This window comes from Bufo bufo, chromosome 1 (assembly GCF_905171765.1).
Source record: "Bufo bufo chromosome 1, aBufBuf1.1, whole genome shotgun sequence".
Lineage (NCBI taxonomy): Eukaryota > Metazoa > Chordata > Amphibia > Anura > Bufonidae > Bufo > Bufo bufo.
In genome coordinates, this window is record NC_053389.1 from 227,471,016 (window position 1) to 227,543,104 (window position 72,089).

At 44.4% G+C, this 72,089-nt stretch overlaps 1 protein-coding gene across 1 annotated transcript; it reads left to right on the top strand.

The window, feature by feature from the left end:
* The first annotated feature begins 6,475 nt into the window (after positions 1-6,475).
* On the top strand, positions 6,476-55,784 carry TMTC1 (transmembrane O-mannosyltransferase targeting cadherins 1). The gene is made up of 20 exons (XM_040436091.1): positions 6,476-6,590; positions 10,600-11,349; positions 19,106-19,283; positions 19,497-19,570; positions 27,257-27,433; positions 27,861-27,942; positions 28,954-29,057; positions 30,969-31,158; positions 33,043-33,164; positions 34,806-34,973; positions 35,051-35,164; positions 35,750-35,893; positions 37,524-37,632; positions 40,290-40,392; positions 48,552-48,687; positions 49,933-50,077; positions 50,352-50,489; positions 50,916-51,038; positions 51,124-51,201; positions 53,255-55,784. Exons 2-20 carry the CDS (start codon positions 10,766-10,768, stop codon positions 53,528-53,530), a joined length of 3,045 nt encoding a protein of 1,014 aa, XP_040292025.1. The 5' UTR covers positions 6,476-6,590; positions 10,600-10,765; the 3' UTR covers positions 53,531-55,784.
* The last annotated feature ends 16,305 nt before the right edge of the window (positions 55,785-72,089 follow it).

Genomic DNA, 72,089 nt, shown 5'->3' on the forward strand with positions numbered 1-72,089 from the left:
TGAATATGTCTACCTTGTCCCCTCTCCCAGTCCTCGCCCTACTGCGCCATTGTATCCTCCATTGCCTAGAGCTAAATCTCTGGTTTAAGGCGAAACATGTTCCCGGGGCACGCATTGATATAGCAGACTCTCTGTCTCGCTTCCAGATGACCAAGTTTTGCAGTCTGGCTCCACGCATTGGAGCAGTCAGCAACTGCAGTGCCACCCTTCTTATGGAACATTGTTTCAGAGAATTGTTGAACCTGGTGAAGCAATCCATAGCTCCTACCACCTTCCGATCCTATTACCGTACCTGGCTCTGATGGCTCAATGTTGCAAACAAGGAACAGGGAATATGGGATCATCATAGCAGAGTCATCGCCACTCTAGGTCTATTGGAGGCCATGCGGTCTTAAGGAGCCTCTAGTGCGGCAGCCGCTAAGACTCTTTCCGCACTAGCCTACCTGTGTCAGTTAAAGGAATGGGAGGGAGTACATTGTCATTTACTGGTTACGAAAATTGTTCAGGGCTGGAAAAAAAATCCTCCATCACAAAAACGGACAAATGCAGACTAATTTCCCCTGCCATTTTGAATCAACTACTACTGGCTCTCCCAGGTGTGTGTGCTGATTCTTCTGAAACATTCCTTTTTCATTCTGTATTTACCCACTTTTGTTTTGCGTTTTAGAAAAAGATGATGTCCTCCTATTTTCTCATTTCATTCTTGTTTGGCTGCCGAAATCCAAAATGGATCAGCAGGGAAATGGCCGTATTGTCCCGTCATACGCTATTGAAGGCAGTTGCTGCCCTGTTCACAACCTCCGTCAATATCTAAGTATCAGACCCCCAGCAAAAGGCTCACTCTTCATTCACTTGTAAGCCTCTGCTCTTTCCTTATATCAATTCCGCCACATTCTGGCAGCTTGTTGTAGCCAAGCAGGACTGTCAAAATGCTTTTTCACTACACATTCTTTTCGGAAAGGAGCTGCCACAACGGTTTTCCTATACGGTTTGTTTGAAGTAGAGATAAAATTATAAAATAAAAAATAAAATAAATTAGGTGGTTGGAAATATAACCAATATAAATCCTATGTTTGTCCCAACCTTTCGTAATTTTTGGAACACTGCTGTTTCTGGTGTGGATTGTAGGACATTCTTTCATGTACTGGGCCAACAAGCGAGCAGCTGTAAGGCCTTACGGCCGCAACTTAGGATTCCCTCTGTCGCAAGTACAGCTGAGACGGATGGGCATCAGGGGACTCCGTTGGTCCCAGATTTACCCAGAAGTATCCCACATACAGAGTCTTTGTCCTTCCCCCGTCATTCTCATTGTACATCTTAGGGGGAATTGACCTGGGCTCTCAGAAGAATGTCCAATTTATACACACCATAAAAGAAGATTTATCCAGGTATTGTGCCCTAGTTTATGGCGTTTCACTGGTTTGCTCGGAAATAGTTTCCAGATCTACCTGGTCTGCGGCTAAAAACTGCCATGGAGAGGTGCTGTAAAAAACGGAATATGGGCAGTCTGAGCATTATTCCGCCGCATAGCTGGTTTTTCCATTAGACATAGGGAGATTGAGAGTGGTGGTAATTCCTTAACAAGACAGGATGGCGTGCATTTGAACCCTATAAGCCTACTATATATTGAATATGGATTTTTAGAATGGTATTGACTGGGCTTTGGCCTCGTGGGGCCGTCTCTCAGGTTAGGTTTAACCTTCAATACGTTGGCGGGGTTGTGAGGCCAGAACTTATGGAGTTTGGGGAGTTAATACTGAGAAGTGGTACCCCACGGGTTCATCTCTCGGTTGGAGACTCTTGGAAGTTGGGTTATAATATCGTGCCCGCAGTGGATCGCTGCAGCAGGCATATCGTTTTCAGAGTTATGTGTTATTATTCAATAAAGCTGTGGCCAGTCTAAATCCCACATGGAGTGTCTGCTTGTTCTTTTGGTTGCGCCACAGCTTTAGTAAAATCCCTAAAGTCTAATAAGTATTGTGTTTGCTATCGCCTGTATGTAATGCACCCAATTCGGAGGTCATGTTACTGGGAGCACTGGCCGGAAATAGAAAACAGCAGCGGATCGGCATCCAGAGACTCTCATATGTCAGTTCTCAGGCTTCTTCTTACCAAATGACAGCTGCGAGGATATGGAGACAGTCAGAATTAAGAATGGGACCTCCATGACACTGATCGTCGGGATCATTCCTCCATATACATATACAGGTAGCAATCACACGTTTCCAAAAGTGTGAGATCCAGGACCACAGATATAAGTGTGCGCCCCGTGGTCGTGCTGCGGCCCGCAATGCACGAACACAGTCCGTGGGGCAGCCACAGCGGATCACGGACCCATTCACTTTAATGGGTCCGCGATCCGGCCCTTCCGCAAAAAGATGGGACATGTTCTATCTTTTTGCGGAACGGAAGTACGGGACGAAACCCCACGGAAGCACTCTGTAGTGCTTCCGTAGGGTTCCATTCCGTGCTTCCGTTCCGCATCTCCGGATTTGCGGACCCATTCAAGTGAATTGGTCCGCATCCGTGATGCGGAATGCCCACAGAACGGCACCCGTGTATTGCGGATCCGCAAATGCGGTCCACAATACGGCAATGGGAAGCACACGTTCGTGTGCAGGGGGCCTAAGGGAGGGACAGACTACTGAACAGGCACACTTGAAGGTTACTGCCACTTTCAGGTACACAAAACTTGGCTGTTACACGCACGCTCGGTCGGATGTTACACTTCAACAGATGTAACCGCTGCAGAATATTAACAAAGTCTTGGATATAGTAATCTCTCAGGGCCAGGAGAAATGTGCACCACATCATATATCCTTCAAGAGGTGAGGTTGTGCCCAAGATGGTTGATGGCTTTTTACCAAACCTTCTTTGGTGCTATGGTTCCAAGGGAGACTACCCCCTAGGCATTGTTCAAGGGGGTCCACCAGCCATTTGTGTATCAATGCCCTAATGTCTCCATGGGTCAATGCGGCTGCTAGGCCACCACTTTTCACAGGACCTTTCATTAGGCCTCTTTCACACGGGCGTTGCGGGATGCGCAATTTTTCCGCGCGAGTGCAAAACATTGTAATGCGTTTTGCACTCGCGTGAGAAAAATCGTGCATGTTTGGTACCCAAACCCGAACTTCTTCACAGAAGTTCGGGCTTGGGATCGGTGTTCTGTAGATTGTATTATTTTCCCTTATAACATGGTTATAAGGGAAAATAATAGCATTCTGAATACACAATACATAGTAAAATAGGGCTGGAGGGGTTAAAAAAAATTAAATTTAATTATTTAACTCACCTTAATCCAATTGCTCGCGCAGCCCGGCATCTCTTCTGTCTTCATCTTAGCTGTGTGCAGGAAAAGGACCTGTGGTGACGTCACTCCGGTCATCACATGGTCCGTCACATGATCTTTTACCATGGTGATGGATCATGTGATGACCGGAGTGACGTCACCACAGGTCCTTTTCCTGCACACAGCAAAGAAGAAGACAGAAGAGAAGCCGGGCTGCGCAATCAAGTGGATTAAGGTGAGTTAAATTATTATTTATTTATTTTTAACCCCTCCAGTGCTATTGTACTATGCATTCTGTATTCAGAATGCTATTATTTTCCCTTATAACCATGTTATAAGGGAAAATAATAATGATCGGGTCCCCATCCCAATCGTCTCCTAGCAACCGTGCGTGAAAATCGCACCGCATCCGCACTTGCTTGCGGATGCTTGTGATTTTCACGCAACCCCATTCATTTCTATGGGGCCTGCGTTACGTGAAAAACGCACAAAGAGGAGCATGCTGCGATTTTCACGCAACGCACAAGTTCAACTCACGCATCGCATCCGCGCGGAATACTCGCCCGTGTGAAAGGGGCCTTACTCTTAAACACCCACATCCGCATACCATAATACTGTGTGTACAGCTAGAGAGTGGTCTCTGACCACCACGTGATCCACTCAGTTTGAGTGCGCAGACTATTAAAAGGGTTACTGCCACTGTTAGAGAACCACTTAAAGGGGTATTCCCATCTCAGACAATGGGGGCATATCCAGTGGCGTACATAGAGAAGTAAGGGCCCCTTAGCAAAAATCAAACCAGGCCCCCACACAGGACAGAAGGGTTTCTGCCTAAATTCTTTTCAATGATCCTTGGGCCATTTTTCCACTGCTTCATTTGCTAAAAGTTGTTCCATTAGAAGGTAGAGTCCTGACCAAGTTTTCATCCCCAGTAGAAGATGATCCCAACTGGCCCCGCTCTTGCCCTGGGCCCCATAGCAGCTGCATGGTCTGCCGCTATGTTAGTTACGCCCCTGGGCATATTGCTAGGATAGGATATGCCCCCATAGTCTGATAGGTGCAGGTCCCACTTCTGGGACCTGCACCTATCTCTAAAACAAAGTCTAAAATGAACCCGGCAAAGTGGTGGTTGGCAGTGCCGGGTCTGGTCACTACCAATCACTCCTATTGGTCCACCGAAAATAGCCGACACTTTTCAGTGGTCCCATAGAAATAAATGGAGGGCAGCCACGCATGCGCGGTGCGCCCTCCTTCACTTTGCCAGCTGGGTTTACGAGATAGGTGGGACCCATACCTATCAGACAATGGCCGCATAGCCTAGCGATATGCCACCATTGTCTGAGATAAGAAAACCCCTTTAACTTCAAACTGTACCTACTGCACACCAGGAACTGGACCAATATCACTTTAAGTTGCTTCTGGTCTCTCTACTAGGTGCCTTCTGTATTGTCTCCCCCACTGGCATGGCCATCTTTGTCATTTCACCAACTCCAGGACACCCTCATTCTCTCAGTATGCCACTGGTAACCAGCTCTTAGTGAAAAATTGTGGACAAAGGGCTCAAGGTGGGTTACAAAAATGAGTGTTATCTTCCTCCACCGCTCCTGTCCCAAAGCTTACCAGGCTTCTGCTGGCAGTGCAAAAGTCATCACACCTGGCTCTGTCAATCAAAGTGCAGAGGGAACAGCAGCTGCAGAGCTTCTAGGGGTAATGGCAATGCCCCCTTGCTCGTAGAGCCTCATTGGCATCAGCAATATGAACATTGGACCCACCCAACAGGTCAGCCAGTTTCACAGGTACAAACCTGCTGGCAGATGTCCTTTAAACCCATTGTATTTCCCGGCAGTGGGTGAGGGGGCACATTGGTTGATGAGGTTTATGAGGAGGGCCAATGCAAGGGGCATTATTGCTGACAGGATACCGGCTGGCACTTGAAGTTGTTGAGGAGGGAAGCATGCTGGGATTTGTAGTTGCTGACAGTGAGGGGACACATGCTGAAACTTGTAGTTGTTGGGATATGGTGAGAGGGCCTGCTGGGAGCTGTAGTTGCTAGTAGTGGGCGAGGAACACGTTGAGGACCATGTAGGGGCTGGCAGTAGCTGAAGGCTTGGAGTTGTAGTTGCTGGCAACAGTGTGAACACTACATGCTGGGAGTTGTAGTTGCTTGCAGTGGGAGAGAGCTACATGCTAGAGATGTAATAGCTGGCAGTGGCTGAGAGGGGGACATGCTGGGAGTTGTAGTTGCTTGCAGTGGGAGAGAGCTACATGCTAGAGATGTAACAGCTGGCAGTGGCTGAGGGGGACATGCTGGGAGTTGTAGTTGCTTGCAGTGGGAGAGAGCTACATGCTAGAGATGTAACAGCTGGCAGTGGCTGAGGGGGACATGCTGGGAGTTGTAGTTGCTTGCAGTGGGAGAGAGCTACATGCTAGAGATGTAACAGCTGGCAGTGGCTGAGGGGGACATGCTGGGAGTTGTAGTTGCTTGCAGTGGGAGAGCGCTACATGCTAGAGATGTAACAGCTGGCAGTGGCTGAGGGGTACACGCTGGGAGTTGTAGTTGCTTGCAGTGGGAGAGAGCTACATGCTAGAGATGTAACAGCTGGCAGTGGCTGAGAGGGGGACATGGTGGGAGTTGTAGTTGCTTGCAGTGGGAGAGAGCTACATGCTAGAGATGTAACAGCTGGCAGTGGCTGAGAGGGAGACATGCTGGGAGTTGTAGTTGCTTGCAGTGGGAGAGAGCTACATGCTAGAGATGTAACAGCTGGCAGTGGCTGAGGGGGACATGCTGGGAGTTGTAGTTGCTTGCAGTGGGAGAGCGCTACATGCTAGAGATTTAACAGCTGGCAGTGGCTGAGGGGGACATGCTGGGAGTTGTAGTTGCTTGCAGTGGGAGAGAGCTACATGCTAGAGATGTAACAGCTGGCAGTGGCTGAGGGGGACATGATGGGAGTTGTAGTTGCTTGCAGTGGGAGGGAGCTACATGCTAGAGATGTAACAGCTGGCAGTGGCTGAGGGGGACATGATGGGAGTTGTAGTTGCTTGCAGTGGGAGAGAGCTACATGCTAGAGATGTAACAGCTGGCAGTGGCTGAGGGGTACACGCTGGGAGTTGCAGTTGTCGCACAGATGCTGAGCCCAGGCCCTGTACACGGGCTGTCTCTCCGGCAGCACTGAGGATGCGCGGGGAGGAGGCGGCTGATGTGTGTGTGCAGCTGTGAGTGTGTGGGGAGGAGAGGAGAGCGAAGACGCAACAGCCGAGCAAAGAGACGGCCGCCAGCACCTAGACAGCCCTGAGACTGCAGGTACCACAGAGACAGCCTCGGATGCAGGGCAGCGGTGCTAAGACGTGACTGTCAAGGGAGAGACTGCGCCTATAAACAGAGCTGCGCCTACAGACGGGGACTGCGCCTGTATCATACTGCTAGATACGGACTGCACCTATATCATACTGCTGATATGTAAGATACTGCGCCTGTATCATACTGCTAGATACAGACTGCACCTATATCATGCTAGATACAGACTGCACCTATATCATACTGCTGATATGTAGGATACTGCGCCTGTATCATACTGCTAGATACAGACTGCACCTATACATACTGCTAGATACAGACTGCACCTATATCATACTGCTGATATGTAAGATACTGCGCCTGTATCATACTGCTAGATACAGACTGCACCTATATCATACTGCTGATATGTAAGATACTGCGCCTGTATCATACTGATAGACTGTGCCTATATACACTGATATATAGATACTACACCGATATCTTACTGCTAGATACAGACTGTGCCTATATACACTGATATATAGATACTACACCTATATCTTACTGCTAGATACAGACTGTGCCTATATACACTGATATGTAGATACTGCACATATATATTACTGCTAGATACAGTCCAGCTATATACACTGATATAAATACTGCACCTATATACACTGATAGAGACTACATCTACAGTATATACACTGATATATACAGACTGCACCTATATCATACTGATATATACATACATACTGCACCTATATCATACTGCTGATATGTAAGATACTGCGCCTGTATCATACTGATAGACTGCGCCTATATACACTGATATATACAGACTGCACCTATATCATACTGATATATACATACTGCACCTATATCATACTGCTGATATGTAAGATACTGCGCCTGTATCATACTGATAGACTGTGCCTATATACACTGATATATAGATACTACACCTATATCTTACTGCTAGATACAGACTGTGCCTATATACACTGATATATATATACTGCACCTATATTTTACTGCTACATACAGACTGTGCCTATATACACTGATATATAGATACTGCACCTATATCTTACTGCTAGATACAGACTGCACCTATATACACTGATATATAGATACTACACCTATATCTTACTGCTAGATACAGACTGTGCCTATATACACTGATATATATATACTGCACCTATATTTTACTGCTACATACAGACTGTGCCTATATACACTGATATATAGATACTGCACCTATATCTTACTGCTAGATACAGACTGCACCTATATACACTGATATATAGATACTGCACCTATATCTTACAGCTAGATACAGACTGCACCTATATCTTACTGCTAGATACATACTGCGGCTATATACACTGATATATAGATACTACACCTATATCATACTGATAGATACAGACCGGCTATATACACTGATATATAGATACTGCACCGATATATATTACTGCTAGATACAGACTGTGCCTATATACACTGATATATAGATACTACACCTATATCATACTGATAGTTACAGACCGGCTATATACACTGATATATAGAAACTGCACCTAATTATATCTTATTGCTGTATACAGACTGCGGCTATATACACTGATATATAGAGACTGCACCTATATCATACTGCTAGATACAGACCGCACCTATATAAACTGATATATAGATACTGCACCTATATCATACTGCTAGATACAGACTGTGCCAATATACACTGATATATAGATACTGCACCTATATCTTACTGCTAGATACAGACTGCACCTATATACAATGATATGTAGATACTGCACCTATATCTTACTGCTAGATACAGACTGTGCCTATATACACTGATATGTAGATACTGCACCTATATATTACTGCTAGATACAGACTGTGCCTATATACACTGATATATAGATACTACACCTATATCATACTGATAGTTACAGACCGGCTATATACACTGATATATAGATACTGCACCTATATCTTATTGCTGTATACAGACTGCGGCTATATACACTGATATATAGAGACTGCACCTATATCATACTGCTAGATACAGACCGCACCCATATACACTGATATATAGATACTGCACCTATATCTTATTGCTGTATACAGACTGCACCTATATACACTGATATATAGATACTACACCTATATCTTACTGCTAAATACAGACTGCACCTATATACAGTGATATATAGATACTACACCTATATCATACTGATAGATACAGACTGCACCTATATACACTGATATATAGATACTACACCTATATCATACTGATAGATACAGACGGCACCTATATACAGTGATATATAGATACTACACCTATATCATACTGATAGATACAGACTGCACCTATATACACTGATATATAGATACTTCACCTATATCATACTGATAGATACAGACTGCGGCTATATACACTGATATATAGATACTACACCTATATCTTACTGCTAGATACAGACTGTGCCTATATACACTGATACATAGATACTACACCTATATCTTACTGCTAGATACAGACTGCACCTATATACACTGATATATAGATACTACACCTATATCATACTGATAGATACAGACTGCGGCTATATACACTGATATATAGATACTACACCTATATCTTACTGCTAGATACAGACTGTGCCTATATACACTGATACATAGATACTACACCTATATCTTACTGCTAGATACAGACTGCACCTATATACACTGATATATAGATACTACACCTATATCATACTGCTAGATACAGACTGTGCCTATATACACTGATATATAGATACTACACCTATATCTTACTGCTAGATACAGACTGATATATATAGAGACTGTGCCTATATACACTGATGTATAGAGACAGTGCCTCTATCAATAGTGATGTATTCTGCCTATATCCAAGACTGCACTTATATACAGAGACTACTCATATACAAGAGACTGTGTGAACTGCAAGGATTGCATATCCAGAGACAGCTTGGTGCAGCACAACAAGGATAATGCAGCATATACAGAGATATTACCTGAAGGGGGTGACACAGAGGTAACTGTCAGGGGACAGAAGCAGCAGAGAGACTGCTGACCTCAGAGAAGACAGACCGAAATGTCAGGAGCTGAAGAGATAGGTAAGAAGAATACACTATATAAACTGACTGCTGAAGAGACAGCTGCTTTGTATATACAGAGTACTGAAGACAGAGACATCAAAGAAAAGCATTGTATATATATATATGCTCTGTGAAGAGACAGCTGAATTATGAATCTTAAAGGACTAATTTAAAGAAACAGTTCTAGTGGATTTAGACCGGGACACTAGAGTGACTGCACAGGATTAAAGCAATCAGTTAATACCACTGTTTGCAATATAGACTTTTGGGCGGTTTGACTAAAGTAACTTGGGGAGGCGGGCAACATTGCCCCAGACTGTGCCCTACTTACATCAAGACATGTATTCCCAATAAGATCGCAGGGAGTATGAAATGAGTGGGTCTGTGACAACCTCTCAGAGAGTGGTGATCACCATGAATAAGGTTAAGGGTACAGACACATGGTGCCGCTGGAGTAGCCAATGACGACACAATTTAGCGGTAAAACTGTGTAGCCGTTGGCTGCCGCTGATGGGTGTGGCTTAGCATCTGCACCATGTGGCTGTACCCTAATAAGCAGTATAATAACTGTAGGCAGAAGTTGTAGATACATTCTATAAAGATTACTGGTAAAATGACCTATTAAAGGGGAAATCCACCTATACTCTGTTCCATGAGCTGAAAGCCCTGTATTTCCAGAAGTTGGTCTTGAATGATAGGAGTCTCCAAGTAGATCTGAAGAGGGTCATACAGTTTTTCAGCAGCTGCAAACCATGTAGATCATATAATCAATGGGATGGGAAACTTCTTGGCTCACAGGAATTCGCCGGTGTTATTTCTTATCAGAAGATAACTTACTGTAAAGTGGATTTCCCTTTTTAAGAGATTATTTTAAAAGATTTTCTTTCTTTCAGTAATCTGGAATGCTGGTCACAGGTAACTTCCGAATTGATGGGCACCAGACGTACTTGGTGATTACGAGGATGAAATGGTTGGGTTTTTATCTCGGATAAGAAGAAGCCATGACAGATGAAAGAAATTAACACCTCAAGATGTGAGAAGTCACATATACTGTAGAGTATGAGAAGCGCTGGCCACGTCACCATCGAAAATGTCTCCTATGATCAAGGGCAAGACGTTGGCAAGCAATTACTTGACAACATGCCCAGTGGTGGAAGATCGAACAGTCAAAGACAAGTGTTGAGCAATGGCACCAACCCAAAAATTCATAAGAACCTCCAAACATTACCCACGGACCTAGGCAATGGAAGTGGGCTCAACTTTACCAACACCTCCCATGGAAATAATTCAGCTGGTGGAATGACACCAAAAACCACCACCAATGGATTACCCAAGACCCAATGTATGGGTCGAACTCAAAATGGCAATTTCAAGGGGGCGTCCAGGAGGCCTAGAGACCTTCCTATGGTGGACAGTCTTGGCATCTGGGTTTTCACTGTTCCAGCTGTTGTTGCAGGTCTATGCTTTGCCCGGTCTTTGTTGGGGGAGTTTGTCCATGATGATGTATGGGCAATACTCAATAACCCTGACAGCAGGGGAGAGACGAACCTGAGCACCATCTTTAAGAATGACTTTTGGGGCAAGGCCATGGATGACAACACAAGCCATAAGTCCTACCGACCTTTGTGTGTACTAAGCTTCAGGTAATTCTGTCCAGTGGGGTGGATAGTAGTGTATATGTGAGGACATTGATTATGGTTGATGATTTGGATCCATTGGAGGTCTCCATGACAACACTCAACCTGACATAAAATCAGGAGGGGACATAGTGTTAAAAGCATCTTTCAGTAGTGCAGCCTCAGGCTTGTATCGGTTTTTAGAGAAACAGACATTGGAGTGATCTAACTTTAGGGTCACAAACTTTTCAAAAAACTTTTGATATGTCATAGAGATAGGGATCTGTATGCTGAGACCCCCACCAATCCCTAGAACGAAGGGGAGTTAAGAACGTAAAGCGCGCTTAGGGCAGAATCGAGATGGGCCCAAAGACGTCTAGAGAGCCCATCTTAGATAGTTCTAGCGATTGTGGGGATGTCAGCGCCCAGACACACACTATGACATCTCAAAGGTGTTTGAAAAGCTAGTAACCCTTTGGCATACAGAAGTCTATAAGATTTTCTGCCTCTTATGCCACTTTTCAAAAAAGTATATGGGGCTAGCAGATGATGTGGGGCCTCCTCTGCCTGGCAAATTTATCAGAATTTTATGCCAGAAAATTGGTGTGAATTATAGCTTAAATTTGTGGTAACCCATACTCGCCTCACCGAACCTCCATCACCGCCGTTCTGGTGCTCACCAGGTTCTTGCTGGTCTTTGCTTCCCGGTTCTAACTTGACGCAAAGGAAATAACAGGAGCTGTTTGTTCGACTTAGAATCTGAGACCAGAGGGGTCCTGGTAAGCATTGAAACAGCAATGGTATGTGATCGGTGAAGTGACTAAAAATATTGTACTACTGGACCACCCCTTTAAGCATATCAACAGCACAAATCTCTGTCCTAATAGTTTGTTACAGTGTATTGGTGCAAGTAGAATGTACCAGCCGGAAATCAAGGCTGTGTAACTCACAGAGCATTATTTAGGACCAGCAAGACTGGGTCAAGTTGGCTTTTTATCCTATATCCATTTACCTACAGCAAGCTGAAATCTGATCTTGAAAATGGTGAAGTATCAAGATGGAAACATATAGGATGATTACACTTTATTTACATAAGACTGAAGATGACTGATTAAATCTTGCTCATGCTGGGGGTGTGGGGGTTGCCCTTTAAATTATTTCTCAGTACAAAATCTTAAAATAAAAAAATCAACGGTGTGAAAGCCTGCGGCAGTGGCAGAGTCCTGCAGGTGGAGGAGGGGAGTCCAGGCCAGAAGCAGGGGCTCCTCCGAGTAGAATAGGGGAAGAGATTGTTTATAGAGAAGGCAAAACATCTGCAACCATTTAAAGGGGCGGGACACCTCAGTTATCGACTTGTGAAAACGTGAAGTTTGTTCGTAGAAGTGTCCTAGCCTCTCACTCAGGAACGCCAATGTCCTCCATGCTTGAATCTCTGAAATATCTTTCTGTTTAAAGCCTCATTCACACGTCAGTGTTTCCAGGACGTGTTCTCCCCATTCATTTTAATGTGTGTATGCAGTGTGTGTTTTTTTTAGCACGGATGCATGCTCTATTTTGTCCGTGTTCACGGATCCATCACACATATTAGGCCTCTTTCACACGGGCGTTGCGGGAAAAGGTGCGGGTGCGTTGCGGGAACATGCGCAATTTTTCCGTGCGAGTGCAAAGCATTGTAATGCGTTTTGCACGCGTGTGAGAAAAATTGGCATGTTTGGTACCCGAACTTCTTCACAGAAGTTTGGGCTTGGGATCGGTGTTCTGTAGATTGTATTATTTTCCCTTATAACATGGTTATAAGGGAAAATAATAGCATTCTGAATACAGAATGCATAGTACAATAGTGCTGGAGGGGTTAAATATATATTTTTTTAACTCACCTTAATCCACTTGCTCGCTCAGCCCGGCATCTCTTCTGTCTTCTTCTTTGCTGTGTACAGGAAAAGGACCTGTGGTGACGTCACTCCGGTCATCACATGGTCCATCACATGATCTTTTACCATGGTAATGGACCATGTGATGACCGGAGTGACGTCACCACAGGTCCTTTTCCTGTATACAGCAAAGAAGAAGACAGAAGAGAAGCCGGGCTGTGTGAGCAAGTGGATTAAGGTGAGTTAAAAAAATATTATTATTTTTTTAACCCCTCCAGCACTATTGTACTATGCATTCTGTATTCAGAATGCTATTATTTTCCCTTATAACCATGTTATAAGGGAAAATAATAAAGATCGGGTCTCCATCCCGATCGTCACCTAGCAACCGTGCGTGAAAATCGCACCGTATCCGCACTTGCTTGCGGATGCTTGCGATTTTCACGCAGCCCCATTCACTTCTATGGGGCCTGCTAGCTTGCAGTTAGCATAGGAAATGTGTAAAAGGGTGTTACCGGCCCTTTAAATTGTACTGTGCTATTTTTCTCCCTCCTTGTCATGATATAAATACAGCACCAGACCCAAGCTCATAACATAGCTGTAATACCACAAAAAACCTTATAACATAAATACAGCACCAGAATCAAACTTAGAAATACAGCACCAGTAACAAAGCTCATAGCACAAATACAGCCCCAGAACGGAGCCTATAACATAAACATAGCACCAGTAACAAAGCTCATAGCACAAATACAGCCCCAGAACCGAGCTCATAACATAAACATAGCACCAGTAACAAAGCTCATAGCACAAATACAGCCCCAGAACCGAGCCTATAACATAAACATAGCACAAGTAACAAAGCTCATAGCACAAATACAGCCCCAGAACCGAGCCTATAACATAAACATAGCACCAGTAACAAAGCTCATAGCACAAATACAGCCCCAGAACCGAGCCTATAACATAAACATAGCACCAGTAACAAAGCTCATAGCACAAATACAGCCCCAGAACCGAGCCTATAACATAAACATAGCACCAGTAACAAAGCTCATAGCACAAATACAGCCCCAGAACCGAGCCTATAACATAAACATAGCACCACTAACAAAGCTCATAACACAAATACAGCCCCAGAACCGAGCCTATAACATAAACATAGCACCGGTAACAAAGCTCATAGCACAAATACAGCCCCAGAACCGAGCTCATAACATAAACATAGCACAAGTAACAAAGCTCATAGCACAAATACAGCCCCAGAACCGAGCTCATAACATAAACATAGCACAAGTAACAAAGCTCATAGCACAAATACAGCCCCAGAACCGAGCCTATAACATAAACATAGCACAAGTAACAAAGCTCATAGCACAAATACAGCCCCAGAACCGAGCCTATAACATAAACATAGCACAAGTAACAAAGCTCATAGCACAAATACAGCCCCAGAACCGAGCTCATAACATAAACATAGCACAAGTAACAAAGCTCATAGCACAAATACAGCCCCAGAACCGAGCCTATAACATAAACATAGCACAAGTAACAAAGCTCATAGCACAAATACAGCCCCAGAACCGAGCCTATAACATAAACATAGCACAAGTAACAAAGCTCATAGCACAAATACAGCCCCAGAACCGAGCCTATAACATAAACACAGCACAAGTAACAAAGCTCATAGCACAAATACAGCCCCAGAACCGAGCCTATAACATAAACACAGCACAAGTAACAAAGCTCATAGCACAAATACAGCCCCAGAACCGAGCCTATAACATAAACATAGCACAAGTAACAAAGCTCATAGCACAAATACAGCCCCAGAACCGAGCCTATAACATAAACATAGCACAAGTAACAAAGCTCATAGCACAAATACAGCCCCAGAACCGAGCCTATAACATAAACACAGCACAAGTAACAAAGCTCATAGCACAAATACAGCCCCAGAACCGAGCTCATAACATAAACATAGCACAAGTAACAAAGCTCATAGCACAAATACAGCCCCAGAACCGAGCCTATAACATAAACATAGCACCAGTAACAAAGCTCATAGCACAAATACAGCCCCAGAACCGAGCTCATAACATAAACATAGCACAAGTAACAAAGCTCATAGCACAAATACAGCCCCAGAACCGAGCTCATAACATAAACATAGCACAAGTAACAAAGCTCATAGCACAAATACAGCCCCAGAACCGAGCTCATAACATAAACATAGCACCAGTAACAAAGCTCATAACACAAATACAGCCCCAGAACCGAGCCTATAACATAAACATAGCACCAGTAACAAAGCTCATAACACAAATACAGCCCCAGAACCGAGCTCATAACATAAACACCAAGCTCATAATATAAAAACAGCACCAAAACCAGATCATGACATAAATACAGCCCCAGAACCAAGCTTATAACATAAATATGGAAGCTCAGCCAAATGTGCAACATAAAACCAGCTCATACCATAAATACAGCACCAGAAAAAGTTCAGTACATATAGCTATATAATTTTTTAAACATGTAAAAATATGCTGAGAGTTGTTGTTTCATTATCAGGAATACTACTACCCATCATCACTCTGCAAACCATATGAGTGACAGTCAAAGGCAGAATAAACATTGGCTTTCAGTGACTGATAGGTGGCGTCTTCACTGACGTATTTTCCTTTCCATCTGGTCCAGACCCTCATGATAACTTCTGGACACTATTCATCTCTGTCCATATGTCTTCAGATTTTTGCTTTTACTGTGTATGACGACGATATTTCCTTGAAAATAATGGCCTATGCTTTGCCCCCTAAATAAAACTATTTCCTGAACAATGCTCTCTGAAGAAAACTATGCCCCACTCTGTGCCCCCTCAATAAAATATTCCCAATACTGTGCCCTTGAATAAAAATATGCCCCGTGCTATTCTTCTGAATAAATGTGTGCCCCACTGTGTGTCCCTGTATAAAAAATCCCCTGAACTGTGTCCCTGCATAATATATGGTCTCCACTTGGTGTCCCTGATTAAATATGTCCCCCTCACTCTGCCCTCTTATTAAATTTGATCATTTGTCTGTGTCCCTAATTAGGGTACTTTCACACTAGAGTTAGAAGAATCCGGCAGGCAGATCTGGAAATCTGTATGCAAACAGATATCATTGGTTTCCGGATGCGGATCCGTCTGACAAATGCATTGCAATATCAGATCCGTCTCTCCGGTGTCATCCGGAAAAATGGATCCGGTATTTAAAGGTATGCGCAGACCGGGAAACCGGATCCGTTTTTCCGGAACACTTGGTACTGGATCCGGCATTAATACATTTCAATGGAAATTAATTCCGGATCCGGCAAGTGTTCAGGAATTTTGGCCGGAGAAAATACCGCAGCATGCCAAATACCGTAAAAGAGAACTGAACTGAAGACATCCTGATGCATCCTGCATGGATTGCTTTCTATTCAGAATGCATTAGGACAAAACTGAAGCGTTTCTTTCCGGTATTGAGCCCCTATGACGGAACTTAATACCGGAAAACTTTAACTCTAGTGTGAAAGTAGTCTTAAATATGGCCCCACACTGAGCCCCCTGCAGTAAAATCTGTCCACACCCCCAGGCAAATAATTTTAGCTTTCCGATGCTCCTCATGCTGACACTCGGCTTCAGGCTTTGAAGGAATGATCGAGCCCCCCTGGCCAGGCTCGTTCTGCAGGCAGCACGACGGTACAGTCGGAGACAATCCAGTGCTCGCTGGCCCAGAACATCTTATGGAGGATGGCTCTAGCCCACCACTGCCAGTCTTATAAATGGCACATGGTAAGTGAAAGACCCCATTGCAGATTTTTCATTGGGGGCACCGGAGCTTCAAGTTACCCCTCTGGGCTGCACTGTGGTCTATGACTGGGGCTAATACACAAGGTGATAATAGCAGAGGAGGGGAGTAGTGATCTTATGAGTATATTATGGCATCGCATAAATAGCAATTCCCTAACACAGGGGCCTGCATTCTCTTGGGAAACTATCATTTCCAATATACAACAGCAGTATCAGCAGCGTGCATGCTGGAACTTGTAGTTTCACGCCAGGCTGCAGGCCATTAGGTTGCAGAATTGCGATTTATATTTTCCTATATTTTGTATAATTTCTGATCAGTGTCTTCTGCGCCATTGACTGATTACAGTCTTCCCTATACAGCACATTTTACCATTGTCTTTGCTCCAGTTTCCAAACGCTTCCTCTTAGTGATTCTCCCGATAGAATCTTCTTAGGGAATTGCCATTTATGCCGTTTCACCGACATGAAGTATAAATGTGTTAAGTTGTAGACGGCATCCACCGATAATCGTATGTTAGTGACAGTGGTGGTCCTTGACTCGGCCTCCAGATAACATGGAGTTGTGTTTTACACTCCAGGTAGTCTGTAACAAGATGCCATCTGTGCGAGCCTGAGAAAACCGACACTTGCTTCACTCCTTCCTCATACGAGGAGTGGTCGCCAGGCAAGCCCTTCTGTACATAATGAAAAGCTCTGCAAATTTGTTATCGTCTTGGGGAAAGTTTTATTAAACTGTCTAAAAGAAAAACTGCCTTTGCCGCCCACAGCAAACCATCACGGCACTGTTTTCATTTCTTATGATGCCCTTGAAAAGGACAGGATATACCGCGGGAAGCAACACCAACATATCAGTAATGGTCTAGTGATCTCCCCAGATCCATCCATCCAATATCCCAGTAATTATCTCATGGTTACCCTGTTCCAGTAAATGTATCCAAGGTGTTAGTCAACAAAGTCATAAGGGAACTTTCACACTAGCATTTTTGTTTTCCGGTATTGAGTTCCGTCCTAGGGGCTCAATACCGGGAAAAAACGGATCAGTTTTATCCTAATGCATTCTGAATGGAGAGCATTCCGTTCAGGATGCATCAGTTCAGTCCCTCTTACATTTTTTGGCCGGAGAAAATACAGCAGAATGCTGCGGTTTTTTTCTCTGGCCAAAAATCCTGAACACTTGCCGGAATGCCGGATCCAGCATTAATTTCCATTGAAATGCATTAGTGCCGGATCCGGCATTAAGTGTTCCGGCCAAACGGATCTAGTTTTCCAGTCTGCGTATGCGCAGACCTTTAAAAGTGCAAAAATAAATAAATACTGGATCCGTTTTTCCAGATGACACCAGAGAGACGGATCCGGTATTTCAATGCATTTGTCAGACGGATCCGGATCCGTCTGACAAATGCCATCCATTTGCGTCAGGGTTTCCGGATCCGGCAGGCAGTTGCAGCGACGGAACTGCCTGCCGGAATCCTGAAAAATCATATGGAAGTCCAGAACAGATGGGCGAGCTGTGGACCGCTATTAGAGAGCAGTAGGACATTCTGCTGCAGAGGGAAGCGGAAGGCTCAGCCTAACATGATGTGATACCAAATCATCAATATCTTAGACTGGGTCTCCTTATGTAATGTGAAAATGGAAGTACCTGCAGCATTTGTCTCCAAATGCATTGCCAAAGAGAGAAGGGAATTGTCCTACCTAAAGCAGATGCCCACTTAGGTCTCACAACTGTATCCATTTGCGGATATGACGCATCGCAGCGGGTGTGCTCTCCCCCACTGCTCTCAATGCAATGGTAGAGAAGTAATATGAAGCCCTGTCCCTTGTATCAGCCCTGCCCCCTTAGCTGCCAGCCTGCCATCATGATGAATTTTGCCAAATGGTTTTCATCCATATTCCAGTGCACTGTTGGAGGTGTCGGCAGCCAGGTCCCTGCCAGTCAAGTCTAATTGATATGTGGCTTCACAGAAAACCCCTTTAATTTCTGATAGATTGACATTTGACCGTCACATAGCAGGCGAGCCATAGTGCACATTCATTGTCCAATAGCTGAGAACTTTTCTTTGTATCATTTCCCCAGAGTAAATGTGTACTGGACCGGCCTGGAGCCTTTATATTTCCATGCAGTGAATGTGGTGTTACACTCTATAGTGAGCGCTCTGCTGGGGTATATCTGCAGCACCATCGTGTTCGAGGACAGAAAGCAAGCAGTGGCCTCTGCCCTGCTCTTTGCTGTACACCCTGTTCACACAGAGGCCGTAAGTACAGGCAGCTCTCTATAATCATTACTTCATTATAACTGTTTCTGGAAAAGATGGGTAACAAATAATGTCATCATTACTGATCCCACGGTGGTTGTCACCCAGCTTTACCAGACTCCTGAATGGTGATGTATATTGCTTGTAAACTGCAGTAATACAATAGAGATAAAAATGTAACATCATCATAAATATTTTTTTTGTTTTATGCAGGTGGCGGGTATTGTTGGGAGAGCAGACGTCATGTCATGTTTACTTTTCTTATTGGCATTCCTCTGTTATATAAGGTATGGCTTCTCCAGAGAACATTCCTTTGTGCTCTGTCTGCACAGTAATATTATGTAACTTCTGTAACACTGCCTGCTATGTACAACAATATAACTACTATAATACTTCCTCCTACGTACAAGAATATAACTATTATAATACTGCCTCCCATGTACAACAATATAACTACTATAATACTTCCTCCTATGTACAAGAATATAACTACTATAATACTTCCTCCTATGTACAAGAATATAACTATTATAATACCGCCTGCTATGTACAAGAATATAACTACTATAATACTGTCTCCTGTGTACAAGAATATAACTACTATAATACTGCCTCCTGTGTACAAGAATATAACTATTATAATACTGCCTGCTATGTACAACAATATAACTACTATAATACTGCCTGCTATGTACAACAATATAACTACTATAATACTTCCTCCTATGTACAAGAATATAATTATTATAATACTGCCTCCTATGTACAACAATATAACTACTATAATACTTCCTCCTATGTACAAGAATATAACTATTATAATACTGCCTGCTATGTACAACAATATAACTACTATAAGGGTCCATTCACACGTCCGTAATTTGGGTCCGCATTCGTTCCGCAATTTGCGGACCCATTCACTTTCAATGGGGCTGGAACGGATGCAAATCCACATTTCCTGGATCCGCATCCGTTTTTTCGGGATCCGCATCCGTTTTTTCGGGATCCGCAATTTCGTTCCTGGAAAAAATGGAACATGTCCTATTCTTGTCCGCAATTGCGGACCAGAAAAGGCATTTTCTATTATAGTGTCTGTGATGTGCGGATCCGCAAATTGCGGATCGCACATTGCAGGTGTCCGTGTTTTGCGGATCCGCAATTTGCGGATCCGCAAAACACTTACAGACGTGTGAATGGACCCTAATACTGCCTGCTATGTACAAGAATATAACTACTATAATACCGCCTGATATGTACAAGAATATAACTACTATAATACTGCCTGCTATGTACAACAATATAACTACTATGATACTGCCTGTTGTGTACAACAATATAACTACTATAATACTGCCTCCTATGTACAAGAATATAACTACTATAATACTGCCTCCTATGTACAAGAATGTAACTACTATAATACTGCCTCCTGTGTACAAGAATATAACTATTATAATACTGCCTCCTATGTACAAGAATATAACTACTATAATACTTCCTCCTATGTACAAGAATAGAACTACTATAATACTGCTCCTATGTACAAGAATATAACTACTATAATACTGCCCCCTATGTACACAAATGTAACTACTATAATATTGGATCCTATGTAGAAGAATATAACTATTATAATTCTGCCCCCTATGTACAAGAATATAACTACTATAATACTGCTCCTATGTACACAAATATAACTACTATAACACTGCCTCCTATGTACAAGAATATAACTACTATAATTCTGCCCCATATGTACAAGAATATAACTACTATAATACTGCCTCCTATGTACAAGAATATAACTACTATAATACTGCCCCCTATGTACACAAATGTAACTACTATAATATTGGATCCTATGTAGAAGAATATAACTATTATAATTCTGCCCCCTATGTACAAGAATATAACTACTATAATACTGCTCCTATGTACACAAATATAACTACTATAATACTGCCTCCTATGTACAAGAATATAACTACTATAATTCTGCCCCATATGTACAAGAATATAACTACTATAATACTGGCTTCTATGTACAAGAATAAACAGGTGAAACTCGAAAAATTTGAATATAGTGAAAAGTTCATTATTTCAATATTGCAACTTAAAAGGTGAAACTAACATATGAGATGGACTCATTACATGCAAAGCGAGATATTTCAAGCCTTTGTAATAATTTGGATGATTATGGCTTACAGATTATAAAACCCCAAAGTTACAATCTCAGTGTCACGGATGGTGTACAGGAAACAAGACAATACCATATAAACAATGTCTCTCTGGATCCACAACTAAGGAACAAAGGGAGACCCCTGCAATAGACCTGCCGCTCTCCCTCACTGCTCAGCCTATGCGAACACCCCAAAGGTGGATGGCCGCATATCCACGTTCCTCGGCTATCTATTACCTGAAGACCCTACAATAGTGAAGGGACACGACCACCGGCTCCCTACACTGACACGGAGGGAGTCAGGGTCACCTGGATCCAGAAAAGACAAAATCATAAATATATAAACAGCACTTATCTTGCAGACGACTGACGACTGAGGACTGGGAAATGGGAACTGGGAACAGCATGCACACACACTCCAGGAAGTTGTATCAGCCGCACACTACTGCATTATGGGGAGGAACTTAAAGGGTAGCGATCAGTCCAACTGCATGACAGCTGAGATAGACTAACGAGATGAGAAACTAAACCAAAACAAAGAAATTCAAGGAGGAGGATCTGAGAAGCTCCTGTGAGCGCTTCTCAGCTGTCTGGCTGTGACAGTACTCCTCCCTCTAGGAGTGGACTCTGGACACTCAGAGCCCACCTTCTCAGGATGGGACCTATGGAAAGCCCTGATGAGACGAGAGGCCTTAATGTCCGTCACTGGGACCCACATCCTCTCCTCAGGACCATAACCCTCCCAATGAACGAGGTACTGGAGGGAACCGCGGACAAGACGAGAATCCACAATCCTAGAGACCTGAAATTCAAGATTTCCATCAACCATAATCGGAGGAGGAGGCAAAGGCGAGGGTACAATAGGTTGAACATAAGGTTTCAATAAGAACTTATGAAAAACATTATGGATCTTCCAAGTCTGAGGAAGATCAAGACGGTAGGCAACAGGATTGATGACAGACAGGATCTTGTAAGGCCCAATAAACCTAGGACCCAACTTCCAGGAGGGAACCTTCAATTTGATATTCTTGGTAGACAACCACACCAGATCACCAACATTCAGGTCCGGACCAGGCACACGTCTCTTATCCGCCACACGCTTATATCTCTCACTCATGCTCTTTAGATTATCCTGAATCTTTTGCCAAATAGATGACAAAGACGAGGAGAATCTGTCCTCATCAGGCAAACCAGAAGAGCCCTCTCCCGAGAAAGTCCCAAACTGCGGATGGAACCCATATGCACCAAAAAATGGTGACTTATCAGAGGACTCCTGACGACGGTTATTTAAAGCAAACTCAGCAAGGGACAAAAAAGAACACCAATCCTCCTGATTCTCCGCCACAAAACAGCCCAGATATGTCTCCAGATTCTGATTGACGCGCTCTGTCTGGCCATTCGACTGCGGATGGAAAGCAGAAGAGAATGACAACCGAACCCCCAAGCGAGAACAGAAAGCCTTCCAGAATCTGGAAACAAACTGCGTGCCCCTATCAGAGACTATGTCTGAAGGAATCCCATGCAATTTGACAATGTGGTCAATAAATGCCTGCGCCAGCGTCTTAGCATTGGGCAAACCAGGGAAAGGGATAAAATGCACCATTTTGCTAAAACGGTCCACCACCACCAGAATCACAGACTTCCCCGAGGAACGAGGCAAGTCCGTTATGAAGTCCATGGACAGATGTGTCCAAGGACGGGAAGGAATGGGCAAAGGAAGGAGAGGACCTGATGGCCGTGAATGAGGGACCTTGGCACGAGCGCAAGTCTCGCAAGCTGCCACAAAACCCTCAACCGACTTACGAAGCGCAGGCCACCAGAATCTCCGAGCGATGAGATCCAGTGTGGCTCTTGCCCCCGGGTGCCCAGCAAGGACCGTGTCGTGGTGTTCTTTAAAAATCTTGTGTCTCAAAGCGAGAGGCACAAACAACCTCCCAGGAGGACAAAGATCAGGAGCTTCTGACTGGGCTGCCTGCACCTCTGCCTCCAATTCAGGAAAAAGAGCAGAGACCACCACACCTTCAGCCAAAATGGGACCCGGGTCTTCAAAATTCCCACCTCCCGGAAAACAACGTGACAGGGCATCTGCCTTCACATTCTTAACCCCAGGGCGGAACGTAACAACAAAATTAAACCTTGAAAAGAACAAAGACCATCTGGCTTGTCTCGGGTTCAGACGCTTGGCTGACTCCAAATAGGCCAGATTTTTATGGTCAGTAAACACGGTAATAAGGTGTCTGGCTCCCTCTAGCCAATGGCGCCATTCCTCAAAAGCCAACAATTCCCTATCTCCCACATCATAATTTCTCTCTGCGGAGGAGAGTTTCATTGAGAAAAAGGCACACGGTTGCCATTTGGCAGGAGAGGAACCCTGAGACAAGACCGCACCCACCCCTACCTCAGAAGCATCAACCTCAACTATGAAGTGTAACGAAATATCAGGTTGTACTAGGATGGGAGCAGAAGCAAAACTCTCCTTGATATTAGAAAAGGCCTTACGCGCCTCTACCGACCAGGAAGAAAAATCTACCCCCTTTCTGGTCATATCAGTGAGTGGTTTAACAACAGAGGAATAATTCAAAATAAATTTCCTGTAATAATTGGCAAAGCCCAAAAAACGCATCAGCGCCTTCTGGTTCTCAGGAAGCTCCCACTCAAGCACAGCGCGGACCTTCTCGGGGTCCATGCGAAAACCAGAAGCGGAGACAAGAAACCCCAGAAATTGGATTTCTGGAACCGCAAACACACATTTTTCCAGTTTCGCATATAATTTATTCTCCCGCAGAATGAGCAAGACCTGACGTAAGTGTTCCTTATGAGTCTTGAAATCAGGAGAAAAAATCAAAATGTCATCCAAATACACTAATACAAATTTACCCATTAAATGATAAAAAATGCTGTTGACGAAATGCTGAAAAACTGCTGGGGCATTCATCAAACCAAAAGGCATAACCAAATTCTCAAAATGGCCCTCAGGGGTATTGAAAGCCGTCTTCCATTCGTCTCCTTCTCTGACCCTAACCAGGTTGTATGCCCCTCTTAGGTCTAATTTGGAAAAGACTTTAGCCCCAACAACCTGGTTAAACAGGTCCGGGATCAGAGGAAGCGGATAAGGATCACGAATAGTGATACTGTTCAGCTCCCTGAAATCCAGACAAGGTCTTAAAGAACCATCTTTTTTCTTAACAAAGAAAAAACCAGCGGCAACAGGTGACTTCGAGGGTCGTATGTGTCCTTTTCTCAAACTCTCAGAGATATAAGCCCGCATAGCGACCCTCTCAGGTTGGGAGAGATTGTATAAACGAGATTTAGGCAGCTTGGCGCCTGGGATGAGATTAATAGGGCAATCATACTCCCTGTGCGGAGGTAAACCCTGAACTCCACTCTCAGAGAAGACATCCAAAAATTCAGAGAGGAAAGGTGGTACAGTCTTAGTAGAAACCTCAGAAACAGATGTTATGAGGCAATTCTCTCTGCAAAAGTCACTCCAACCATTTATTTGCCTCGCTTGCCAATCAATGGTGGGGTTATGTTTAGTGAGCCAGGGTAGCCCCAACACTAGAGGAGTAGGCAAACCGCTAAGGACGAAACATGACACATCCTCAACATGAGCATCACTCACAATTAAACGGATATTGTGAACTATGCCCTTTAATGATTTCTGAGAAAGTGGAGCTGAATCAATAGCAAAAACAGGAATATCCTTTCCCAAAGTGCATACCTGGAAACCATGAGTTATTGCAAATTGATTATCAATGAGGTTGACAGCTGCTCCACTTTCCACAAAAATCTCACAAAAAATGCTCTTGCTCTCTAGCGCCAGGCAGGACAAAACGGGAACTACAAGCAAACGGAAAACCTTCAATTTCCGCCTCAACCCTGCCAATAGTAACAGACGGAACATTTTTAAAAGATTTTTTCCTTTTTGTCTCTTTAATACTCCCAGAAAACTGCCTGAATCTCCTAGAGGGACAAACATTTGCCAAATGATTTATACCTCCACAACAAAAACAAACCCTCCCATGCGGGCTGAATCTTCTATTGTCAGAGGCAATCAACCCCAGCTGCATGGGCTCCTGCTCAGAAGGGGCTGACAGCGACTGAGACTCCTGCGCACAGAATGAGACCGCTGCACTGTTCCGAGACTGAGTAGGACAGGAAGGAGAGATCTCTCGTCTCTCTCTAAGACGCCTGTCAATACGAACGGCCTGAGACATAGCAGAGTCCAAGGAGATAGGCCTCTCATGAAAGGAAAATGCATCTTTCAATCCCTCTGAAAGACCATGGCAAAATTGACTTCGGAGTGCAGCATCATTCCAACCAGTATCAGCTGCCCATCTCCGAAATTCTGAGCAGTATATCTCTGCGGATTGTTTACCCTGGCATAACAGACGTAGTCTAGACTCAGCCAGAGCAATACGATCCGGATCATCATATATCTGACCCAGGGCTAAAAAGAATTCATCCACTGAGCGGAGGGGCCGTGCCCCCTCCGGTAGCGAAAAGGCCCAAGACTGAGCGTTACCCCTGAGCAGCGATACAATGATCCCCACCCTCCGTTCTTCATCACCAGAAGAATGGGGAAGAAGGCGAAAATGGAGTTTGCAAGCCTCTTTAAAACGCACAAAATTCTCACTACCCCCAGAGAACGTATCCGGGAGCGAGATCTTGGGCTCAGCACAAACTCCATGAACGCAAGCTGAACCGGTCACTTGAAACTGAGAAAAAATCCTACGGAGATCAGCTACCTCCAATGAAAGACCCTGGAGGCGTTCAGCCAAAAGTGAAACCGGATCCATGCTTGAGACGGTTTTGGCGGCTGATAATGTCACGGATGGTGTACAGGAAACAAGACAATACCATATAAACAATGTCTCTCTGGATCCACAACTAAAGAACAAAGGGAGACCCCTGCAATAGACCTGCCGCTCTCCCTCACTGCTCAGCCTATGCGAACACCCCAAAGGTGGATGGCCGCATATCCACGTTCCTCGGCTATCTATTACCTGAAGACCCTACAATAGTGAAGGGACACGACCACCGGCTCCCTACACTGACACGGAGGGAGTCAGGGTCACCTGGATCCAGAAAAGACAAAATCATAAATACATAAACAGCACTTATCTTGCAGACGACTGAGGACTGGGAACTGGGAACAGCATGCACACACTCCAGGAAGTTGTATCAGCCGCACACTACTGCATTATGGGGAGGAACTTAAAGGGTAGCGATCAGTCCAAATGCATGACAGCTGAGATAGACTAACGAGATGAGAAACTAAACCAAAACAAAGAAATTCAAGGAGGAGGATCTGAGAAGCTCCTGTGAGCGCTTCTCAGCTGTCTGGCTGTGACACTCAGGTCCCCTTTGCTCAGGGGATATGGATTACGGTAATTAGCTGACTAGAGTGTGACACTTTGAGCCTAGAATATTGAATCTTTTCACAAAATTCTAATTTTAGGCTGCATTAATGAAATTCCTTTTAATTTGCATTACTGAAATAAATGGACTTTTGCATGATATTCAAATTTTTTGAGTTTCACCTGTAACTAATATAATACTGCCTCTATGTACAAGAATATAACTACTATAATACTGGATTCTATGTGCAAGAATATAACTACTATAATACTGGATTCTATGTGCAAGAATATAACTACTATAATACTGGATTCTATGTGCAAGAATATAACTACTGTAATACTGCATCATATGTACAAGAACATAACTACTGTAATACTGCCTCTATATAATAAAATATAATGTTTCTAATAGTGTTTGTGTTTTCATCTAGGAGTGTGGAGGTGAATCCTCCCCTGGATTGTTTCCCTGGTACTACTTCTCCCCTCCTCCTGCTGCTCAGTTTGTTGCTGGGGACCTGCGCCATGCTGGTGAAGGAAACGGGTATCACAGTGTTTGGGGTCTGTGTGGTGTATGATCTCCAGATCTTGTGTCTGAGGAGGTTTCTAAGGTATGTCAGATGAGGAGTTTGGGTATTTTATTGGGATGAAGTCGCTGCACTTCCTTGTACAGAAGTAGGCTCTTTGATACTGAGAACACATATGTTACTGACTAATTAACATTCTTTACTGTAAACATTTATTATCACTAATATGGATACTAGTGATATTATTACAGGTCCTATATGGCTTGTCACACTATAGCAAACTTGCAGATTTGCTGTGATAGGAAAGCTGGTTTTCATGGAAGCTGTAGTGGTGGCCAAATTGGTTGTCACCAAGCTTTTCCAGATTCATATATAAATATGAAACTTACAACTTCCGTTTATTGGAGTTGTATTCACTTTAGGGGGATTTGCTCTGTTTCGCTCACCATGTGTTTTCAGAGTTCATAGACTCCACGTTCCATAGTAACCTCTCCTTGTTTCTGACCATTAGGGACTCATCTTCTGAACACTCCAGGAACATGTGGGATGTGGCTGCTCCCTTCTTGAAGAGAGCACTGCTGATTTCCTGCTATGTAAGTGGAATGTAGAATATTGGTTTCTGTTTGGTTACCTCTCCTAAGAATACAGCTAGCAGTCTCACGGCTACAAGCCAGAAGCCCCCCATTTACCACAATATAACTACTGTAATACTGCCTCCTATGTACAAGAATATAACTACTATATTATTGCCCCCTACGTACAAGAATATAACTACTATAATACTGCCTCCTATGTACAAGAATATAACTACTATAATACTGCTCCTATGTATAAGATTATAACTACTATAATACTGCCTCCTATGTACAAGAATATAACTACTATAATACTGTCTCCTGTGTACAATATAACTACTATAATACTGCTCCTATGTATAAGATTATAACTACTATAATACTGCCTCCTATGTACAAGAATATAACTACTATAATACTGTCTCCTGTGTACAAGAATATAACTACTATAATACTGTCTCCTATGTACAAGAATATAACTACTATAATACTGCTCCTATGTACAAGAATATAGCTACTATAATACTGCCTCCTATGTACAAGAATATAACTACTATAATACTACCCCCATGTACAAGAATATAACTACTATAATACTGCCTCCTATGTACAAGAATATAACTACTATAATACTACCTCCCATGTACAAGAATATAACTACTATAATATTGTCTCTTATGTACAAGAATATAACTACTATAATACTGCCTCCTATGTGCAAGAATAAAACTACTATAATACTGCCCCCTATGTACAAGAATATAACTACTATAATACTGGATTCTATGTACAAGAATATAACTACTATAATACTACCTCCTATGTACTAGAATATAACTACTATATTACGTTCTCCTTATATACAGTATGCATTCTTCTGTAAGGGGAGTTGCTCCCTATTTTTCACTGTCTTGCAGTTGCTCCATGAAATGCTGTTCCTCCATGGTTAGAAGAAGTAGTCACATACACTGGTAATAATTCCTTACCGCTATCAATTTCCACCTCTGATCAGATGTTTGTGTCTCTTAGGTGATTGTGGTGTTAGGTTTCCGTGTCTATATCATGGGAGGGTCGATGCCATTGTTCTCAGAGCAGGACAACCCAGCCTCCTTCTCTCCTTACATACTCAGCAGGTATGTGGCCGGCGTCCAGGATCGCCTCTCATTGTACTGTGCGGTGAGAGCCGTCTTGTCCCTGCAGGTTCTGGTATCGGAAGAATGGGAAGTGTAATCCAGTATTGTCAGTGCATGAGAACACACAGCCGTGCACAATACAGTTACAAAACCGAAAAAATCCTTCTCCTCCTGTGATCTATTATTTATCTATATAGAACGAAATAAAAAAAGTGAAAAGCAGCACACAGCCATGAGGGTGTAAATCCTTCAGTATGGACCAGAGACCAGGGTCCGCTCAATAGTAGTAGAAAAAAAGGCAGCATTCCAACGTATCGTGAGAAAAGTGGATGGTTTATTAACCCATCTAGCAGCAACGTTTCAGCTCTACTCAATGGAGCCTTTGTCAAGCTGTGTTAACACGTGCCATACCTGATATATAAATACTGGTGTCATTTAAGTGCAACATAATTACATGATTATCAAAAACGTGATTACATATAAAATATATTTCAAGATTCCATAAAAGTGCATGATTATAAAGTGCATGATCAATCTGTGACATGATTGTGTAAAGTAAGGCTCCATTGAGTAGAGCTGAAACGTTGCTGCTAGATGGGTTAATAAACCATCCACTTTTCTCACGTTATGTTGGAGTGCTGCCTTTTTTTCTACTACTATCTATTTATCTCATACCGTATCTATCTATCGTAAGGGATCGCTCTCTCTCAGGGGGTCGCAATCACAGACTTCTCTGACAACGGGGCTTAAGTCAAAAAGGTGCTGTATTTTGGCACTTCAGCACCAACACAAATATCGAAAATAAACACCTGCCCGTCTGGGCTCTACCTAATACACATATTGTCTCTACCACACCTATAGAGCGCTGTACACACACAGGATTATATCTGGCTTCCTCAGCCATATACGATCCAGCAGCCTCCAGGCTGTGACCACACCAGCACCCTTGGGAGGAGATGGTCCAGAAGTCCTCCTGACTCTGACCGGGCGACCCTCTTTCCGTAGGCATCGCTGAGCCCCCCAAACTTTAGGCTTTACAAAGCCTCGTGGACCCTCAGCCCTCCTGGCTGAGACCACCCAGAGCCTCTCAGGCTTCCTCAGCCCTTCTCCCTCCCTCTCATATACAGAGGATTGTTTTATCCCTCCTTGATTACAGCAGTAGGCCTCACCTGCGATCACCTCCAGCAAAAGACAATAGATCTAGTAGAAGGGTGTGGACTGGCAGATCCTACTACCAAACCCAGAACAACATCTAGACAAAACTGTCTCAGCAAACTACACTTTGCTGAAACCACTGCAGCTTTCTGGATTTCAGTTATCTCACCTAGCTGAGGTATCTGGGTGGGATATACACGCCTCCCAGCACTTATACTGTACACATCACCACACTATTTATCTATCTATATATCTCATATCTATAATCAAAGAAAGGAACAGCATTTCCAGAGATAATTGATTTACAAGCAGGTGCAAGCTACCATAGCAACTATGTAGAAAAACAAATAAGTAGCAGCACACCACTAAGTGCACTAAGGGGGGTAAACAGGTGAATGTGTGAACAGGGTCAAATACACGATTACCATACTTACTATTAAGCGGAGTAGAAGCTCTTAGCGCATATAATTGATCAAAAATATGTTGGCCCCATCTACCAAACATCAAGGTGGCTTCTCATCAGATAGGACCTACTCTAACACGGCGTGTCCAGCTCTAGGCAGGTGGGCGGGAGTGCTAAGTTCCACAGAAGATGCCTACTCTTCTACTATATACATAATCTAATTATTATATCATATCTATCTCTCTATCTATCTCTGTCAATCATCTTGGTAGGTATGTATCTATCTGTCTGTCTATCTATCTGTCTATCCATCTATCTCTCCATAATGATTTATATTTTGCTTTGTGTTGCAGATTCCTGACCTTCTCCTACCTCCTTGCGTTCAATGCCTGGCTGCTGCTTGGCCCTATCACTCTGTGCTATGATTGGCAGGTGGGCAGCATCCCCCTCGTGCACTCTATTTGGGACATACGCAATGTATCAACTCTCCTGTTGTTAGCCGTACTCCTCTCCCTCGGACTGAAGTGTTTGACTGGGAGCAAGGTAATTCACACTTTGCAAAGTGCATCAGTTAGAGTCCGGCAGCCATGGACTGGGCAACAGCTGGAAAGACCAATTTTCCAACCCGTTACAGATCTCTTCCACAAGAGGCAGTTACAGTGGAAATATTTTATTACTGTATGTGTCAGCGTTTTGCACTGAATCCATTGCAGTACCACTCCTGACCATTGGGTGTGCTGTTCAGGTGCATGAGTTAATGGTACACTAGAGCAGATTTACTAATCCTGTAGAATGTGTAAACCTGCACCAGCTTTATCACAGGGGTTCAGGCTGGATGATAACTGTGGTGCACGGATAGACACTTTGGTTGGCTTACTTTCAGACAGAATTTTACACCAGAATTGTGGCGCAATTTTGGTGCAAAACCTTTCTTCTTAGGACACACCCATTCCACACAAAGCCACGCCCCTTCCCTTTAAGTCACAACCTTTGTAAGGCACAGAAACTTTCTTTAAAACAAGATATGCCAAATTGCACTACTTTTGGTGCAATTGATGCCAAAATCTAGGTGTACTCACGTTAGTAAATGTGGGCCACAGCCCCTTAGTGGTATCATTTTTATTGTAGGTGATTACATTTTTTCTCCAAAACAGAGATTTATTTTTTTCTTATATATATTGTTATTCATTTTTAGAGTGATCAACCCTTTAGGGTTATTTTAGGTACTGTTAATCTGCATAGTTTGTGATCGCCACACCCTGACCACTGGGGCCGCTGCCAGAGAGTCACCCTGTGGGACCCCAAGAAATATGTCTTCCTCCCTGCGTTTCCTCCATGAACGCGATTGTTATCGTCCTGGCAGGAAGCAGATATCATGCTGTTAAATAACTGCCTGGAAACTCCATTTTTTCCAACACCTTCCATAGAATTTATCTGGTTGGCGTACACGGCGCCGCTGGTGTTTGTGTTAATAACTGCGACCCCGGGTCACCACGTCACGCTGATACTGCTGTGTTTGGCTTGAAGGCATTGCTATTAAAGTATGGCCCGTTCCCCCTTCCTCCGATCACTTTATTATTTCTGGTAATCATTGTTATGACAATCAATATGTCCGCAAATGTGATTAGGGATCCAGTAACTAACAAGCGTTGCCTTCAGGACCATATTAAAGCTGACTGTACTGTAGTAGTCCTTACCCAGCTTTCCCAGAATTAGATATAACTATGAAATAGACCCCACTCATATGTGTCACATTTAAAGGGCATCTGTCAGCAGATTTGTACCTGTGAAACTGGCTGACCTGTTACATGTGCGCTTGGCAGCTGAAGACCTCTGTGTTGGTCCCATGGTCATATGTGCCCGCATTGCTGAGAAAAATGAAGTTTTAATATATGGAAATGAGCCTCTAGGAGCAACGGGGGCGTTACCATTACACCTAGAGACTGTGCTCTCTCTGCAACTGCTGCACATTGATTGACTTAACCAGGAAGTGTAAATGTCATCACACCTGGTCCTGTCAATCAAAGGGCAGAGAATGCGGCAATTGCAGAGAGCAGGTGTAAAGGCAACGCCCCCGTTGCTCCTAGAATCTCATTTACATATATGAAAACATCATTTTTCTCAAAAATGTGGTCACATATGAACATGGGAACAACACAAACGCCTTCAGCTGCCAAGCGCACATGTAACAGGTCAGCCAGTTTCACAGGTACAAATCTGCTGACATACGCCCTTTAATGTTGGAATCCCATATAGGGGATAATTTAAGCCCCCCACTCTGACCGGAATGCCCCCAGACACATGCTTTTCTAATGAAATGTACACAAGCCCCACCCATAAAGATGGTATAATCCTCAGTGCTGCCTCTGTATACCGTACAGAAGCGCTGCAGCCTGTACCGTAATAATATTTCTGTGTCTTCTGCAGAGGGCGGGCCATCGGGAAGTCGTGGTGGGCCTTCTCTTCTTGGTCTTCCCCTTCATACCAGCCAGCAATCTTTTCTTTAGGGTTGGTTTTGTGGTAGCTGAACGCGTTCTCTACATGCCCAGGTATGACTCATTCTAATTCGTAGGGAATTATGTTATTCAAGCTCTGCTTGCTGTATGCGAGTGGAATATCTGAATGGAAACGTATGAAAACCTTTCCTGCTGACACAGCTGCAAGATACAGCTGTGTGAACAGGACCAGGTCACAATAGGTTTTTTAACTTCTGTGTGTAAACAAGAATGTTCCTATTCACAGACAGCAAGCAGAGTTTTTTGAAAATGCTTTGGAATTTTGAGACAAAGTATAAGTAAAAATCTCAGTTAATCCTTGTGTTGTCTTCTGTTTTCAAGTTGTTATACATTTTATTTACTTGTTACTTCTGTACGTGGTGCTGGGTGACAACCACTGTGGCTGCTCTGTCATGACAAAATCCCCAGCAGGTTGTCACCCAGTTTTCCTAGAGCCCTGAAGAACAAATCCTTGTATCGCCTCAGAATTTGGTAGGTTTCTCAATCAGGGAAAGTTGGGTGACAAGGCCGATATAACCAGGGATTTGTGTATATTTTACCTGAAAAGCAGCTGCTATGAGGAAAATATTGCAAAATATGATTGCCAGATATCAATATGGCGGCCATGCTTGTAACTGGTTCATACTCCCATAGCTTCCTGCTTCGCATACCATGTTCACATGCGCTGTTATTGCTGGGATTTCTGTTTATTTTTTATTTTTTTTTGAGGGGGGGGGGGGGGATTTAAAGAAGACTTGTCATCTCCACCGACATGTCTGGTTTAGTAACTACTTGCATCCACCATGTAGTAACAATTCTGCAGCATTTATTTTTATGACTCTATGGTGTGCTGTTCCTTTATTATTCCTGCCAGAAATTATGAATGTTTGCAATGAAGGTCCAGATGGGTGTTACCAGTTGGGGGGGCTCCCTGCACAGTTTGATACTGGCAGCTCAGATTGGGTAGTGTCAGGTACACACCCCCAACTGGAAACACCCAGCTGGACCTTCATTGCAAACTGCTAGCAAATTATTCATAACTTATAGAAGAAATAATAGAAGAATGGCACAACACAGAGTCATAAGAATAGATGCTCCAGAATTGTTATTATGTGGGGGATGCAAGTAGTTACTAAAACAGACATGTCAGGAGAGGTGACAGCTCCTCTTTAAAGGGGTTTTCCCATCACATACAATGGGGGCATATCGCTAGGATATGCCCCCATTGTCTGATAGGTGCGGGTCCCACGTCTGGGACCCGCACCTACAACGAGAACGGAGCAGGGAAATGAATGGAGGGTGCACTGCGCATGCGCAGCCGCCCTTCATTTATTTCAATGGGGCTGCCTAAAATAGCCAAGCGCTGGCTCGACTATTTCCATCTGCCCCATAGAAATGAATGAGAGCAGGGGCCGCGCGTGCGTTTGGTGGTGGACGGACCTCGGGAAACCCGGGGTTCTCCAGCCACCATTCTCCGTTCTCCAGAGGTGGGACCCGCACCTATCAGACAATGGGGGCATATCCTAGCGATATGCCCCCATTGTATGTGATGGGAATACCCCTTTAAGTAAAAAATATTGTGCTAACCAGAAGAGGCGCCAATACTTTTCTGTCCTTTCTCCCCATAGATTTTTACAGGGGGTGTGAATACTTTTATTTAGGTGATTATGGTCTGTGCTTCTCTTCTGTCTGCAGCATGGGTTTCTGTATACTTTGTGTCCACGGATTGAGAAGACTGTCCTCCCGGGTTGGTCCTAGAGGATCGTCTGCCATAACGTTCTGTTTCCTTCTCCTCCTCGTCCTCTTCTCCTGTAAGTCGGTGTCGCAGACTGAGTGCTGGCGCTCCCGGGAGTCACTGTTCAGGTATAGAGTGGAGCAGTAAACCAGAGTACGCCAGTCACAGTGAGTGGTTGCTCATCCGTCACTTGTGTCTGTCACAGATCTGGAGTTGAGACGCTACCGCACAACGCCAAAGTACATTACAACTACGCCAATTTTCTTAAGGACCAGAATAGAAAGGAGGAAGCGATAAACCACTACCAAACCGTCCTAAGGTACAAAAAAGTGGTAATGTGCCCATGGAGCTTACAACTTTTTCCTTATATATGATACAGAGGGTTAACCATGATAAACATTGATGGCACCTTCATCAGTGTCTTATCAATGGGGGCCCAACCAAGGTTAAATCTCATTAAAATGCTGGGTTATTAGGTGCCATCACCAAGTCACATCCAAAGCTGCATTCAAAAGTCTGGAATGTGTGAGCACTGTGCTGGCCAACACACCCCTTACAGCTTCTCCAGGTCTCAGGGTGAATTGTAGGAAGCTTTGTTCTCTGCATAAGAAACTACCATACAGTGCCTTATATAAAAACCACCTCTTCCAGACTCTGCCGATCACGCCCTGTGCAGGCGTCCAGCCAGCCGTCCCTGCGCTGAAAAGGGGAAGCAGCAGAAACAGAAGTGCACGCAGCACAGTTATTGCACAGCTTTCTTGTCCTGAGAGCTAAAGCAAAGCCAGCAGGATTTTAAATGCAGCTCTGGGTGCGTCTGGAGTAGATGTAATATGCTGCATCAGTAAAAGACAAATAAAATGTAGACCTGTGGACAGTTTACTAATGGTTCTGCTCTCTGCCATAGGTTATACCCACAGCACCCCAGCGCTCTTAACAATCTTGGCACACTGACCACAAACGTTACAGCGGCTGAGGAATATTACAGGACGGCGCTGGAAATCAGCCCTCAGCACAGCCGGGCACTGTTCAACCTGGGAAATTTGCTGCGGTAAGGAAGTGGTCACTTAATTGACATCCTTCTCTGTGCAGGGATCGACAAATACTCATTTTATGGTAATCTTGGTGGAGAAGCAATGCAGAGAGCTATGGGCACCAAGCACTAGCAATATTTCAGCAGGATAATGCCACTCTACTAAAATGTGAAATGATTTTAGGAACATAGCAAGGAGTATAAGTTGGTGACTTGGCCACCACTGTCCCCAGACCTCAGTCTGATTGAAGATCTGTTATGTTGGAAAAACAAGTCCAATCCATGAATCCACAACTTACAGGACTTAAAGGGTGTCAGTCATGTCCCTCAAGCACTGTTTACTGCAGTACTACATGAGAAGTACTGCCGACATGACGTCCAGATCGCTACTTTATATGTAGATACTCCCCCTGTTTCCCCGCTGTGTCGCCGCAAGATGCTGCTGCAATACCTTAACAAGCCACGTCCACGTAATGGAGAGGACCTCCTTAGCATGAGCGCATGAATCCTATCAATGTAGTACAGCAGTGCTTTGTGACGGCACAGTGGGTAAATGGAGGTGAGTATATGCACATGTAAAGTAGCCACCTGGAGTTGGTGTCAGCAGTACTATTCATGTACTACTACAAACTCCCCTTTTAATAGGACTGCAAAAACAAACACGGGAGTTACTCCGGATGTCCGTTCCGCAAAGAATAGAACATGTCCTATTATTGTCCACATTACGGACAAGGATAGTACTGTTCTATTAGGGGCCAGCTGTTCCGTTCTGCAAAATATGGAATACGCACGGACGTCATCTGTATTTTTTGCGGATCCGTGTTTTGCGGGCCGCAAAATACATACGGTTGTGTGCATGAGCCCTTATTCTTATATGTCTTGCACACTTCAAATCTGTACCCTACACTCTAGCACTTTAAGTTAAAAGGGTTCTGCACTTTGTTTAAACTAATGATCTATCCTCTGGATAGATTATCAGCATCTGATCGTCGGGGGTCCGACACCCGTGACCCCCACCGATCAGCTGTTTGAGAAGGCAGCGGCGCTCCAGCAGTGCCGCGGCCTTCTCACTGTTTACCGCCGGCCCAGTGACGTCACGACTAGTATCAACTTGCCTGGGCGGGGCTAAGCTCCATTCAAGTGAACAGAGCTTAGCCCCGCCCAGGCAAGTTGATACTAGTCGTGACGTCACTGGGCCTGCAGTAAACAGTGAGAAGGCCGCGGCACTGCTGGAGCGCCGCTGTCTTCTCAAACAGCTGATCGGCAGGGGTCCCGGGTGTCGGACCCCAGCCGATCAGATGCTGATGATCTATCCAGAGGATAGATCATCAGTTTAAACAAAGTGCAGAACCCCTTTAAAGGGGTTGTCCGAGTTAAATAAAAAGTCGGACGGTGTAAAATAACAAAATAAGGATACTTAGCACTTTTTCCCCTGCTGCTGCTTCCAATGCTGCCTCTGGTCCTGCGCACTTGACGTCATCTTGCTGGCTGCAGCTGTAACATTTCTTGCACACAGGTCACCATGCAGCCGTATGTGGGACATCACTGCTGGGGCCAGTGATTGGCTGCAGTGGTGACGTGGTGTGCACAGAACGTCAATGCTACAGCCACAAAATCTCTTAGTGCGGCCTATTTGTATCTTCTGCAGGACTCAGGGCAGGAATGGAGACGCTGAGGTCGTTTTAAGGGAGTCTCTTCTTCATGGTCCATACTTTGCTGATGCCTATTCCAGTCTGGGATCATTGCTGGCTGACCAGGTGAGATTGTAGCATGCATCTTGTGCTCACTCCTCCTCCTGATTGATGTCATTGTATCATTGGCTCTATGTTCTGGAGCAGAACTATTGATCTGGAAGCCCTTGTGTCTAGGAACATACCAGGCTCGAATATGTCGTATAGGAGGGTGATTCGTTAACCCCTTCAGAGACCCCCTCAGCAGTAACACATATTGTATATTTTTCATTGCCCTCCGCCAATCATCCATACACTTTTGGAAGACATCAGAATCCAATGATTGTGACTTGAGGTTTGGAGGTTTACCACAGGCCATCTCCACCCCTGTTTAAAGTTGTTTCTGCTCGTTTATTTGTCCTTTTAAAGAAACAATCCAGGAAGAACTGATAGACTGCCTTAGGCCTCATGCACACGACCGTTGTGTGCACCCGTGGCCGTTGTGCCGTTTTCCGTTTTTTTTCGCGGACCCATAGACTTTCAATGGGTCCGTGGAAAAATCGGAAAATGCACCGTTTTGCAGCCGCATCCGTGATCCGTGTTTCCTGGCCGTGAAAAAAATATGACCTGTCCTATTTTTTTCACGGCCAACGGTTCACGGACCCATTCAAGTCAATGGGTCCGTGAAAGAACACGGATGCACACAAGATTGGCATCCGTGTCCGTGATCCGTGGCCGTAGGTTAGTTTTTATACAGACGGATCCGAAGATCCGTCTGCATAAAGCTTTTTCAAAGCTGAGTTTTCACTTCGTGAAAACTCAGAACCGACAGTATATTCTAACACAGAAGCGTTCCCATGGTGATGGGGACGCTTCTAGTTAGAATACACTACAAACTGTGTACAAGACTGCCCCCTGCTGCCTGGCAGCACCCGATCTCTTACAGGGGGCCGTGATCAGCACAATTAACCCCTTCAGGTGCGGCACCTGAAAGGGTTAATTGTACTATCATATCCCCCTGTAAGAGATCAGGGCTGCCAGGCAGCAGGGGGCAGACCCCCCCCCCCCTCCCCAGTTTGAATATCATTGGTGGCCAGTGCGGCCCCCCCCCCCCTCCCTCTATTGTAATAATTCGTTGGTGGCACAGTGTGCGCCCCCCCCCCCCTTCCTCCCTCTATTGTAATAAATCGTTGGTGGCACAGTGTGCGCCCCCCATTGCCCCCCCCCCTCTATAGCATTAACAACGTTGGTGGCCAGTGGGCAGCCTCCCATCTCCCCCCCCCTCCCCCCCATCATCATTGGTGGCAGCGGAGTTCCGATCGGAGTCCCAGTTTAATCGCTGGGGCTCCGATCGGTAACCATGGCAACCAGGACGCTACTACAGTCCTCGTTGCCATGGTTACTTAGCAATAGTACAATAGTAGAAGATTAATACTTACCTGCTGCTGCGATGTTCGTGTCCGGCCGGGAGCTCCACCTACTGGTAAGTGACAGCCTCAGGTCTGTGCGGCGCATTGCTAAATGAACCGTCACTTACCAGTAGGAGGAGCTCCCGGCCGGACACGAACATGACAGCTCCCAGGTAAGTATGAATCTTGTACTATTGCTAGTAACCCGCTGCCACCAATGATCGGGGGGGGGGGGGGGGGGGCGCAAGATGGGAGGCCGCACACTGGCCACCAATGTTGTTAATGCTATAGAGGGAGGGGGGCCAATGATTGCCACCAACAATTTATTACAATAGAGGGAGGAAGGGGGGGGGGGGGGGGCGCACACTGTGCCACCAACGAATTATTACAATAGAGGGAGGAAGGGGGGGGGAGGCGGGGGGGGGGGGGCACACTGTGCCACCAACGAATTATTACAATAGAGGGAGGAAGGGGGGGCGCACACTGTGCCACCAACGATTTATTACAATGGAGGAAGGGGGGGGGGGGGCCGCACTGGCCACCAATGATATTCAAACTGGGGAGGGGGGGGGGGTCTGCCCCCTGCTGCCTGGCAGCCCTGATCTCTTACAGGGGGATATGATAGTACAATTAACCCCTTCAGGTGCAGCACCTGAGGGGTTAATTGTGCTGATCACGGCCCCCTGTAAGAGATCGGATGGCAGTCATGTACACAGTTTGTAGTATATTCTAACTAGAAGCGTCCCCATCACCATGGGAACGCCTCTGTGTTAGAATATACTGTCGGAAATGAGGTTTCACGATCTAACTCATATCCGACAGTATATTCTAACATAGAGGCATTCCCATGGTGATGGGGACGCTTCAAGTTAAAATATACCATCGGATTGGAGAAAACTCCGATCTGATGGTATAAAAGGGACTCCGGACTTTACATTGAAAGTCAATGGGGACGGATCCGTTTGAAATGGCACCATATTGTGTCAACGTCAAACGGATCCGTCCCCATTGACTTGCATTGTAATTCAGGACGGATCCGTTTGGCTCCGCACGGCCAGGCGGACACCAAAATGACTTTTTTTTCATGTCCGTGGATCCGCCAAAAATCAAGGAAGACCCACGGACGAAAAAACGGTCACGGATCACGGACCTACGGACCCTGTTTTTGCGGACCGTGAAAAAAAACGTTCGTGTGCATGAGGCCTTATGCGTAGTGCATAGTGCGTAGAGGTTCACGACAAAGGACAGAATCCCTGTGCCATGCTGTTCCCCTTAGGCCTCAAAGTTCCAGTTTTTTACTTTCATATTCCACCTCATTTCTTGTTCTCTACTCAGAAGCGGCATCATGAAGCCGAGGGGGTTTACCTGGCTGGAATCAAGAACTGCCCTGAAAGTTCTGACCTGCAGAACAATTATGGGGTTTTTCTAGTGGATGTGGGTAAGTGATGTATTGCGGTCTTATCACCATGCTCATGGATTACATTACATTTGCCCCCCCGTTAGAATCTTCAATGCTGCAGTGAATGTGATACTGTAGGAGCGTAGGGTACGAGATAACACACCATCAGGACAAGGTCGCTACATATCTGCTGCATTGAATTGTGGGAGCGCAACAGTTGTTTTTTTTTTAAACTCTTTTTATTAACAGGAAATAAAATAAAGTTACATTATATTGACATTCATTAATGATACAAGTCAGAGTACAAACAAGTATACCATATCTCAAAAATGTCTAGTATTTGCAACACTCATAATTGTTTCAGTGCTTTCGGTTACCCACTGCGCTGTTGCGGTCTCCTTATTCCCTCGAGCGGCGGCACCACTTCTACATCCTTCCAAGTATTCCCACTAAACCAATTATGCCATGGAACCCCGAGCCAGTAAAACAGCGTGTCGTAGTCTCGAGGATGAGTATTGTGTGTGCGGGGAGTCACACCACAAACCCCAGACCCTATCAAATTTTTGTGGTTTATTGCGGTGTTTAAACACCAGCACTATGTATGGAAGAATTTGGTTTACTTGTGGTCTCCACAAATTTGGTGTATTGGGATGGTACCATCTCAGGACAATGCATTTACGTGCCTTGAATAAAGACTCCTTTAAGAATATTGTCATGTAATGATCCCAGTTATCCTCATTTAATAATCCCAGTAGGCAAATCTCAGGTCTACACTCCACCCGAACCGGCAACAAGTCCGAAAGAAAGGAAGTAATTTCTTCCCAGAAAGCAGCAATTGGTCCACACCTCCAGATCATATGCCAGAAGTCTGCCTCTATTTCCCCACACCTTGGAGATGCTGTGGATGGTGCTCTGCCCATTCTGTACATCCTAGTTGGTGTGAGATATGTCTGATGAGTAATGTTTAACTGGACCATCTTATTGTTGACTGCTGGCGATACATGTAAATGTGATTCCAATTAATCTGATACGGATTCCTCAGTCAGTGTGGGTATTACTCTTTTCCATTTGTCTATTGTCTTGAGAGGGTTAGCTTTGACTTTTGCCCGTACCAGGTGCAAGTAAATTACCGACACCAGTCCTCTAGGTCCTTGGGTCTTAACGATTCCTATGAGTGGGAATTTAGATATTGTGGTGTTGGTAATCGGGAAACCCCTCTGTATGGCTGATCTAAGCTGTAAGTATTAAAAGAAGTGGGTTCGGGGGAATATTGTGTTTCTGTGCTAGTGCTTCAAATGTCACTCCCTGTTCATACACATCTCCGAGGGTTTTAACCCCTGCTATCTGCCATCTGTCTGCCCCCATGACCACTTGCATTTGTGGTAGTGATTGGTTAGCCCACAAAGGTATGTCAGATGGGATCCCTGTGAACTGGGTCAATTTTTTGGCCTCCCTCCAGGTCATTTGCGCCAGCTTGTGGAGAGGCAGCAGCGGTCTCTGAAATTTTGGAGGCATTTCCAGGACTGACCATAGTGTATAGCAGTTTAGATATTGTTTTAAAAAATATTCCCAGATGGGCAGTTCTTCAGAGGAATACCATGTGCTAATTAGCCTCAGGTTGGCCCGCTAAATAATATATGTGGTAGTCTGGTAATGCCATACCCCCTTCTACTTTAGGGTGTTTTAATGTATCCAGGCTTGATTTGGCTCTAGATCTTCCCCCATATTAAAGTCCTAGAAAGTGAATCTATTTCCTGGAAAACTGCTTTTGGGTACGTGTATTTCAGAATGTTGAAATGTATAAAGAGCTTTGGGAAGTATGATAATTTTGATGAAATTAATGCGTCCTGCTATTGAGATAGTTAAGGTCTTCCAGTTTTGTAGTTTATTCCGTATGTGGCCAATTGAGGGATGAATGTTGAGCGACAGGGCCTGGGAGTATTTTTTTGTTATAATTACCCCAAGATATTTAAATGTATCCACTACCTTCAGCATCTCCAAATGAGATGGGCCTGTCCAGTTTGCTCTGCCCAGAGGCATATATACTGATTTCCCCCAGTTAATTCTGAGGTCTGAGAACTCCCCATATTCATTTATCAGTTCTATTGCACCCTTAAGAGATGTGCTAGGTCCTGATAAATATAGAATCAGGTCATCTGCGTATAGCCCAATACGCGCCTCTTTCTCTCCCAGTTTCACCCCAGTTAAATTATTACTGTTCCTCACTCTAATTGCCAGTGTCTCAATCGCGAGAGCAAACAGGAGTGGTGATAACGTGCAGCCTTGTCTCGGGCCTCCGTGAAGCTGGAATGTTTCTGAAAGCTCCCCGTTTATTAATATTCTGCTCACCGGGTTGCTATATAGAAGAGTGATCCATTTAAGAAATTGTGGGCCAAAACCATACCCCTTTAGACACTGAAACACGAAGGCCCATTCCATGGAATCGAAGGCCTTGGCTGCACCAAAATGACAAAAAAAGAGGTTTATATGATTTTACTTGAAAAATGATGTTCAAAGGCCATATTAAAACGAATTTAGGAGTTACATAATTATAAAAATTTTGCATTACAATGTAAAAAAGACAACATGTCCACATGGTCAGGGCTGAGGCTAGCTCTCTTCTTACACGCTATGTTGCCTATTGCAGAGAAGAGGCGTTCCGATGGTGTGGATGTACTTGGGATAGACAAGACAAATAGGGCAGGGGGATCTGTGGATGGCATTGTTATGGGGGATCTGTGGATAGCACTGTTATGGAGGGGATCTGTGGATGGCAGTAGCACTGTTATGGGGAGGGGGATCTGTGGATAGCACTGTTATGGGGAGGGGAATCTGTGGATGGCAGTAGCACTGTTATGGGGAGGGGGATCTGTGGATGGCACTGTTATGGAGGGGATCTGTGGATGGCAGTGGCACTGTTATGGGAGGGGTATCTGTGGATGACACTGCTATGGGGGGGATCTATAGATGACACTATATAGCATCTTATGCTATATGTGTCATCCACAGATCTCCCCCATAACAGTGTCTCCCAATACACCGGCCCCGCTTCTCACAGCAGTATAATATCTAAAGAGTATTCCTTAACTGGCAGTAACTTTTACTTGAACTTTAAATCAGAGCTATGATCTTTATTACCTTACAAATACAATAAAGCCCCGGTAACAGGCAGAGTGGGCAGCGGCGTAACGTCACTCACTCACGTGACGCGCCTGCTCTGCCCACTTTATGAATGAAGTAGGCGGATCAGGTGCATCACGTGAGTAAGTGACGTTACGTCGCCGCCCGCTCTGCCTGTTACCAGAGCTTCATTGTAAGGTAATAAAGATGCGCTGATTTAAAGTTCAAGTAAAAGTTACTGCCAGTTAAGGACCCGCAGGCATAGCGCCTGACTGCCCGCTCCCGCCCGCATAGCAACAAATCGGCCGATTATTCGATAACGGGATTCGTCGACAACGAATCCGGTTATTGAATATTATCGGTAACTTTGATTAATCGTTGCAGCCCTAGTCTGAAGGATTGTTTGTTGCGTGTTAAGTGTCTGACCTGCAGTGTCCCTTATCGATAATATCGTTGAGGAGGGCGAGTTGTGACGGATCAGTTGGGACGCCGATTGGTTCCCTAGTTCAAATGCTGTCTGTTTCAAAAAGAATAATTTCCTATCTGCTTTGTCTTGAAGTATTATAAGTTATTTCCTGCCTGCTTGAAGACAAGCATTTCTGTTAAATTCAGTCGGGTGCTGAATATATTGTTGTTCTAATGTGCTGCACTGAGACTCCAGTTCTGTTTCTAACCGTTTGGTGTCTTTTTTAATGTGGGATATGCTAGAGTTTAGAGACCCACGAAGGAATGCTTTTAGAGTGTCCCATGTCAATGCTAAATTGGTCTTTTTTGCGTGGAATTCTAAGAATTCTTGCAACTGGAACGATGTCCCGTATGCTGAACCCAGTAAGTTCAGCCAGAATGGGTGTATGCTCATTCTGTACATTACTGAGGTAATGCCACGCGTTAGAATACCCAGCATTGGCGAATGGTCTGATATACCTCTAGGTAGATACAGTATAGACCGAAGACTTAACATAGTCAGCCCATTACCTAACATATGGTCTATTCGGGATAGGGAATTGTGACTACTGTTATAGCAGGAGTATGCCCTAGCTCTGGGATGTTTAGCTCCCCACAGGTCAAACCACCCGAACTCAGTTAGGAACATATTTAGTCTTGAAGGGCTCCCTGTCCCCGCTGGGTCTACTACATCTGTGAATCTGTCCAACGAGGGATCTACCGTCATATTGAGATCACCCATGCAAATTAATCTAGACTGCGGATAGGTGGCAGCAAATGTGGTAGCCTGATATAATACTTGCATAGAACCAGGGGGAGGATTATAAATACATAATAATGTGTATTGTACATTGTCAATGAGAGAGTGAACAAAGACATATCTGCCTTCCGAATCAACAGCCAGTTCTTTTACCTCCCAGCGCAGTTGTTTATGAATTAATAGGGAGACTCCTCGTGTAGAGAAAGTGTGATAGGAATGTGCGGCCCATTGAACCCAGGGTTTTTGTAAAATCTTAGAGGTGGTATTGTTGAGATGTGTCTCTTGAAGACATAGGACTTGTGTGGGCTAGAATTTCTAATAAAGGTAAACCCCATAGACCTCTTTTGGGGAATTTCCAGGCCTCTAACATTCCATGACACTATTTTTAACTCAGCCATGGATTCCACGGCAGACATGTGTTGTCATAAGTGGAGCGCAGCGCAGTGGGTATAGTAGTGTGTACCGTTCCTATATAGATAACTGCTTTTAACCAATAGAACATTATTATTTTCCGTTCAAACAGAAAGAACAGTTCAGAACTTAAACCTTTGCTTTGTATGCAAGTAATGAAATTTTGGGGTTGGTATCTACCCCAAACTATTGGCCAGTAAGTCCGGGATGCCTCCGCCTGTGATGAAGCATGTGGGCTGCAGCCATAAGAATGTTATAACCATTCTACTAGTGGGTATTAAGGCCCTATATCCTTAGCCAGAGTGTAATCATACAACACTATTTGACCATCAGAATTGAAGCAAGTAACTCAAACCCAGTTGTTGTCATTAGTTGGCGGCCAGGTCCTGGGTATAGCGAGAGTATCAGCGCCTTGGGTATCTTCTTCGTAGGGCCAGCCATTCCGACGCTTCTCCAGGGGAGGAAAAGAAGACTGCCCTGTCTCCGTCCACCACTCGGAGTCTTGCAGGATAGCCTATGGAATATGGGATGCTTGCTTCCCTCAGACGTCTTTTAACCTCCATGAACGTGGCGCGTTGTTTTTGAAGTTCCATGGAAAAGTCTGGAAATATGGAGACCCTAGCGCCATCAAATTAAATTTCCTGTCTTCTTCTGGCTAATGCTAGAATCTTGTCCCTATCCTTGCAGTTGAGAAATCTGTCAAGCATGGGGAGAGGTGGGGCCACTGTTGGTGGGGTTTTTTCTGGTACTTTGTGTGCCCGCTCCACTGCATAGCTGATGAGAACTCAGCATCAGGGAAGAGCTCTTTTATCCATTTTTCTATGAATTCATCCTTCTGCTCTCTCTGGTAAACCGATGATTCTGATATTGTTTTTGCAGAGCCTGTTTTCTAAATCATCCGCTTTTTGTTTCAAGAGCTCTGCTTTGGTATTTAGGTCAGAAATGGAATGTGGAACAGTATAACAGTAGCATCCTCTATGCTGGATATGCGCTCCTCCGTGTGCTGGACTCTTTTTATCGCAGGTTATGTAGGTCTTGACGTAGCAGCCCCAGATCAATTTTAACTTCATCTAGTTTCCATGTTAGGGATGTCTTACTGTACATGCTGTTATGGCGTCCAGGACTTGAACGGATACTTGTTTCAGTGTGAGTTCCCCCTGGTCCTCCCAGGAGATGTTGTAGGCACGGCTGTATCTGATGCCGTACTTGCCCTGCTATGGACGTTTCGTTGCGGTAATGGCGACCGCGATCCCTCCTCTGGGTGTCTAGCGAATTTGCACTGTTTTTCTGCAATACTCTGCGTTTTTTGTGGACCCATTGTTGTATCTGGGTACCTATCTGTCTGATGTAACAGTATCAGGCTCTGTACCTCTTGGGGCGCAGTATATTTCTGTATAGGTCCCTGCTATTATTTTGCTGAGGGATTATTGTTCCCTGGATTGCTGCATACAGTGATATACAGGGCAATAGCAATGTCCAGGCTCAGTGAATAGTTTGGAAGCCAAGAGCTCACTGATTACTTGTCACCTTTGCTATGCAGGCGCCTGTTATTTGGTGCGCTATCTCGCTCCTTCTTCACTAGATAATGGAAGGCAGGAAAAATGGCCGACTAGCGGCAAGACCAGAGGAGGGACTGCTGATATATCCGGGTCCCTCTAAACTTCAGCTGGTATCTCTTGCTGCCTTCCGCTCTCCCTTCTCCTCACCTTTTCTATCAGCAAGCCCGGCTCTGGGCTCGCTGCGGGTTCCCGGTCTGGCGTGTCACACTCCTCAGGTTCCCGGCGCTGCTTTTCACGCTCCCGGCTCAGCTCCACCGTACGCTGCCGCCGAGTTTTCTCCTGCACTGCCTGGCTCCTGTACCTTTCAGGGCTCTGTCAGGGGTCTGTACTCCTCAGATGGTGATGGATGAGGTCAGGATTTCTCCTTTTATTGCGGCTCCTCTGACTAGCGTCCGCTCATCTTAGCGGCTGGCCGACCCCCCTCAGCTCAACTGTTTTAAAAAAAAATTACCTACTGTTTGAATCAAGTATTTCTTTTAAAATTTTCCATATCGCTATCTATATTTTTAAAAATATATTGAAATCTTGCAGTTTTCACCCCGACCACAGAGCGCTGTAGTAAGCTGATACTTCTGGTGTTATACTTCCTGAAAATAGAAAATGTCTATCTATCCCTATCTATCTATATATCTATCTCCTATGTGTCTCCTATCTATCTAAGAATAAATAAATCAGGGAGCACCGCTGTAAATCAAGCAAATTCTGGAGTGCCAGCGGCTGAAGGGCGATCCCTCAAGCCCAAAAAGTACAAAAAATAAAGAAACTCTGCAGCGCTTCCGTGCACTTCTATGCTTCAGTCCCACTGAGAGGACTAAAACTTTGCATGATACCGGGTGAATAAACGCACATTAACGGAAGTGCCGCAGAGTTTCTTTTTCTTTTTTCTCCTATCTATCTGTCTATCTCATATCTATCTGTCTATCTCATATCTATCTATCTCCTATCTATCTATCTCCTTCCTATCTGTCTATCTATCATCTATCTATCTCCTATCTATCTCCTATCTATCTATCTATCTATCTATCTATCTCCTATCTGTCTATCTATCATCCATCTATCTATCTATCTCCTATCTGTCTATCTATCTATCTATCTTATCTATCTATCTCCTATCTATCTATCTCCTATCTGTCTATCTATCATCTATCTATCTATCTCCTATCTTTCTATCTCCTATCTATATATCTATCTATCTATCTATCTATCTATCATCTATCTATCTATCTCCTATCTATCTGTCTATCTATCTATCTCCTATTTGTCTATCTATCATCTATCTATCTATCTCCTATCTGTCTATCTATCTATCTTATCTATCTCCTATCTATCTATCTCCTATCTGTCTATCTATCTATCTATCTCCTATCTGTCTGTCTATCTCCTATCTATATATCTATCTATCTATCTATCTATCTCCTATCTATCTATCTATCTATCTCCTATCTATCTATCTATCTATCTATCTATCTCCTATCTATCTATCTCCTATCTATCTATCTATCTCCTATCTCCTATCTGTCTATCTATCTATCTATCTATCTATCTACCAAAGGTTGTGAGCAGCACAGCAGAAAACTTCGTAACAGGGTGCCAGCGGCTGTGGAAGCTATCCAACTTCCAAAAAGAGAAAAATTCCACCGCACTTCCAAGGAGTAAATAAAATAAAATGTGTTTTGATCACCAAAAAAACAGTCCTCTTACTGGGACTTTTCATATCTATCTATCTACTATCTTTATCTAATATCTATCCATCCATCTTCCGTGTGAAGGTGTGTCTGTCAGCACAGTCCTGTCAGACCCTAATTTACAGCCAGCAGAATTGTGACTGTGTATAGTGACACAATGTAATTACTAATTATTTATGACTTACAGAGCTGGCATTCTTGATTTGCTTTATTTTCCAGGAGCTCCACAGAAGGCTGTCTCTCATTACCTTCTTGCACTTCGGCTGCGCCCCAGTCATCACGTAGCTATGCTTAATCTTGGTCGCCTGTATCGTTCCCTCAGTCAAAATTCAGAAGCAGAGAAGTGGTACAAGAAGTAAGAACATAGCAGATGTGTATGGATGTGGTGTGGACGCAGGGGTGCTACTGGTATTAAAAGAAATGTCCATCCAGCTAAAGAAAACATGCCACGGTGTACCTGCAGGCAGCATGGTATACATCAGGAGGAGCTGAGCAGATTGATATATGGTTTTATGGAAAAAGATTCAGTAAAACTTGTAATTAACACATTTAAATCCCTACTATTTCTATGCTTAGGAGTCCAGTGGGCGGTCCTATCAGTGACTGACAGCCTTACCCTATATGAGTGTGTGTCAATCACTGAGTAGGGCCGCTCGGCTTACTAAAACAGATTGGGGGAGATTCATCAAGCCTGGCGTTCCCATATGCCACTCTTGATATCCCTGAGCTGGCGTGAGATGCACTTAATCTTAACAGATTAAGCGCATCTATGCCCTGCCGTCCGGCAGAAACCGTAGTCCCTCATTATGTTACTGGCAGTGGCCGTTTTTCTCCCATCTTTGGGAGACGCTTTGCTGTCATGTGACAGCGCACTGACAACCCCTAGGTTGGGAATTGGATTTACATAACTTGGTGGAGTCACATTTGATGGTGCAGGAAAATATGTGTCATGAGGGTAATAACCGCAAGCTGCTACTAATGTAAGACTGAATGTCGGGTTGGGATTTTTTTTACTTTTGCTGGAGTTGTCCTTTAAGAATGTTCTGATGTACGGCTATACTTTTGTACAGGTAAGGCTACTTTCACACTAGCGTTCAGAGAGGATCCGTCTGGTGTCTGCACAGACGGATCCGCTCCTATAATGCAGACGTTTGGATCCGTTCAGAACGGATCCGTCTGCATTATAGCTTAGAAAAAATTCTAAGTGTGAAAGTAGTTCAGACGGATCCGTCCAGACTTTACATTGAAAGTCAATGGGGGACAGATCCGTTTGAAAATTGAGCCATATTGTGTCATCTTCAAACGGATCCGTCCCCATTGACTTACATTGTAAGTCTGGACGGATCCGTTTGCCTCCGCACGGCCAGGCGGACACCCCGAACGCGTCCGCTTGCTGAGCGGAGCGGAGGCTGAATGCTGCCAGACTGATGCATTCTGAGCGGATCCGCGTCCACTCAGAATGCATTGGGGCAGTACGGATGCGTTCGGGGCCGCTTGTGAGACCCTTCAAACGGAACTCACAAGCGGAACCCCGAACGCAAGTGTGAAAGTAGCCTTACTCTCTGTCTTCTGACTTTCTCTGCTTGTGTCTTACTGCCAGGGCCGTGCAGATATCCCGAGATATTGATGTCATCTCTCCTCTTGGAGCACTGTATTACAACACAGGACAATATGACGAAGCCTTGCGTCTGTATAAGGAGGCGACGGCGCTACACCCACATAGTGTCCAGATACGCCTGTCACTGGTGAGCGGAGGGCGATGCTCTGGGCCCCTTGAGTCATCCTTTTCTTTAGAATTGTTAAAAATGTTATAGTCATATCTGTTTCTGGGAAAGCTGGGTGTCTATCAATATGGCCACATTACTGATTCCATCTGGGAGTCACTGCGCTTTTCCAGACTGCTAAGCATAAAATCTACCTGGCTCCGGGGCAAAAATCTGTAACAGTGGCAAGGTCTGGGTACTACTGATACCACTGCACCCTGCTCTAGGGTAACCTCTGTTTTCTGGGTGTTTGCAGGCACAGGTCCAGGCTGTGATGGGGCTGACACAAGAGGCCAAGGATCTTGCTTATCTCATAGCTGATGAAGTTCCTGATTGTATTGAATGTTTCCGGCTGCTGTCAGCGATCTACAGCAAACAAGAAGACCACTCCAAGGTGATGAATTTTCTACCTAATTCTAGCAAAAAACTGTAATGATAATGAGCAGTTGTAACTGATATTCTGGACCGGGGGTGGGGGTATTGGAGCTACAATGAGCATCTCCCACTCTAGAAGACCTGGCAAGTCCATTTATTGCTTAGACAGCCCATTGAGTTCAGTGGCAACATGCAATTCTTTATCTCCCCTGTGGTGGCGCTACAAGGGAATTGAACTCTTGCTGCCAGGTTCTCTCTAAGGTGGGGGTGGGAACCTTCTGACAAAAAGACATGGAGTGGACAACACCTTTAAGTTCCCGATAGTTTGGAGTATTAGTTGACTGAAATGTGCCAGAGTTCCAGTATGGCTTTGAAGAGCCCCCGAGATAGTGAGCTGGATTTTATCGTGGCATTTCTCTGATGGGCCCTGTATCTTCTTCCACAGGCTCTGGACATGATTGACATTGCTCTGAAGATGAAACCAAAAGATCCTAAACTAACATCGGAGCTTCACTTCACCAAAGGGAATCAGCTACGGGAGATAAACCAGCTGGACGAGGCCTTCCAGGTATCCAGACCTTCTGTATAATAATGACTGTAAAATCTGTGTTTATTTCGGACTGTGTGGCTTTTTATTATTTTGTGTCTTTTAGAGTTACAGTCTTGTGGCTGATCTGAGTCCCAAACAAGCCCAGGCCTGGATGAATATGGGAGGCATCAAGCACATTCAGGTAGTCACTAGGACACGGGTGGCCAACCTTACAGACACAAAGAGCCAAAAAAACGTATGACTACCAGGAGCCACAAGCTATACATTTACACAAAAGTAACCGTATTTTTCGCCCTACAAGAGTCACCTAGGTTTTAACAAATAAAAATAAGAGAAAAAAATATTTTTCATCGTATCTGAGGTCTGATAAAAATATTCTTTTCTTATTTTTCATTAGCAGAGAAAAAAAAGAAAAAATATATTTTTCATCAGACCTCAGATCAGACTCCTAAATCAGATCCCCAATTCTCATCTGACCTAAAATAAGATTCCCAAACCTCCAAATCAGACACCAATGCTCGGATCAGACAAATCAGACTCCCAGTGTCAGTGCTTAGATCCCCCCCCCCATTCTCAGATCTGACCCCCCCATGCTCAGACCTGACCAACCGATGAAACAGGACCCCCCATGCTCAGATCAGGACCCCCCTTCATGCTCAGATCAGAACCTCCCATGCTTGGATCAGACCCCCATTGCCCAGATCAGGACCCCCCCCCCCTTCATGGTCAGATCAGAAACTCCCATGCTTGGATCAGACCCCCATGCTCAGTTCTATAATTAAAGAAAATCTCTTCCCTCTCCTGATCAGGCACTGGGCTCCTGCTCAGGCACTTGCTACTCTGCATGTCTGACATGCTCTCCACTGTGACCTGATGAGCACAACGTCAGGTCATAGTGCGTGTCTCCACGTACAACGTTCTCACACTGTGTGCATCAGGACGTAGTGGAGAGTGAGCTGGAGCTGCAAAGTAGCAACAGTGCCTGATCAGGAAAAGAGATCTGAGCATGGAGTGGAGAGTGAGCCGCCTGACTGCTTCCCGGCTCCACAGCTAGAGCTACCATTGAAGAAGCAAAGAGCCGCATGCTGCTCAAGAGCCACGGGTTGGCCACTCCTGCACTAGGAGAGTGTTATATATATCCTAAAGACCAATCAGATACCCGCTTGTTGATAGTTTCCCTTATAACAGAACAGTATCTAATTGGCGGCAATCATCATACGCAATACCCTCAAAACTATAATGAGTTTCTATGTAGTTTGTAAATATCCATGTCACTAAAGCTGCCCATACTGATTCAAAAGCTGTTGGCCGACAGCTGCGTGTATGTCTCCCGACTCCTTCCCGGCTTCCCTATATACATACATGTTCAGCCGAAAGTCTATGCGTATTCTAAAGAGGAGACTTCTGGCGGTGGCTTGTCTCCTGGGAGAACTAAAGGATTAAGCAAAAACATTAATTTTACCTGATCCTTCTCCCCCCCTGACATCACAGGGGAGAGTTGGAAGCTTCCCACACACATAGGCGCATCTGCCAAACCTGACCTTCTCAGCAAAGATTGATGTGTATGGGGGCCTTAAAGAGGTTCTCAGGGCTTTCAATATTGATGACCTGTCCTCAGGATAGATCATCAATATCAGATCTGCTGTGGTCCGACACCCGGCAGCCCCGCCGATTAGCTGTTTGAAGAGAAGGCGCGCGCCGTGCCAGCGCTGCCTCCTCTTCACCGTTTACCTTCTCGCCGTCGCCTCTGCAGTGATGAGCAGGTGTAATTACACCTAACAGTCCCATTCATTTCAATAGGACGGATCGTTCCCATACACTTGTATAGGAGCGATCCTTACCATTGAAATGAAAGGGACGGCTTCGGTGTAATTACACCTGATCACCGTTGCAGAGGCGGCGGAGGTGCCGGGTGTTGGACCCCAGCAGATCTGATATTGATGATCTATCCTGAGGATAGGTCATCAATATTAAAAGCCCGGAGAACCCCTTTAAGTACGGTATCTGGAAGTACTGTTGCCTTTAGGGTCAAGTACTGATCGACAATATGGAAGTCAATTGACACTTGTCATTACAGTCGTATTCACTTTAGCATGATTTGAGGGGGTTGAGTGATTGCATGTACTTCCCCTGTATATCAGACATTATATGGCAGTTGTCAGTTACCCTATGAGAATTGTCAGTCACATTACGATAGCTCTCATGTTGATAACCTCACTGTATATGTTCTCTAGGGGGATTATATGGCCGCCCGAACCTATTATAAGAAGGCTGCCAAGCTGGACCCCGACAGCAAATTACTGAAAGAAAACCTTTCTAAACTTCAGCGCTTGGAAAGTAAATTAGAAAGAATTAAAGGGAGAGATGCAGGAGTTCCAGCAATGGACTCGCAGGATGGGAACACTGGACCCGAAAAAGCTTCTAGTGGACTTCACGAAAAAGAGAATAAAAATGCTGAAAACTCCATCAAAGGAATGGGAAATTCTGCAGCTGAATCACCAAAGATATAAGATTCAGAAGACAGGTACGAAAGAAGAGATCTACATGATGCTTGGGAGAGAAGAAGGATGTCCATAGGAAAGCCAAATCCTGATGGAGATGCCACATCTGCAGATGATGTCAGGTCTGGATGAGATGCAAGGTCTTAAGACTTGATGCAGAACACCCCAGCAAGACCCACTGACCCTACAACATCCTTAGGTCAAAAGACACAACTGAATCTAGGGTTCTGCCTCAGGGATCATAGGGTTTGAGAGAAGTGGTGGAGATGCACATTGTGGAGATGTCATGAACCGCTCTCCTATTGAAGGGGAATGTGGTATCCACCAGAATGTTGTTATAGTTTGATAAGGTTGGCTGTAGATCATCAGTCACGCTATGGCAGTTATCAGTCATACTATGGATGTTGCCTATCATCCAGTGGCCATTGTCAATCATTCTTAGGCAGTTGCCAGACATCTTATGACAGACGTTATTCATTCTATCACTGACCATACTTATCTGAGTGTGAATGCTTATTCAGATGGGGAGAGGAATGCCTCTGGTAGCAGCTGACAATCAAGCTGGTTGAATTTCAACATAACACATCTATCTTTCCCCGAGTCATACTAAAGGGGCCTTTATACTTCCCAAATATCGGGCGGATCAATGCTAACAAGCGTTTATATGAACGCTCATTAGTGATAATCTGCCAGTGTAACCGTGCCGCTGATTACTCAATGAACGAGCGAAACATTAGTTCATCGGGTAATAGGATCTCTCATGCAGTCACCTAAATCATCGATTACTGGTAGTAGATTGTGCCGGCAAACAATGATTCTGTATGGGGGCAAGCGATGGCATTAGTGACGCTCCTCCCCATACTGTGGAGGAGATCACTACATGTAATAGCAGAGGTCTCCTCCACAAACGAGCAGCCGATTGTCAGGAAGAAACGCTTCTTTCCCAACAATCATCTGCTCAATTGAGAACTGTAAAGGGGTCTTTAGGCAATGGTCCCTCATGTTATGACAGATTCAGAGAATTGTCAATCATCTTATGATGGTTGTAAATGATCAGACAGCTTCTCTCACAAATTCACAGACTTTGACCAGAGTAGCTGCAACGTGTATTATGGGGCAGAGTTAATTTCATCCATAGTTGCTTTACTTTTCCATAGCGTTTTCTTAATTCTCAGCATATAAACTGACAGTACTTTGTACTATATACACACAGAAAATTAGACAATATACACAGTAGCCAATCTGGACAAGTAGAACTGTAGTATAAAGTACAGGGGAGAGACAAGGTGACAGCCTAAATCACATAAGAAATGAGGCAGGAGTTGGATTTGTGACTCCAGTAGACTACAATGGTTACCAAAATCACCCATCACAACTCCTAGTTAACTTGGTGTAGCAGAGCCGACGTAGCCAAGAGAGAGAAAATGCACAGCAGCTCAGCAGTGACCAGTATCATCCACTACAGGGAGAGATGACGTCCATTGGGACTCACTTATCAAGTAGTGCAATGCGTATGCAGTACGGTAATGAAGGGATGTGAAACGCGTGGTTATCTTTGTGTGCTGATGTTTGCATGTCGTGATGCTGTGATACATGTGAACTATGTTGTATGTGCGCCGAAATGTTATGGAATCTACTGCATGCGGACTGGGGATATCTTCTTGACAATGAAGAAACACATTTTGCTTTATATATATACACCGGTTCTCAAAGCACAAAGCAAACCTACAATCCTGACTGTAATAATACTCCAATCATAAATTATTGAATGTAATATATATATACACATATATATATATATATATAGTATCGTGGTATAGAGAAGTTTATAGCAGAAGACGATGCAGCAGTGTCCTATTTTTTTACAGCAAAATATCTATATATTTAACAGAGAAGATCTATAAATCATCCCGATATGTTTCAGCATTTCCTCCATAACCAGGATGAATGGTCGGGAATCTGAAGATACTAAACTTCATGTATAAACACCCTTACAACCAATCAAATTCCAGAATGAAAGGAGGGATCTGATTTGCTGGTATGGTTAACACCTGGTTCTGATACATGAGGCGCAGTATTAATAATGCTTGAGATTTCATCATTTATTTATTGAGAGTATCTATTGGCTGCTAATATTCATGGGAATTATCAATGTTGAGTACAGAATGTGTAAGGATGACATTTATGTTCCTTACTGTGGCTGTGAATATGTTAAATGTCATAGTGTAATATTTCATCAAATAAAGTCAGACGTTTATTCTTTGCAGACAGCGTGTCGTCATTGTGTTATGTTTTTGCTCGCTCCGTACAGTATTGAAACGAAGTCGATTCGCTCATCCCTATACAAGAATATAGTTACTATAATACTGACTCCTATGTACAGGAATATAACTACTATAATACTGCCTCCTATGTACAAGAATATAACTACTATAATACTACCTCCTATGTACAAGAATAGAACTACTGTAATACTGCCTCATGTACAAGAATATAACTACTATGGGGGGGCGGAGCTTGACCGTCATCCTGACCGGCCGCATGTGAAGAGAGCTCTCTTCTCCATTACCCTACAAAGTGGTATATTTCGCTTCCTAACCGCACAAACATGGGGAAAGTCGGCAAGTATATGCCTAAAGACAAACCTGAACCCCTCAGACACGAAAGGGGACCCTCCGATATGGAGAAATACTTTAATAAGAAGTCTGCAGCTCCGGCCTCAGAGAGACCCAAGATGGCGCCGCCAGACCCTGATGAGGGCAATGAGGAAGCAGAGGGAGCTGATAGCCCGTCTACGGAGGGTTCACTGGGATCGCAAGCTGAAGCCCCGGAGCCTATTTCTAAGAGGTTCTTGCAACCGGCGCTTTCATCAGCTTTACTGCCAGTGATGCAGGAGCTCACCGAAATAAAGGGGGACATTAAGCACATCGGCATCAGAGTTGAGAGGCTCGAAAATACACATGGGGCCGTTCTGGATTATGCCCGAACGGTCGGTGACAACTGTGCTGCATATGCATCCTCTCTAGACCGAGCCTACGCACTGATCGAAGATCAGGAAAATAGGAGCAGGCGCAAGAATGTGCGCTTCAGAGGATTGCCTGAATCGGTGACTCATGAGGAGCTACCTGAAGCAGCGTCCGCCATCTTTTCTTCATTGCTGGGCGTCGACAGCGCTTCTGCTATTACAATTGAGCGCATTCATCTCTCCCTGTGACCTAAACCCAGAGATGGGGATCCCCCTCGTGACGTGGTCTGCGGGCTTCTACGATATGAGATATAAGAGGGGAACTGAACTACGCAGGTAACAAAATTCTGCTGTTCCAGGATCTCGCGCCCTCGACCCTGAGCAAAAGGAGAGCACTGCGCCCTGTCACAGAGATTCTACGGCTGAGCAAGATACCATTCAAATGGCTATTTCCCTTTGGCCTAATGTTTTCTAAGGATGGCAAGAGGTGCACGATCCGGACCCCCAGTGATTTGCCGGCGGCTTGGGAGATGCTAAACACTACGCCACAGGACATTCCATCATGGCTGCCATCGGCGGACACTGGCGTCCCGCTTCCAGAACTCCCTGACAACTCAAGGTGGTCCAAGGTGCCGCCAAGAAAAGGACCAGGGGCTAAACAAAGATTCACTTGAACACTGTCCACAGGGGGTATGTGGGTTGTTTTAACACTGGCTCCCTAAGTTAGGATTTATCGGGTTCCGGGGGTACAGTTATGAGAGAGGCTATTAGCGATCTCTGTGTTACAGGGGCTAAGCTGTCACCCTTTGTTGTTAGTTAAGGCAACTAGCCGTTCAGTATTATATGTTCTCATGATTGCACATGGGAGTTGCACGCAGTGCAGGTGACTCTTTCCTATACCTCTTAAATAGTCTGCTTGCGGTTAGGAGAATTGTTATGTTTGCACACATACATTTCTAGCACACTTTGTAGGGGCAGGGAATCCTGATTTGTGGCTAGAGGAGTAGTGATACCTGACACTGAGTATGTCATCCTACTCCCGCCCTGCCATCGGTGGTTCCTGTGCTTCTGCATGGTGTTCTATTACTACCTTTGAACTTCCTTTGCTTTCATGCTATATGCTTTGCTTGAGATGGTAAGGCTTTGGCAAAGAGGTTCAAAGGTCCTTGTCCAAGACAAGGCCTTTTCAGGGTTCACACCTTGTTATGTTTTCCCTGTTTACCTATCCATGCTCACACATGTCATGTGCTGCTTTTATATAGCTGTATTACTATACTGATGGCTTCAGTTAATTGCACCTCATTTAATGTAAGAGGTTTTAACACACCACAGAAACTATCACAAGTGATTAGACTTTTGAAGAAGCGTCGTACAGATATATGCTTTTTCCAAGAGCTACATCTTAAATTGGGTCATATTCCTAAACTATCTCAATCTTATTTCCAGCACTGGTTCATCAGCTCTCATGCTAAGGCGTCCAGGGGTGCGTGGATAGCCATATCCAAGAAGGTTCCCTTCTCTCTTATTGCCTCTTTGACAGACCCGGAAGGACGTTATGTCTTTGTGAAGGGTAAGATGGGGACCACACTGGTGACACTGGCTAGTCTGTATAGTCCCAATCGAGGGCAGGGTGTATGGTTGAAAGCCACACTGTCTAAATTGTCTTCCTTTGCGGACGGCATATGGCTTGTAGGAGGGGATCTTAACGTAGCCCTAAACCCGCTTATGGATGCTTCGGATCACTCTTCTCAATTGACACAAGCAGCTATTAGTAGGATAAATAAGCACTTGGTCGGTGCCCATCTGCTGGACACTTGGCGCCTGACTCATCCCGCTGAGAGGGACTATACATTCTATTCAGCCCCACACAAGGTATACTCTAGGCTAGATTATATCTTTATTTCTGATGACCATGCCGAACTAGTGAACAATTCTACCATAGATCCTATGACAGTATCGGATCACGCCCCTGTCACGACATCCGTGGTGTTCTCTGATTTACCTCAGCATTCTCGACGGTGGAGACTAAATGAGACTCTTCTGGACGATATGGTAGATAGGAGAGATATTGAGGCTAAATTACGCCACTATTTCAGGGAGATCACCACGGATGACGTTTCTATTACTACAGTCTGGGAGACGCACAAGGCGGTCATCAGGGGGGAATTAATAGCCCTTGGTTGCATGAAAAAGAAAGAGAGGCAAAAAACCTTCCACTCATTGTTAGAGAAAATTTCGGCTTTGGAGTCTTTGCACAAGAAATCTAAAGCGTTAGAGGCCCAAGTAGATCTTTTATTGGCTAGGAGGAAACTAAAAGATCATCTTAATTATCACCAGGCCAAATCTTATCAGTATGCCCAGTTCCGTTTTTACGCCCACGGGGATAAGGGGACAAAGCTTATGGCCTCGCTCCTCAAACAGAAAAAAGACGCCTCCTATATTTCCGGGATTAAGAATACTGATGGGAAGCTACTGCACAAAACTTCAGATATTGCGAGAGAATTCCAAAAATTCTATAGTCAGCTTTATGGTCTCCGTTGTCCAGACGGTGATACAGAAGCCGAAATAGAGGTGGCAGCTGATAAATTCCTGCTAAACCTTAATCTTCCCAAATTACCGCTCAAAGACAGGGAGCAGCTCCTTGCCCCAGTCACTAAAGAAGAAATAGCGAACATATTAGGTTCTATGCCAATGGGGAAATGTCCGGGACCTGACGGGTTTTCGGTGGGGTATTATAAAAAGCTAGCTTCCATTTTAACTCCTCATATGGCTGACTGGTGTAATTCACTCTTGAACGGTGCCACTCTTCATAGGCAATCCTTAGAGGCGACGGTCACAATTCTCCCAAAAGCTGGGAAAGATCCTAACCAATGCGGTAGCTACCGGCCGATTTCGCTTCTCAATGTAGACATTAAAATATGGGCCAAATTGCTTGCCTCCCGCCTTGCACCCCTACTACCAAAATTAATTCACCCTGACCAGGCCGGGTTTGTGCCCGGAAGAGAAGGCAATCAGAACTCTTGCAGAGTTATGTCTGCAATGCAATTAGCGAGGAAAAACAAGACTGCACTGGTTCTTCTGGGTGTAAATGCGGAAAAGGCCTTTGACAGGGTTAGTTGGAGCTATATGAGAAAAACCCTACATAAATTTGGCATTCCAGAACAGTTCCAAACCGCCATTATGTCCCTTTACCATGAACCTAGTGCCTGCATACATGTGAATGGGACACTGTCTCAACCATTCCCGATTACAAATGGGACTCGCCAGGGCTGTCCATTGTCACCCACTTTATATGTCATGGTAATGGAGACGTTGCTGCAAGCTATTCGGGAACACCCGGGCATAAAAGGCCTTAAGCTTAAAGATGGTTCTGCTGAATTTATTAACGCCGCTTATGCGGACGACCTTTTGGTCATGCTCACAGACCCTGTCGAGGCCTTTCCGCATCTTCTATCCCTTTTTGAATTATATGGGAGGATTTCAAACTTTAAGGTTAATTACTCGAAGTCAGAGGCTATGAATGTCTCAGCATCAGGTAGTATGATTTCCTTTTTAAAAGGCACAACCCCGTTCATCTGGCAAGGATCCCATCTCTCCTATTTTGGGATTAAACTGCTGGCTAATCTGGACCATATTTTTACCCTGAACTTTAAACCCCTTTTAAGCGACATACAGAGTCAGCTTCACTCTCCTAAAATCCCATATGTTTCCTGGATGGGTAGGAAGAATCTCTTGAAGGCCTTCATCATGCCCAGGATCCTTTACGTGCTCCAGATGTTGCCCATTTTCCTCCCTATGTCCTACTTCTGTCAGATCAGGAGACTTTTTAGAACATTTTTGTGGGGTGGGAAGACAGCAAGGTTAGCCCATAGTAGGCTGATTCAGAGGAGAAACACGGGGGGTTTGGGCTACCAGACGCACATCTCTACTATCAGGCGATTCATTTAAAAAGATGGATCCAACTGCATGCTAACAAATGTCAAATTTGGGGGCGTGATTTGGAATTTGCTCAACTCTCAGCGGTTCAAAGGGCGGGTCTTTGGGGTCTTAATACTTCTAATCTCAGATCTCAGGTTTTATTAGGGGGAACTGCTTCAGTAATCCAACAGTTGAATTGTAAACTTAACCTCCTGAATAATCCCTCCCCTTCAATGCCAGCGGACCTCCTTCCCTTCGCTACGAGGCCAAATACCAAACATATAGCCACGACTTGGCTTAAGTTTCGTAAGTTTAGGACAGAGGAGTTTTTTGGGAGCATCATCGGGCGACCTCTCTGACCAACATCCGCTGCATGCACTGATAAAAACATGTAACTTTCTGGAACTAATTGAACTCAACTCAGTTTCCAAACCGCTAGTAAGCAATAACAGACATAAACCCGCGCAGTCGTGGTTTGAGAAACTCCTATCTACTGAGTCCGTCCCTTGCAAACTTATTTCCCTATGTTACTTGTCATTGGTGAGTCCTCGCTCCCCTGGAACGCCGCAATATTTGAGGCATTGGGCTGCTGAACTGAACTTAGAGCTGAGCGAGACTGATATTATGCGGATACACGCGCATTCTCATGGCTTCTCTAGGTGCACAAGGATACAGGAACACACGTACAAAGTCCTTACCCAATGGTATCAGACACCGAAACAAATGTTCATTAGAGGAATGAGACAGGATGACAAATGTTGGCGGTGCCTTGATGAGACAGGGACTTTGTCCCACATCTTTTGGTTTTGTCCAAAAATCCGTCCGTTTTGGGAAGGGGTCTTGTCAACTATCCAGAAGATAACACGTGTTACTGTTGAGGTGCCCCCTACTCTTGTGCTTCTGTGGCTCCCAACTCCTTCCTTCTCTTCCTCAAAAAAATGTTTAACCACGCACTTACTCCAGGCTGCCAGACTACTCATCCCGCAGCAATGGCTGTGCACAGAACCCCCAACTGTGGATGCATGGCTGAACAAGGTAGATCACATCTGCCGTATGGAGGAACTGGCGAGTTGGGAGGACAGAAACCACAATAAATATATGAAACTCTGGACACCATGGTTCATGTTCAGGGGGTCCAACAGAATAGCTGAGGTTATGTAGGCCCCAAAATAGTTAGTCAATGAACATCTAATGTTAAATGTGAAATCTGTGCACAGATGCCAGCTCTTTAGGGATATGTCCGGGTTATTAAGATAGCAAGACTTGTGAATGTAGATGATGTCAGTATCTCCTTTATCTACTTGATTTGATACATGTGTAGCTGGGTTATGGATGGGTTTTGGTTTTTGTTCTCCTATTGTTAACCTTTCCCCCTTTCTCCTTACTCTTAACCTTCTCCCTTTCCTATTCCCCTGTCTTTTTACCTTACTCCCTACTCCTTCCTTCCCCTCTGCCCTCTACCCTCTTATTTTGCGTTCTTAAAATACACAAGCCATACTGTGATATCCTTTACTTATTTGATCAGATCATTTACAGGAATGGATACTAGTGGATTGATGTTAAATGTTTATCTAGTATCATGGACGTCATGTATGTCTTGCCATTTAGATTATGTCTCTCCAATGTGGTTCATATTGTCGCTCTGAAAAGCTGCTATGTAACCTTTTTGAAATATACAATCTGTATCCTATGTCTGTAATACGGAAAATGTCATGGTATGTCATTGTATGGTGCCTTTCTTTTCAATAAAAAGAAATTTTCAAAGAATATAACTACTATAATATTGTCTCCTATATACAAGAATATAACTGCTATAATACTGCCTCCTATGTACAAGAATATAACTACTATAATATTGTCTCCTATATACAAGAATATAACTGCTATAATACTGCCTCCTATTTACAAGAATATAACTACTATAATATTGTCTCCTATATACAAGAATATAACTGCTATAATACTGCCTCCTATGTACAAGAATATAACTACTATAATATTGTCTCCTATATACAAGAATATAACTGCTATAATACTGCCTCCTATGTACAAGAATATAACTGCTATAGTACTGCCCCTATATACAAGAATATAACCGCTATAGTACTGCCCCCATATACAAGAATATAACTGCTATAGTGTGTCCTTTGTGTAAAATAACAGTAAATGCAATAACACTAACCACCATGTATCAAACAAAAATATCACTACCTTTACTTTAATAGTGCCTCCATATGTAAAAGAGTATACTATAATACTGCCATCTATACATAAAAATAGAACTACTATAATACTGGCATCTATACATAAAAATATAACTACTATAAAACGTCCTACTATGTGCAAGAATACAACTACTATACTGTACACGAATGTAACTACCGTACGTTTATACGGCCTATATGTACAAGAATATTGCTGGGGCTACACGGTGATTGTGTATATGACACTCATCACACTACCAAAATTTGATGTGTAAATGTTAATGGGGTTGCATTGGGACTTGCAAAATAGTAGTATATATATAGTATTATAACTATAGTGATATTTTTGTATACCACATAGGGCTTAGGCTCAGTTCACACTTCAGTTATTTGATCAGTGATTTCCATTAGTTAAGCCTCATGCACACGTCCGTGGAACACGGACCGTGAGATACCGGCCTGGATTCCTGCTGAGTGCAGGAGCGCACGGCGTCATTGGTTGCTATGATGCCGTGCGCTTCATGCCGCCACTGCTGTACAGTAATACACAGTAATACACTCATAGATAATACGAGTGTATTACTGTACAGCAGCGGGCGCACGGCATCATAGCAACCAATGACGCCGTGCGCTCCTGCACTCAGCAGGAATCCAGGCCGGTATCTAACGGTCCGTGTTCCACATCCCTGCATGAGACTTTCTTGTGAGCCAAAATCAGATGTTCAAAAACACAGAACAGCTGCAGATCTTTCCATGATACCGTATCTCTATGTTGGCTTCACTACTGGTTTTGGCTCACAATAACTGATGGAAATAACTGACCAAATAACTGAAGTGTGAACTGGGCCTTAAAGGGGTTGTCCGAGTTATGAAAAAAATATATATAGCACTGAAAATCTGATGGGCAGCAATATATAACTAAGCTAAGCAAGTTTTATGCAAATAATATATATATACAGTACAGACCAAAAGTTTGGACACACCTTCTCAAAGAGTTTTCTTTATTTTCATGACTATGAAGACATCAAAACTATGAATTAACACATGTGGAATTATATACATAACAAACAAGTGTGAAACAACTGAAAATATGTCATATTCTAGGTTCTTCAAAGTAGCCACCTTTTGCTTTGATTACTGCTTTGCACACTCTTGGCATTCTCTTGATGAGCTTCAAGAGGTAATCCCCTGAAATGGTCTTCCAACAGTCTTGAAGGAGTTCCCAGAGATGCTTAGCACTTGTTGGCCCTTTTGCCTTCACTCTGCGGTCCAGCTCACCCCAAACCATCTCGATTGGGTTCAGGTCCGGTGACTGTGGAGGCCAGGTCATCTGGCGCAGCACCCCATCACTCTCCTTCATGGTCAAATAGCCCTTACTTTCAAAGTTTTCCCAATTTTTCGGCTGACTGACTGACCTTAATTTCTTAAAGTAATGATGGCCACTAGTTTTTCTTTACTTAGCTGCTTTTTTCTTGCCATAATACAAAGTCTAACAGTCTATTCAGTAGGACTATCAGCTGTGTATCCACCTGACTTCTCCTCAACGCAACTGATGGTCCCAACCCCATTTATAAGGCAAGAAATACCACTTATTAAACCTGACAGGGCACACCTGTGAAGTGAAAACCATTTCAGGGGACTACCTCTTGAAGCTCATCAAGAGTGTGCAAATCAGTAATCAAAGCAAAAGGTGGCTACTTTGAAGAACCTAAAATATGACATATTTTCAGTTGTTTCACACTTGTTTGTTATGTATATAAGGTCCTTTAACTTACCAGGAAAGGTTAAAGGACCTTAATATGTATAGCTTGAAAGAAAGAAGAGACAGAGGGGATATGATAGAAACTTTTAAATACATAAAGGGAATCAACTCGGTAAAGGAGGAGAGCATATTTAAAAGAAGAAAAACTACCACAAGAGGACACAGTTTTAAATTAGAGGGGCAAAGGTTTAAAAGTAATATAAGGAAGTATTACTTTACTGAGAGAGTAGTGGATGCATGGAATAGCCTTCCTGCAGAAGTGGTAGCTGCAAATACAGTGAAGGGGTTTAAGCATGCATGGGATAGGCATAAGGCTATCCTTCATATAAGATAGGGCCAGGGACTATTCAGAGGATTCAGATATATTGGGCAGACTAGATGGGCCAAATGGTTCTTATCTGCCGACACATTCTATATGTTTCTATGTTTCATAGTTTTGATACCTTCAGTGTGAATCTACAATTTTCATAGTCATGAAAATAAAGAAAACTCTTTGAATGAGAAGGTGTGTCCAAACTTTTGGTCTGCACTGTATATTTCCTCATTTCCCTGGTTCTTTTCTGGCCCTTTGCTTACATGCAATAAAAACAATCTCTGCCCCTCCCCCTGCTCTGCTAAGAGAGTGAATACAAGAGCTGCCCTGAGTGACATGTCTGCCTGCTGGGAGACTGCAGCATGGTGTATGTGTAGGACTACAAGTCCCAGCTGTATAATGACACTGCTAAGGGAGTGGATACAAGAGCTGCCCTGAGTGACATGTCTGCCTGCTGGGAGACTGCAGCATGTTGTAAGTGTAGGACTACAAGTCCCAGCTGTATAATGACACTGCTAAGGGAGTGAATACAAGAGCTGCCCTGAGTGACATGTCTGTCTGCTGGGAGACTGCAGCATGTTGTATGTGTAGAACTACAAGTCCCAGCTGTATAATGACACTGCTAAGGGAGTGGATACAAGAGCTGTCCTGAGTGACATGTCTGCCTGCTGGGAGACTCTGCAGCATGTTGTATGTGTAGGACTACAAGTCCCAGCTGTATAATGACACTGCTAAGGGAGTGAATACAAGTGCTGCCCTGAGTGACATGTCTGCCTGCTGGGAGACTCTGCAGCATGTTGTATGTGTAGGACTACAAGTCCCAGCTGTATAATGACACTGCTAAAGGAGTGAATACAAGAGCTGCCCTGAGTGACATGTCTGCCTGCTGGGAGACTCTGCAGCATGTTGTATGTGTAGGACTACAAGTCCCAGCTGTATAATGACACTGCTAAGGGAGTGAATACAAGAGCTGCCCTGAGTGACATGTCTGCCTGCTGGGAGACTCTGCAGCATGTTGTATGTGTAGGACTACAAGTCCCAGCTGTATAATGACACTGCTAAGGGAGTGGATACAAGAGCTGCCCTGAGTGACATGTCTGCCTGCTGGGAGACTCTGCAGCATGTTGTATGTGTAGGACTACAAGTCCCAGCTGTATAATGACACTGCTAAGGGAGTGGATACAAGAGCTGCCCTGAGTGACATGTCTGCCTGCTGGGAGACTCTGCAGCATGTTGTATGTGTAGAACTACAAGTCCCAGCTGTATAATGACACTGCTAATATACACAGGATCTTCCCCCTACCTTCTTGTGCAATGCTCTCTCTAGTCCTTCAGCTCCTGTGCCCAGCATTGTCACTGCTGCAGATACCCAGTGTGTGCAGCTGAAGGGGTTTAGAATCCTAGGAGAGAAAGCCAAGGCAGTGAAGGGGGGCGTGGCCAGCACAGTGACGTCGTTTACAGGGAGAGAAGCTGACATCACAGGTCATGTGACCCTCAGTGAAATCTGAGAAACCAAGCACTGGAGATAAAGTGAGTTAATTGGAAAGCTGTTATATTTGCCCAGTTAGGAACATAGAAAGAACAAAAAAATAACTCGGACAACCCCTTTAATGTTAAAGCTGTTATCACTATTTAGCCCCAGCCTAAAAATATTACTACAACACTAACCATAAGTTCCCTTCAGGCCTCATGCACATGACCGTGTGCTAGGAATGCTCGTGCTGCGGAGCACAAATTGCGGTCTGCAATTTGCAATGTGCCGCCCCCCCAGGACTGATCGTGTCCCAGGTTTATAGGAATGCCGAGTGGTGTGGTGCGGCCTCAATAGTTTTGTGTGTGTGTGTCACTAGGACCCTACCTGGATACCGTCACTACCTAGGGTTAGGCTCCGAAGCAATAAAGGGGAGAGTAATGGTGGAACTGGAGAAATAGCCGAATCCAGACTTTTATAAAGTTCAACAGCTTTAGGCCTCATGCACACAACCGTGGTGTGTTTTGCAGTCCGCAAATTGCGGATCCGCAAAAAACGGATGCCGCCCGTGTACCTAACGCAATTTGTGGAACGGAACAGGAGGCCCATTATAGAAATGCCTATTCTTGTCCGCAAAACAGACAAGAATTGAACAGGACTCATAATTTTTGCGAGGCCACGGAACAGAGCAATGGATGCGGACCGCACACAGAGTGCTGTCCGCATTTTTTGCGGACCCATTGAAATGAATGGTTTCGTATACACAGAAAACGGCCCGTATACGGAACACAAAATACGTTCGTGTGAACGAACCCTAAGACTGACTGAAAACTTCCTGCAGCCATTGCCTTGATAGGAAGCCGGACTGCCCCACTTTTGCACAAAAGGGGGAGAATGGAATGGAAAATTCCAATCTAAAGAGCTCTCTACCATCTGAGCTGCCACCTGCTGGTGAACCAGGCATATAAATTGTAATACAACAAATAAAAGTTACATAGCAGAACAATTAATGCACAGTGTAAGAGGACCTGGAATAAATACTGAGATGACATTATGGTTAGCCAATTAGAGACCGTAGCAGGGTGTAGGAATGGTAGTACCACTCTGGGGTATTACACAATGCACGGACACTGACTGTCTGAGGACGCGGACCCATTCACTTGAATGTGTTCTGCGTTCTGCATCCAATGGTCCGCACCGCAAAAAAGTAGTGCATGCACTTCTCTTTTTGTGGTGCAGCGGCATGGACAAAAAATCCACGGAAGCCCTACGTAGTGCTTTTGTAGCGTTCCAATCCATGCCTCCGTTCCACACCATATCTCCCGGATTGTGGACCCATTCAAGTGAATGTTACGCAACCATGATACGCTGAAGACACTGCTGATGCTGATATATTGTGGACCCGCTGTTTTTTTACTGGCCGCAATACAGGCACGGCCAACATCCGCTAATGTGCATGAGGCCATAAACTGCTATTTGTGTATGTCTTGTTCAGCCACACCGCCACCTCCGTGTAATTACTGAATATGGCTACATGCACACGACCGTATTGTGGATCTGCAAAAAAAAACAACTGATGACATCCGTATGCCATACGTTTTTTTTGGGCGGATCCATTGTAACAATGCCTAAAACAGACAAGAATAGGACGTTATATTTTTTTTGCGGGGCTACGGAACTGACATACGGATGCGGATAGCACACGGTGTGCTGTCCCATTTTTTGCGGACCCATTGAAATGAATAGGTCCACATTCTATTTGCAAAAAAAACGAACGGACACGGAAACAAAATACGTTCGTGTGCATGAGGCCGACAGCAGTAAGGCTAGGTCTACACGACGACATGTGTCGCACGACACATAGGGCGCCACTACACTGCGACATTAATGTCCCGCAACAATTTTTATGATGGTAGTCTATGGTGTCGCACTGCGACGCGACAGTCGCAGAAAAATCCATCTTGAATGGGTTTTTTGTGACTGTCGTGTCGCAGTTGCAGAATGTAGCATGTCGCAGTGCGACACCATAGACTACTATTTTGAAAATTGTCGCGCGACAAATGTCGTCGTGTAGATCTAGCCTAATGATAGGGAATTAGATGTTAGACTGAGTTCACACTTCAGTTATTTGATCAGTTATTTCCATCAGTTATTGTGAGGCAAAACCAGGTGCAGGTCCAAAACACAGCAGGTGCAGCTCTTTCCATTACACCTGATCTCTGAGTAGGCTTCACTACTGGATCACAATATTAATCAATTATGGAAATAAATGATCAAATGAACTGAAGTGTGAACTCAGCCTTAGGGCATGTTCACACTTCAGTTATTTGCTCAGTTAAGGCCGAATGCACACGGTGGTGAGCGGTCCGTGGTATCCCGGCCTGGCATCCTGCTGACAGCAGGAGCGCACGGCGTCATTGGTTGCTATGACGCCGTGCGCTTCATGCGCCCGCTGCACTACAGTAATACACTTGTATATACGAGTCTAAGGCTCATGCACACGACCGTTGTAGTTTTGCGGTCCGTTTTTCACGGATCCGTTGTTCTGTATCTGAGGTTTTTTGTCCTCTGATTTATGTCCTCTTCCGTTCCGTTATTCCACAAAACATATCCGTATGGTTTCCGTATGTGATCAGTTTTTTACGGGTCGGAAACGGAAACAGTAACTTATTAATCACCAAATACATGAGCAATATGGGCTGGGCATAGTATTTCTACAGTATGGATCCGCGAAATACGGATGTGTTCCGTGTGCTTTCCGTATTTTTTTCGGACCCATTGACTTGAATGGGGCCTCAGACCGTGATTTGCAGACAATAATAGGACATGCACTACTTTTTTGCGGAACGGAAATACGGAAACGGAATGCACACAGAGTACCTTCCGTTGTTTTTGCGGACCCATTGAAGTGAATGATTCCGCATACGGTCCGCAAAAAGAACGGAAGCGGAAGAAAAATACATTTGTGTGCATGAGCCCTAAGGCCTCATGCACACGGCCATGTTCCACTGCCGAGAGCGGTCCGTGGTATTCCGGCCGGGATTCCTGTTGACAGCAGGAGCGCACGGCGTCATTGGTTGCTTTGACGCCGTGCGCTTCATGCCGCCGCTGCACTACAGTAATAAACTCGTATAGTGTATTACTGTACAGCAGCGGCGGCATGAAGCGCACGGCGTCATAGCAACCAATGACGCCGTGCGCTCCTGCTGTCAACAGGAATCCAGGCTGTGGTACCACAGACCGCTCTCGGCCGCAGAACACAGCCGTGTGCATGAGGCCTTATTGTGAGCCAAAACTAGATCTGGGTCAAAAACACAGAACAGGTGCAGCTCTTTCCATTACACCTGATCTCTATATAGGCTTCACTACTGGTTTTGGCTCAGAAATAACTGACCAAATAACTCACCCTAAGGCCTCATGCACATGACCGTGGTGTGTTTTGCGGTCCGCAAATCGCGGATCCGCAAAACAAGGATGGCACGGACAGCCTTCAATATAAATGCCTATTCTTGTCCGCAAAGCGCGGACAAGAATAGGACATGTTATATTTTTTTAGCGGGGACACGGAACGGAGCAACGGATGCGGACAGCACACGGAGTGCTGTCCGCATCTTTTGCGGCCCCATTGAAGTGAATGCCGTTTTGGCGGCTCAGATGCGGACCAAAACAACGGCCGTGTGCATGAGGCCTTAGGGTTCATACACATGAACGTATTTTCTTTCCGCTTCCGTTCAGTGCATTCTGTTTCCATATTTCCGTTCCGCAGAAAAGTAGTGCATGTCCTATTTTGTCTGCAAATCGCGGTCTGAGGCCCCATTCAAGTCAATGGGTCCGCAAAAAATACGTAACGCACGCGGAACACATCCATATGTCATCCGTATTTTGCGGATCCATACTGTAGAAATGCCATTCCCAGCCCATATTGCTCATGTGTTTGGTGATTAATAAGTTAGGCTACTTTCACATTCGGATTGGTGCGGATCCATCTTGTCTCTGCACAGACTGATCCGCACCAATAATGCAAACGCTTGTATCCGTTAATAACGGATCCGTTTGCATTATTCATTAAAAAAATTTAAAAAAAGTCTGAGTCAAAAGTGATCCGTCTTGACTTACATTGAAAGTCAATGGGGGACGGATCCGTTTTCAATTGCACCATATTGTGTCAGTGAAAAAAAGATCCGTCCTCATTTACTTACATTGTAAGTCAGGACAGATCCGTTTGGCTCCGCATAGTCAGGCGGACACCAAAACGCTGCAAGCTGCGTTTTAGTGACCGTCTAAAAACCGCAACTGAGACCAAACGCAGCCAAATTGATGCATTCTGAATGGATCCTTATCCATTCAGAATGCATTGGGGCTTAACTGATCCGTTTTGGGCCGCCTGTGAGAGCCCTGAAACGGATCTCGCAAGCGGACCCAGAAACGCCAGTGTATAAGTAGCCTTACTGTTTCTGATCCGCAAAAAACAGATCGCATACGGATATGTTTTGTGGAATAACGGAACGGAAGAGGACTTAAATCAGAGAAAAAAAAACGGATCGGAACAATGGATCCGTGAAAAACAGACTGCAAAACAACAACAGTCATGTGCATGAGCCCTTACCTGTAAGAGACTGGATTTTATCTTGACTAGATTGTTCCATCAACTGGTTCCAGTCCTGGCTTTGGACAGCTCCACCTGACTGCAATCTCCATGGACTGAGTCGTTGATTAACCCGAAGGCTCTGCTTATTCCTTGAATACTTCTGGCTTTGAAGCCGATGGCCTTGTGTATCCTATTTTTACTTGTCCTGCATCTGTCCTTGGGTGAGACCCCAAAATCATGTTCTTATATTAAATCTTAAGGCTGGTGTCGCACATATTTTGGGGGTATTTTTTGGGGTATATTTGCACCCTTGAGATGCGTATTTTTGGTCAATGATATATTTTGTTTTTTCTCACAGCATGCTCTGGATCTGGTGTTTTCCCTCATTGCCAATTTTTCTCCCATAGACCTCTACAGTTTTTTTATTTTTATTTTTTGGAGGTTTAAATATATGCTTGTGCAATGTGTGTTGACATTTTTTCAGTATTTGTGCATTGCAGCTTTTTGTACCAATGTCTTTTTCCCATACTGCAGAGGAAGTGACATTACGTGGGGGCACATACTTTCCAATAAAAAAAAACATAAAAAAGCCAAGTGGTAAACCACTATATGGCCACAAATACCTAAAAAAAAAAAAAAAAAAAAAACACAAGCTCCAAAAAACACTGAAAATGTGTGAGGCAACTTATTCTGTTTCTGTATGTCCGTTGTCCATGTCCTATTATTGTCCGCATTACAGACAGGGATAGGACTGTTCTATTAGTGGCCAGCCGTTCCGCAAAATACGCAATGCACATGGACATCATCCGTATTTGATGCGGATCCTTTATTTGCGGACCGCAAAATACACATGGTCGCGTGCATGAGGCCTTATGAAGGTTCACCCACCCCTCTTCTCCAGTACAGAGGTCAAAAGGGAACGCTGTTGATTAGTTGTACTTTCCGACCCTTAGAGAAGTGTTCAACCTTTCCATGGACAGCTATGGGGTCTGGGTCTATGGTACATATGTTCATGCATTTAACCAGGTAACATGTTATATGCAGGTATCACAGATGCTACCCCCTCCTCACCATTTATTGCTAAGAGATGGGCTGCGTCGCAGAGAACCACAGGTCAGAAGGTTTCAATTTCTTATTTGCATAATTTACTGTCGGGACAAGGGGCAGCGGGTGGGTATGGAGTTCACACTTCAGTTGTTTCCATCAGTGATTGTGACTAGTGTTGAGGGAACTTGTGTTTTAAGTTCGGCGTCTAAAGTTCGGATTCGGGTTATGGATTCCGCACGGACCATAACGGAATTTAGAATCCATAACGCGATTCTTCGATAACCCGAACTTTAGACACCG

What these genes read in the sequence shown, in the direction of transcription:
- TMTC1 (XM_040436091.1), top strand. Translation starts at nt 10,766, where the DNA reads ATGAGAAGCGCTGGCCACGTCACCATCGAAAATGTCTCCTATGATCAA. An exon ending in TTGTGTGTACTAAGCTTCAG is followed by an intron (nt 11,350 to 19,105) that starts GTAATTCTGTCC and finishes TCATTTCCCCAG; the next exon opens with AGTAAATGTGTACTGGACCG. An exon ending in AGTGTTTGACTGGGAGCAAG is followed by an intron (nt 31,159 to 33,042) that starts GTAATTCACACT and finishes TGTCTTCTGCAG; the next exon opens with AGGGCGGGCCATCGGGAAGT.